General features: G+C 40.9%; 1 protein-coding gene across 3 annotated transcripts; it reads left to right on the plus strand.

The window, feature by feature from the left end:
- The first annotated feature begins 4,139 nt into the window (after window positions 1-4,139).
- Window positions 4,140-34,170, plus strand: LOC131673399 (inhibitory POU protein). Of its 3 annotated transcripts, none has more exons than XM_058951352.1 (4): window positions 4,140-4,736; window positions 20,249-20,305; window positions 26,025-26,231; window positions 29,683-34,169. In XM_058951352.1, the coding sequence occupies exons 1-4, from the start codon at window positions 4,572-4,574 to the stop codon at window positions 30,457-30,459; spliced, it is 1,206 nt and encodes a 401-aa protein (XP_058807335.1). In that variant the 5' UTR covers window positions 4,140-4,571; the 3' UTR covers window positions 30,460-34,169. The 3 variants fall into 3 exon arrangements, with proteins under 3 accessions (XP_058807335.1, XP_058807336.1, XP_058807337.1); XM_058951353.1 differs by having other exon boundaries at window positions 26,025-26,213; window positions 29,683-34,168; XM_058951354.1 differs by lacking the exon at window positions 4,140-4,736 and adding an exon at window positions 19,133-19,188 and having other exon boundaries at window positions 29,683-34,170.
- The last annotated feature ends 37,919 nt before the right edge of the window (window positions 34,171-72,089 follow it).

Genomic DNA, 72,089 nt, shown 5'->3' on the forward strand with positions numbered 1-72,089 from the left:
AAAAGCTTGTTAGCGGGGGCATCTGGGAAAAGTTTCCTTTTCTTTTCCGAGCTGCATTTCCAAAGCGTCAATTACATTGTTTTCGAGTTTTAAACATGGCTTTACGTCGATTGTCAATTATACATAAAAATTTTTTTGTCGATATTTGCGATCATTTTAATTGCCATACTCGAACTTTTCTGTCCGGCTGTAATCGTTAAAGCGAATAAGTACTGCTGTGTAGCATAAGACAACATTTAATTGGCGAACGTTCTGGGCCGAATAATGAGAAGTCTCACTGTAGAAAGGTAGAATTGTGTACGGGGCGGCTTTATATTCTCAACGTTTATCCTAGGCCGCTTATCCGATGAAATTCTCAGAAGGGCGGCTGCAAGTTACGCAGAGAGCACGAAAAAGACGAGCGCTTCTAATCGCGTGCGGTGAGCATATCGATTGTACAACTACACAGCAACTTGCTCTATTGCTTCCTTATGGAAAAGAAAGCATAGTGCGATTTTTCTCGCGCGCAACTTGCGCGGCCTCTGCATCATTGATACAAACGTGCACACCTTACACGACAAAGTTGGCTGCTTCCGAATGGTGCTAATACATGGCGTTTAATGTCGTCGGTAGCTCGATCGTTGATCGCGCAATCGTTCAGTTCCGCAGCTGACATTTGTCTACCTGCTTCTTTTGTCCCCTACCTCGTTTCTCGTTTGCGTCGACCATTAATCTACATTGTATATCTAACGAATACCTACACTGCTGTTTAATATTTCTTCAATAATAAAGGCGGCTAGTGATATCGACTTGCTGAGACGCCACTCCTACCTGCTAGAACAAAGCCAATTATACAGCCTCAACATCAATTATTGCAATGGGAAATAGAATTTTTATTCACATACCATTGCTACCATTATCAACTGTGTACGGTGATGAGACACCCAAAACACAATCTTCATCGATAAACGTATTTCCTGGCGCCCGCAGGACCATCAACAATATACACACTTCTGAATCCGCAATTGTCTCTTAATCGTCTTATAATAACGGGAAAATTAACTTCAGAAACCTTAATAACTTGGCACCCAAAAAACCATATGTTTGTGCGTGGCGCAACCCTTCTCAAAAACTCGATATTCACAAAACCGTCGTATCTTTACCGCGAAGGAGGGTATGCATGGGCCAGCTTTCGGTAGGTTGATTGGTAATGGTGAGTAGCTTTTTATTACGGCATCGTTTTAATAATCGTTTGTACGTCGTTACAGCCAACGAGACTTTCGAGTTTCCGAGCGGTGATCGTATTTAATGACTGCTTCGGTAGTCATTACTTATACGGCGTGCGTACATAATTGCCAGCTACGTATTCTCCTACTCTCTTTTTCACCAGTTTGTTGCTGCAACACGTCGAAAGCTCCGCATTAAGCTTCCGCGCACATCATTTTCCTTCATTTTTAATTATCCGACTGAACCCAGATGCTCTTCCAGCCAATCCTCTCGTAGCGAGACGGCCGTCGTTTTCGAGAAATCATCACGGAGCGTCCATTTTTATGCATCATAGTGTCGGCCATATCACGGGGAGGCCTCTGTTCATTATCTTCGGAAAGCGACGGAGAGGGGAGGTTGGCTAGTTCCTTGGCGTTGACGTTGCGGGCTCGGATATTGCCGAGGGTTCCCGTGGGGCCGGTGTTATCGCCTCTCTCTCCCTCTCTCCCTCTCTCTCCATCTCTCTCTCTCTCTCTCTCTCTCTCTCTCTCTCTCTCTCTCTCTCTCTCTCTCTCTCGGCAGGATGACCGGGGCTACTGGTGCTGTTGCTGCTGCTGTTGGTGAAGCCATCAATGATTCAAGCCACTTGCAGCTTCGTGGCTGCAGTTGCGCCGCCACCGCCACCGCCCGTCGGCTCGCAATTGCTATAGGAGCACGAGAGAAGCCAAGTAAAAATTTATCCTCGCGGCCAGAAAACCGCGGACGTGAGAGCGAGTGAGTTGCTCTCCACACGCACACCCACACATGCACACGCGTGCACACACGCACGCACACACTCGTCCTTTTTGGTTGCAAGCGCCGGTAGGTCGAGGTTATCTCGCGTTGTGTTTTCGGAGAGATTACGTTTCGGCCGGACATCAACCATTCATGAGCTTTGGCCTTTTGTTTTTTTCCGCTTTCTTTCTTCCTTTTCATTTTCTTGCACTGCAACTTCGAGCCTAGAGTGCAGTTTCGTCTATCTCTGCCGAGATTGTTACTGTCATTGCTGCTTGTACCAAGGACTTGGTTACGCATGGCAGAAATACGAGTGTCTTTGGTTGGACCGGAAAAAAGTAAGAATCAATCAAAGAGACGATTGTTAGCCCAACACGCAAAAATTGAGTTTGAAAACACACCACGAGAGCGAGCACCAGGTGAACAAGCGAGACGGGCGCAGAGCAAAGTGCCCAAAGCAAAGCAATCGTGACTTGAGCTTTTCTTTTGAAAACGAATAACGCACCCGCACGAGAACTATTGAAATCGTCCAACAGCATGTATACCGCGTGAGCTCAAACATTTATCCTTATAGCTTTCAACGTCTTTGTTAACATTACTTTCCATTAGTTATCCCACTAGCTCGGACGAGCTCGAGTCCCCATGTGACATCAATACTTGGTCGTGTTCTTATGTTTCGACGACGCTCATTAAAACTGGACTATACGCTTGCGAAATGTCCGATCACTGATTTGGGACGCTTAAGAGCCTAATACGCTGCGTTCAAGTCTGATGATTTCTCTCGTCAACGCTTTGTTTATTTCCTACATAATCGACAGATATAAATTTCCGCAGGAGAAATAAGGCCATTAGAATGCAAAGACCGGATTACAGCCGTTTCCCAAGGCCGCACGTGGTGGCGCAATCGCTCTCCTTTATTACATTCTAATTGACGAAATATCTCAGCGATTGATCAATAATGCAAGCCACTCAGCCTGGAAAGTGTGCCCGGAAAAAGCTGCCTTTTGCTAACCCTAAGGCCTTTTCCTAACCACGTGATATATATGCCCAGTACGGCAAACAACAACACGTGCGGCGAAAAAAAAAGGAGAAAACTCAGACCGACAGCTCTATCTGATCGGGGAGAGCCGCGAATAAAAAGCAAACGAAGTCAGAAAAAAGAGATGTCATCGCTTACATCGTCGAGCTTTCTCGGGTCGCCTACCCTCCTGAAAGAGATATAGGCGAAAACGCCGCGGGAGGAGAACGAAAATCGAAGGATGTATAACGCGCGTAACACAAGCGTCGTTGAAAAATTGATCGGGGCAAATCTACGGGAGGGCAGTGCTTGCGATCGGAAAATATTTCATGACGCCGCGCGATGACGCCTGTTGCGCGTTCGAGACGATAATGAGGAGAGCGAGCGCACGAGCTTTTTAATATCCTAGGCACTCGGCTTGAAATATTAAAAGGCCGAGAGCCGTAAAGGGCGAAGCCTCGAGCAGCGAATGGGTAACAGGCACCGGGGAGGTTTCGTGTGAGCGGCCACGGCCGCGAAAAATGTTCGTAAGCCCGCGGCAACTCTAAATAGTTTTTCAGGCGCCACCCGATCAGACGATAGCGGAGCTCGCGCTTCTCGTCGGCGTCCCGCGCTTTGCAAGAGCCGTTATCGTTTCCACAAGCGGAAGAAGCCCCCCTGAAAAAGCATTAAATGCCCATTCCCGGCCAAACGTCAGCGACCAAGCCAGCAAGTAAGCCTTTTCGAAATCTTGGCAACCAAACAAACGCCCGCGCGCGCTCACTGGGTAGGCAGCGCTTGCAAAAGACTGACGTTTCGCACACAGGGACACAGAGCCACATGGAGAAAGAAAGGCGGCGGCGCGTGCAACCGAGAGCTGCACAGCGGCGGCGCCGCCGACCGCAAAAAAGCATCCGACAGAATGGGAAGGACCGAGAGCGAGCTTTTGCCGCGCGTCTGTCTCTGTCGGCGTTGGCGGTGGCAGTGTTGCGCTGGCGCAGCATGGCGGCTGGGTTCGCCCCGCCCCTGCGTCGCGATCGATGGCCCCGGGACTCTACGCTCCGTTGGTGCGTCTGCTGGGGGTAGCAGCAAAGTGCTGTGGAGCGGCCCTGGGTGGGGGTAGACGCTGCTGGTGGTCGGCGCCGCCGCTCGCTAGTGCTCGCTCTCTCAGCCAACCCCCGGACGCCCTCACGCGCGCTTCAGAACATGTCGCGCGCTCAGCCAGGCCGGTCGTGCAAAGTGCTGCGCTGCTCACGCTGAACGACACCAGCAACTGGCTCTTTGCCGTGTGTGTGCGTGCGCTCGCAGAAGACTATTAACGAATACGCACCTCGGTACGCGGTCATCGACACGAGCAGCGACTCATGAGGAAGGACTCGTCGAGGCGGCTGTTAGCCGTCGTGCTAGTGTCTTCGTAACTCGGCCCTGCGCTTGTCCGTTGTTTGTTTGCCGTGCTGCTGCGGAAACAGACAGAGTTCGTTCGACGGGCAGCCGAGGGAGAGACTTTGCTTGTTTTCCGGGAGTGCGACGTATTGTTATTTGTTGTTTGTTGTTTTCCTTTTATTTTCTTAGTTCTTTTCGTTAACATACTGCTAGAGAGTTTTACGGACAAAAAATGATGTACTCGCCGGATAAGATGATGAGTAGCAAGGGGTTGCACGGCACGCCGATTTCGGCGCCTGGATGCTTCCCATCGGGTAGGCCGTATTCGCCACCATCGTACAGACCGGCGCCCGATCCTATGGCGCCACCACCGAGACGTTGTATGCCTAATCCGACGGTAAGCTCGCTCCTTATTTTTACTTTGTTGGCGGTCGAACTCTACTTGTTCACGTTTTTACTTCCGTATTGAATCGTATGACATTCGTCGGGAACAGCAAGTTTTACTTCTAACCCGAAACAAATTCTGTCCTCACAGTGTTTTTATGTAAGAAACAAGATTTTTTCCACATACCATTGCTTCGCTCGTATTTATTGAAGAATAAAAGGCCCAGAAAATATTCTGCAAGTACTTGTTTAACACGAATCGCATCTGCGATTGCTTGCAAATCACCGCCAAACGCTAGCAATTATTCTTTTGTGCCTTGACGAACTACGTTTTCAAAGTATAAAATCTTGTGTCAATTACTAACCAAATAAATCGACGTTGTTTGTTACTAATTAATTTTTTACACCAGACCTTCGGCACATAAAAAGCTATTTAATTATGTAATACAATAACAGAGAAAGTAACGTATATCAACTCACATTTGATCAAAGTACGATATAAGAATAGTTAAGTTACTTTGCTGCTTTCCTAATTTATAGCATCGTTTCAATTGGAAAATGATGCACTTGGCCCATTAAATGTAATTTTTATTCTATTCTGATTACTGAAAAATCCGCTGAATTTTGTCATTTGTAATGGACGGTGAAGTTGTTTAACGAACAGTCAATTGGATTCCATTTTGGTATATAGAATATTGTAATTTTATGTTGCCATCCGATATGATTTACTGATTCAAAAATATATTTATCTTGTTTTACATTGACATTTTCAACAATATCATCATTATAAACTGGATTGAAAACCGTTAATTTCTTCTTAAATTTGACCATAGTTTACCGTATTACTAAAAGTTCCGAATGTTTTATGCTTTTCAATTACCACTAAAAATTATCAATATTCAACATATCAAAATGAAATCGCAATCAAAACATGGATTACGTATTTGTTAACGATAACTCTTTATATTAGCTTCACGATTATTATGTTATGATTCAATCAATTTTTCACGCACAACGTAATAGGTTAATAATGACGAGATTTTGTGTTTACACGTTGTATTTTCTGACTTGATACGTTTTCTTAACTGAAAGTTGAAGTTAACCGTGAAAACATGGCTTTGAATTTCGATGATTATACGAATTAATTTACGTATTAATAAAAATATCGTTGAGTATTAACTCTTACGTGTGACTAAAAGAAAAAAAAAAGAAAACACGAATAATTTGATTTTCACGCATTGTTGTGACACTATCAATTGTACTTTTACGAAACTAAATTATTTCTAGAGTAGGTTTATCGATGGATTAATTTTATTGAAAAATGGACCCTGTGTATAGAAGTTTCTATGATATACACAAAATACAGTCATATTTGTGATTTCTTAAAAAACTATATTTCATTCTCCCTTCGAAGCATTGCTCAACCAAGCAAAAGAAAACTCACAAAATGAAACAAAAAAAGTCAACGGAAGCAGCTTACACACAAGACAAAGAGAGACCTAGTTTCTTCTGTCAGTGTCACACAGCAGCAGCACCACCCCCTTCTCACACCCTCTCTCTCTCTCTCTCTCTCTTTCTCTCTTGGCGCGGCCTTCAAAGTCCTTAGTTTATTCATGTGACGTAATAGGATAAAAACCGTCAAGCGAACAGAAGAGTGAGTAGCTAGATGAGATTACACCGGTATACACAGGAAATAGAGAGAGAGAGAGAGACTACAATGTGCCGATAACGCCGATTCAACGTAATCGCTGTCTCTCCGATTTCTCCGTTTCGCCTCTGTATCCGTACCGCTTCTATTCCGACACATTGTCAGATTGGATCTTCTCTCTCTCGATTTCAAGACAACTTTCTTGTCATGCTTTAATCAATTGCTCTAACAAGATATGATGGCGTTTACCTTCCCTTTTCTATTAAGTTATGCTTGTTATTTTCGCCAATGGCACAAACTCCAGATGAAACAAATTTCAGTCTGCAGTTGATTGACGTGTTAAACCCGTTATTTTCGGGTAACGATCACTTTATCGGTGAGAAACATCGCGTTTGATAGAAACATGCATGCAAGAACGTTACGCGAGAGATGCTGTAAATAGGCGTTTAAATATAAATTCGGATAGTCAGTGAGTCGACTCTATTCCCTGTACAGTACATCATTTGAACAAGAGGAACAATCTAACTAGCAGTATACCTCATGCAACCAACGCGCGACATTACTTAACTTTTAGGATAAGCCTCATTTATCATCTCAAGCCTTTTACCCCGCTGACGCGGAGAAACCGATAGGTCTGCAACTTTCGTGTTTATTAAGCTTCAGCGCTTTATTTTTCATCGTTTCTGAATCGAACATCGATTTTTATTCATCGCACGCGCAGTTGAACGTAAACGTTGCAGCTGAAAACAGCACAAAGTACGAGTAGCTTTGCCATAACGCAGTTCCCCAATTTAACTGTACGCCAAACCTTCGGGTCAGAGTCGATCAAACTTTCGACGGCTTCATGAATATGCATCGAGCGTACCTCCAAAGCACAGCTCTTCTGCGACTACCCACTACTTGGCGTGGTCAATTCTTGTTACAAGTCAAACAGTTTGAATAACATTTTTTACGCTCAGCTAGATCTCCTCGCGGGATTCTCCAAGTTAAATTCGGCGCGCGTTATCTAGGTTAATTTATACAAAAATACACGATGAGAATTGAGACTTGACCTTCGCTGTGCAGCCGCTGCTGCGAGAGTTAAATTTATTCGAATTTAGCAGCGAGTAATTGAAAGGTCGATATAGCGTACTAATTTTATAGAAAGTTTAATTATAAAACTGGAATAGCATTCTTATTTCTCTTGCTCAACAAATCGCATTAGCACTGACGGAAATCGCTGTTGATGAACCACAAGTCGTATATAGACGATAGATCGATCATCGCTTTTTTCTTTATCTTTCTAAAAAGATAGTATTGTGTAAGCCGACAGCATTGCAGAAGCATCCGGAAGCTCTCTGCGGCAGGGAAAGAGAGAGAGAGAGGCACAGGTGCAGTAGTAACGTATCGATTATATAATCCGACGACCCTACTACTACCTAAATGCAACCCACACTACCCCTTTCGTGTATCGGGCAAACAGGCCTGACATTAATTATATGTGTTCTAGTAGTTGTGTGTTAGTGTGTGTCCACTTGTCGTCTCTCTCTCCCTCTCTCCCTGTGCACGTGCAAGTGACGCTGCATCTTTTTTCCTAACGGAGGATCAAATCCATCAAATATTGGTTTACCACCGGAAATAAAATACACCGCATGCGACGTTGATTTTGATTTTTCTTTCCGTTAGCTGCTTGGAAACTCGCAATGATCAAGCGACACAAGTTTATTTTTGGAACGATTGATTGCTTTCCATTTCTTCTTTTGAAATCGACACAATCGGAAAATACACGTGGATTGATCGATTACTTCGCTTGATAAGTAACCAAATTGATTTGTAACTCCTGTTAGGTTATCCACGATGCACTTATGTGATTAGAGACTGCAATGAAATTATCAAAGACGTTATTCGATCACGGATGTCGAGTGAAATCAACGTTATCGGTGAGCAGAAAACGCTGATTGAAATTTCCATGCGAATAATTCATACGACAGTCAGACGATATTAAACTGCGCGTGTGCAAGCTTGCATAAAACACGATACGTTGACATTATATGCTTTCAATAACAAACATCGACGAAGAGCAAGTGCGCGCGAGCATTGATTTTCAATTAAAAGTCGAACTGGAATAAAACGTCTGCAAGCATTGTGACCCTAATATATACAGTCAATTTGCAGATGTAGCGCGGAACCCACTACTCTCTACATGTCGCAACGAGATTACATAGCTATGAACTATAAGTTTACTACAAGGAGCACGAGCGCTACATTTCTCTCTTTTCACCGCATCGCTGTGTCAAATTTTCTCATCCTTTTTTCAGTTACAACCAACGCTTCCAAGTTCAAATGTGTATTTAAGATAAGTCAAAGTTGAAGTTAGAGTATACACGCACATGTCATCGCAAAGGGTCAAACTTTTTTCTGTCGAGCTCGTACTTAGATCATCGCTAGAAGAAAAGTTGTTATGGAAGTGGACTATTGACCAAGCCCTTTTTTTGTTCTTTGCAAAGCATCACAAATCAGCATTAACCATCAGCATTCAATTCTCCGCAGACATAAATAAACTGATAAAACATCGTATACATGCAGCATCGGGAATAGAGAATATCGGTGTAGCTCGTGACAAATGACAGTGGCGAGGTTGGATTCACGTGCGCGTAAGAGGGGAGGAAAAAGCGAGTTACACGGCACATCGATCAACGCTGCCCTGTACGCGCCCACGCAATGCGCGCTCGTGTACTCGGGGAAATGATGTTCTCTCCATTGAGATGGAAGGCTAATATGTCTTGCTTGACGAGTTGCCTTTTGGCTTCAGAATTGTCTTGACTTTGGATCAGTTGGAATTACCCAGGCGATTTGTTTGATTTTACGGTTTTGTGATGGCATAAGAAACCAGTTTTGTTTTGTCGTCAAGTTTCTGCGCAACTGGAACTGGGTTGGGTTATTACGAACAAAGGTTTTTTTACGTCGGTTAAAGTCGTGTTTTTGGTGTCGAAATCCTGACGGCCGACAGACGAATTACACCGTGAATTTGGACGACAACTCGTCGACTAAATGAAACCCCAGTCGAAAACAATCATGCTAACGAACGTTGCAACGAAAATAACACTTTGTTCGCTAAGTTAAATAGCCATAGCGCAAGCGGGGGAGCAGACTCTACGTACAATCTCGCCAAGAAGAAAACGTTCTTTGTGGAGAGAAGTAAGAAGATAGGCCTTTCTCGCAAAAATTACTTGGGAGTAGGCCGCACACGGGACGCTGGGGACACATAACAGCGCACCTTTTCCCCTTCGATATATCCGTATACCCACCGAACTCGCGCTTACATCCAATCACTCCTTGATTTATATTTACTACTTGGAGTGAGAGCCGCTCCTTTATTTATCGGGCCTCACGCACAAGAGCAACGTTAATTCGAAATAAATTGAAAATTATGGCAGATACTATGCTTAAACTCTCTCTCTCTCTCTCTCTCTCTCTCTCTCTCTCTCTCTCATCACGTGAACAAGCACTTATCTTCTTGTGTTTAAGATTGTGATCGTTTGGAAAAAGTAACATTAGATTTAATTGTTACCAAACTACTCTATAAGTTTAGATACTAATCAACCTCACTCTTGAGCTTTTGATAGCTAATGGTGTAACTATTTGTAATATTTTTGTTTAAGTTTTTCTTTGCTTCCAACATACTTTATACGTGCGCATACTCACATATTGTATAGTTTGTTCCAATTTAAGAAAAAATCACCATAATTTCGATTCATTTTTATGTTTTTAACAAGAACACATTATATTTTAGAAATAAATTGGTTTTAGTACGTGAACAATGCTTTCTGTGTATTCTCCATACACAAATTTGCAAAACATATTTTTCCAGAAATTGTAAGTCAGCCTAAAAAAATGTGTGCCACGTTGTATCTAAATTTCGAAATTCTTTTTGATAATCATTACCATATTTAGGAATAGATGTCGCAGATAAATGTATCTTTGAAGGGCTTAGTAATTCTAACGATGTTGCACAATGTGCCGAATCTCAAAACAAAATAATAAATAAAATATCCACTTGCAAAATTCCTCCTGTACATAGCAATATATATCCCAAGCAATCAATCATTGAATCCAACAATCGTATATCCCCTAAGACAGCTCTCTTGTGCGCTATATACAATAACAGCAAACAAAAAGCGTGAGACTATACTCCGTAATCGTTATACAGGATATATATTGGAAAAGAAAAAAAAGCAGAGCAAGAGACGTTGGTGGAAAAATAGCGCGACATACACACTACAACTACTTCGCCGGACGTTATAACTGCTGCGCTGCGCTTGGCCAGCCGCAGTAGCATCGGATCGATATAGCTGCCACGAAGCGCGAGCCACCTTCTCGTGGGCAGTTTTAACTTGTATAAAGGCCAACTACGCAAAGTATAACGTAGTTATGTCTGCTGGCGAATGCTTTTCTTCAAACTCTCACATTTTACCCAGTGGATGAGGTGATTTTCGCTGGAAAAATCGTAGCACGTTGTGTTACGTTGATTCACGTTTCAATTTTACGATGTGGCTTGAGTTTTGAAATCATTTAGAATTTCAGGCTTCGTACGAATACAATGAGAAGCTGAGAATAATCAAGAAGCTTTTGTCTCCAAGTTTTACATTTTTGTCACAGTCTTTGATAATCGCCGCGTGAATAATATGTAGACTCGGTATCGATAAAAAATCAATAGACGTACCATTGGCTAACAAGACCTGTCGCGCGCACGGCCAATTAAAATTGTTAAATCTCCCAACGGATTTTCATGAAACATCACACAAAAGTTGTGTGTCCCGCGTGGAAAAGTCGTGCACAACCACTCGGGAAATACAAGCTAAGTGCACACGTACACAAGTTTTCTCTCTCTCTCTCTCTCTCTCTCTCTCTCTCTCTCTCTCTCTCTCTGTCTCTCTTTCTGAAAACTGCTATTATTATCTCTACGTGCACATGTCGAGGTATACATACGCAAAGCGGGGAAACATTTGTTGGGACTATATTTTATTAGGAGAGCACATTGCGGGGGGTAGGTTGATATTGTCTATTGTGAACGGAGGAGTTGTTGAACTGCTGCTGCTGTTACCCAAACGCCAGAGTTATCATTAATGTATGCGTAAAAATATATCCGTTTACTTTTGCATGTACACTTGCCCGAGTGACGTCAGCTGTGCCACCGAGAGAAACTATATAATTACGGATAATTTCCGAGGAAAAAAAGCACAACTAATAGCGGTATGTATGAAAAAAACGAGATGACTATAGAAATAAGTATAACTTTCTAACTCTCTCTCTCTCTCTCTCTTTCTCTCTCTCTCTCTCTCTCTCTCGCTCTCTGGTAAAGCTGAGCAAACGTTGTGTGATCCTAATCTTTACACTCCGATCCGCATTGTTATGCTTGTTTAAAAAAGACAAACTCAAAATTACGAATTCATTAGCGCTATGCGCCGACAAATCCTAACTGTTACGCCTCGTCTGCTTTGGTCACATTGAAATATTAACGATTTCATCGGCAAAGTATCAGACAGAGTAAAAATAAGGATGGAAAGAAAAAGGATCCCCAGCAGCGTGAACAAACGCGTAACGATCATTATCGTAGTCGCGGAGGAGGGTAGATAGAAGGCAGGAAATAAACCTAAGTGCGTAATTACAATAATATCTGCTGGCCTTTTTCGCGGTTGCGACTACGACGAGGGGTTCAGACTTAATGAGTCCTAAATTTGCCGTGTGTTCGTGTATGCTTACTCCACCTGTACGTTTTTCTCTCTCTCTCTTTTCTACCTTCGTCATCGTATAATTGTACAAACACTCAATTCCAAATTCGTTATCAATTTTACTCGACGCTGGAGCTACATCGTCGGTTTTATCGATTTGTCATTTGGGAAAAAACATACGTGATAAAACATTTCGATACTTCCGTTGATACCTCGTGAGACTGACTTTAAATTGACGTGGGGAATATCTTCGTATTTGCATTCGTTTATCTTTGCTTATTTACAACAAGCAAAGATAAACGAATTCTATGGTTAAGAAAGCACGTAAATATATACGCTGTTGGTTTTGCGACGAGTAGTGAGATAACTTTTTACCGCAATTGAAAAAGTAATTGACGTAATCTTGTAAATTCTGATAACATAAAAATGTGACCTCCAAAGATGCAATACCTCCATAAATCATAGTTAAAACTACGTATTACATCATGTAATGCCCATAACTCTTTCTGAGTACACATCAGCGATAGCTTATTTTCAAGTTACCCAATAAACGAAGGAATAATCGTGACGACAAAAGCGCCTCGCACGCGTAAAGTGAAATATGGCACAGGAAGCCTAAAAAAAAGAAAAAAGTAGGATTGATTTTCCGATCGGCGTATTAAAGATGCAAGAGACTGCTGTTGCAGTGCAGAGAGGGAGTCTGTAGGTGTGTGTATCGGAGACTTGTTGCGAAAGAATATGCCGACGCGAGCTCGTATCCTCGTTAAGCCGACGCGTAAATATTCTTCGGCGAACGGCTGAAACCATAACAGACAGGTGTGCAACCTTAGTGGCGGGCATGGTAAAGGATTAAAAACTTTAATGTACTTTTAACTTTCGGTAAATTTGAAAGAATGATCAACATTAAAATGCTTTTACAATTTCTCACCCGTGGTTTAATCAAAATTTTAGTTATCTATTTATATATCCATTATTTTCTTTGCTTTATGTATACGTTGAAGCATCAAATTGAAAACCTGAAATCATCTTTACTGACACTTACGTATAACAACGGTAAATCGGTATTTCACAAAACATTGTTCGTGAATATCATGGACATTCCGATGCAGAGTAAACATCGCAAACTAACGAAAATCAAAGCTGAAGTCTCCATATTCGATTATTCGATTTTCCAAAGGAAAAAGGAGACTCGCTGCTAGCATTCGCGCGCGTTGTAAAAATAAAATCAATACAGTATCAATGCGGAGGAAAGCTTTGGCAAAGGGGGGGAAACCCGTTTTACGCGCACTTGAAAAGTGTTAAAAACGTCAGAGAGCGAGCACAGTACAGCACGGGGAGTGGATAACCACAAAAGGCTCTCGAGGGGTGTGTGCCGCGTGAGGGTATACTCGTAAACCAACTCCCCCTCCCTCACTCTCTCTCTCTTTCTCTCTCTCTCTCTTTCTCTTGCCGATCCCAGCCGCATAAACTTGGCAATTCGTGGCAGCTCGGCAAGTTTGGTCACGTTTTACTACCCTACCGCAGCAATGTATGCATGTGCATGTGTGTTGGTTACCTGCAAGCCCTTTCGCGCAAGCTTTACGACGAACACACAGCAGCTACCGAAAGGTGTTCGTGTGTGCGTGCTTTTGCATCGCTATGTGCACATACGATTCGTTATTTTTTAACGATGCGTAACGATAAGTCACACAGTTTCTTTAAACAACTCGTTTCGCGCGCATTTTGTCAGGCATTTTTTCTGTACACGCGCTATGGAAAGAAAATCGTACCGGCATACGACTACATATGTTAGAACAATAACCTGTCAAGCGAAGCTGTCGTCGTAAACAAGAGTAAAAGAAACGCACCTACGAGCGGCAGTAAAATTGCATTCTCAATTAAACGCTCGAGCACTTCTACAAGAGAGACGAGCGTCGTGCATCGATGCGTGAAAAGAAAACGCGCGGGTAGGTGGCATTAAAGAGACAATCACAGAGTAGTGCGTGCGCGAGTGCGCGCGGGTCTGTGTGGTTCGAGGGCCCTTCATCAAAATCAAGAGGCCATTATTACGAACATATGTTTACGTCTGTCCCGCGCGATCGTATCGGCGTATATACAGAAGAGCAGCGTGTGCACCTGCCGCGCACGCACATTGCGTGCTCCGCGAAATGTAGGGTAAACACATGTGTGTGCGCGAGAGTGTAACGTCACTCTTCAAATACCGTATGCGACACAAGCACGTGGCTCTCGATTTTTTTCCGCGCGTGCTGGGGATGATGAGTTCGTTGCTGAAGGGTTAACGCAGCCGTTGCTTATGCTCTCTCACTGACAAAGCAAGACCCGTTGACGAAAGTTCGAGTCAAGCTTACGTCGGCCAAAACCGTACGCGATTCCATTAGCCAGTGAGACGATAATTGCAAGAAAGTCATTAGCGAACCGACTTGTGCGCGTGCGACTGAACACCATCGTAAACTTGCGTCGCACCCCTTTGCTCGTATCCGCCGAGACGAGCGATATACCTGACACCCCTACGCTACATAACACTTGATGCGGCGTAACTGCCTAATAGAATTACAAGATCAGACAAATCGACGTTTCAATTTTCGTAATGCAAGGCGATCTCTCTCTCTCTCTCTCTCTCTCTCTCTCTCTCTCTCTCTATCTTGTGAGTGCCGCGTGGCGCCGCGTGCCATCGTAACACGTGCCGAGCGCGCGACCGAGTATTTACGGGATTGCTAGCTAGATTTTTTTTCTTCCTCGAGAGCCATAGGTTTCATCGTATAAAATTCTTGAAAATAAAATAGCTGAGTAAGTTTGTGACGTGTGATGATGACGTAATAGAAAAGGCAATAGTCGGTCAATCAGGTTTGCTGTCACGGAAATAAATCCGATTTCGAGAAAGCGAAATTGACATTGAGGCTCACAAGTAGCGTTACGGCGCCACGACGACACCCGCAGCGTCACGAATGCCTCACGCACGCACGATACACTTGAAATATCCAGTTGCTTGAGGATCATGCCTTTGTTTGTGTTTGGTCCTATTTATTCGTTGCTCGTGTGTAGACCGACCGATTATCGACTAGTCGTGACTTCTTTAAATCGATTCTCAATCTTTTTTGAAAATCCCATATCAAATAAACCAATTGCAAAGAATGACAGAAACATTCCCCGCGAGTCAACGAATCAAGTAACTTTATTGACGCGACGTTCTCAATTCGATGTTCGAGATTCATCTCCAAAATAAGAAAAAATTAAGTATAAACAAATGTATTATATGAAAGTAAATCCATCCATTCCTCGACAATTGAGAAAATTGAAAAAAAGCTTTTGCTCTGTCTGAAATGAATACAAGTACACATCTATGTCGGGACGGTACCAGACGGAAATGATAATCTGGTAAGCAAAGGCGAGCGAAGAGCCATAAAGCGCCGCGAAATTGCCGTCTTCTAATGTGACCGGCCGTAAAGATGAGAGCCGTATAATTGCATCCTTCCCCTTCGCAGGGAGGATCATCATTTCCGACCGGAGGGGTCCTTTTCCTTCTGCCGTTAAACACACCCAGCCACGCCTCTCGTACATCTTGCGAGCGAAAGTTCTAAAACGGACAATCAAATTAGAGTTTCGCGACGGCGCGTTTCGGGAATAAAAACAGTCGGCGTCGCGAGAAACTTGGTGCGCGATTGAAATCACTTGTCCGCTAAATTATGCAAGTCGAGAGATTCCAGGAATTTTTCCGAAGCGTCGCCAAGCGCCGCCACTTTCCTCTTACTCTGCGCGACAATGATGGATAAACTCGGCTCTTCAAAAACTCGAAATGTTGTTCGCTCTTGCAAGGTCCTTCGATTTGAATCGCAGGGATTCCGCGGCGTGCGTCGGCGCCGCGCGCAGATGAGGAGGAACGAAGAATCACGCTCCGCGGGCGTATTCATTAGCATGTTTACCCGAGTGATCGCGACACCGCATCAGTGACAAACAAAGCACGCGTGCTCGAGCTACCCGTCGAGATAGCCTATCTCCGCGGCGCAAACGACCGCACGATCGCGCGCACGAGAACCAAGTAGAGACGCGCGACACGGCATAAGGGGGCGGCAAACCGCGCAATCTCCAAATAAGCTCGTTACTCGCTGCCGCGGAAAGGTAAAAAAGAAAGCAGGTAGAGCTGTACCCCGGCCTTTATGCATAGTTAAATGTCGGAAATGCCCGTATGCCGGAGAGAGCTTATTAAAGCGCATCGCTCGAAAAATCTGCTAATCCGGACTAGCAGCGGCAGCAGCAGTGGCGCGAGATCCGCATGGCGGCAGGCAGGCAGCGGGCGAGAGAGAGAGAGAGAGAGAGAGAGAGAGAGAGAGAAGGAGAGCGCGCGGATCGATAAAAGAGCGAGAGAGACAAATGAAAGAGCGGAGAGAACGGCCGAGGAATCTGATTGGCGGGGGCGGCGCGGCTGTTGGCCAATGAGCGTGCGATCCGGCTTTATACCCAACCGAGCCTACTGATTTTCTCTTCTCTTTTTTGCTCGCTCGTACATTATACGCCCGTGTGATTTGTCATCGACGACGAACGCGCGCGCGGCTCTTTTTCTTCGGCGTCGTGCGTTTCGCTATTCATGGCTTTTCAATTGCCCACGAATTTCACGCTTTTTACCTTCGCTCGCGCACCGCTCGCCATTCTCCCTGTATTGCCGCGCTTCATTTTTCCGCAGGTGACTGCCAGCGCGACGGGAATAATACGGATATTTTACAATTTGTTTACGCATGCAATACCAGCGCCGACGTTGCCTTTCATATGCCGATTTAAAGCACAGCATATTTCTGTCAGTTGCGCAGTGCGTAGCGAGCGAACAAGTGCCGTGTTTCATAAAGAAAATTTGGAAGAAGAGTGTTCAGGTGGTTTTCGGGGGCGGCGGGACAAAAATCGACTGGATCGTCATTTATCAAAAAAAATGGCATTCTGCCGCACGATGGGAAAGCCGATAAAAAAAACCGCACGCAAAATCCGAATATTATATTACGCGAAATTTCACAAATTCCCTTTAGAGATGACTTGGACGCCTCGCGCTCTTGCCGAGAAGAGCCGGCCCGTGTTTTCCTAGTGCAATAGTAATGAGCCTAAGCTTCCTCGCTATACATCACTCTCTTATACCTCCCTTGCAACTCTCTTTTTTCTGACTTTCATAATGAATTTTCCGGGCGAGGATTATGCTTCGAAAACGAAAGTTTGCAGTTTTCAATCCCGTGCAAATTAAACTCAAACGCCCGTAACACGGTAAACGCGTGTAGATTTAAAGCCTGCGCAGGCCACTTCCATGACGCTGCGTAACGTACTGCCGCGGTCAGAGAACAATCGAATAATCTATAGTTTGTTTTCTTTTCGTTGATAAGATTAACTGACACCGTGACAACAAAACACCATGGTATTTTTGCGGCATGTAAGGCGGCATAGAGATGTTCGAACACAACACTGCATCCATCCCCCAAAACTGTCTTCTCAGCATTTTCTTATCGAGTTAACTTCCCTTTTATTTCTATCAATTACACCGCAATCTTTGCTTTCTAACTTTCAATGAGATCGGCGCAAGCATTACAATTTCAGCCCAATAGAAAAAGGAAGCAGCAGCAGCAGCTTTGAAACTTGAATTCCCCAAGCGAACTGAGCAGTGCCATTGTCGCGTCGCGTCAGAAGTTTACCCAGAACAGCAGTAGAAGTTTGGCCTGATAATTACGTGGATTCGGCATGGGGAAGGAGGAGCGGCATGTCGAGGATAGAGAAACCGAGTGGAGTGTGAAGTCGTGTTCGCACATACACACGCGGAGAGACGCGCATTAATAAACAACGACATTCTCGTCCTGCGCCTTGACGCGTCGTTTCGAGCGCTCACGGCTGTGAAATTCCAACTGCAAAAGTTGTCGCGACGATGCGTGGCTCGGACGACAAAAAGCGCCTCTGTGCGCGTGCACACGATGACGATCGGCGGAGGCCCGCTTCTCATGACCAATTCAAATGTCCCCTAATTTCTCGCGGCGATACATAGATCCCTTTTGCCCGACGTGTCACATACACATGGAACTGCACGGCAATCACGCGAGGTGCACAGAGGATCGCATGCGTTGTGTGCATACGCTGCTACGCGCAGCGAAGGGCGGATTTTCCACACCGAGATACATGCACACACACGAGCCAGCCGATCTAATTCTTTCTCAAATTACGCTGTTTCCGGTCGAAAATCAAGTCAGAGCAATCAAGCCTAATCCCGGCAGGACGCAATTCCGTGTGATAATTTGCGCGTTGGTCAAACATTTGCTAATCAGAGTTGCCCCCGCGCGATTCCACAGTGGAGTTAGCATATATAACAATAAACGCCCTGCCGCCGATTACTATCGAGGCAATGCTTGGCTGATCACTCAAATTATTCATAGTCGATTGACGCGTCGCGCTGTGTACGCTATCTCTCCGTCTCTTTTTTTTTCTTGCCGTTTGCGTATTCATTGTGATTGATGACTGTGTCATACTGGCCTACTTTTTGTATTGTTCGCCCATTTCTCCTATGGATCAAAACCGAACGCTAATAAGGGAGTCTTGGGGGTTGTTCATATATCGACGAATTGATTGGATGCAACGCTCTACAGGAGGCAATATTTTTTTGTTAACCATTTTTGCCTGTGCCGTCTTTATAAATTACAAAAGGTTCATTGATTATTTAACGAAACTACGTCGCTGCAAACTTTCGTTGAAACACATGCAACTTTCAATGTTCCGTAAAATGGAAAGATTAACGGTGTAAACAAATTCTTAGAACATTTTACATAACGATTATCGGGTCTTGTGCTGATCTCGATCAACGAGACAAGTAGTCACATGGCTCGTTCTAACTTAAATGAGACCCACCAGCAACAATCGAAAAAATAAGCTTATCCCTCCAGACTACTAACAGGCGCCGTCCACGAGTTTCATTAATCTAATTAGGACGAACCTAAAAAATTAATGAAAAAAAAGCAAGAGGGTAAAAAAAACGACACAGGTGAGGAAAAATAGTGCGGAGCAGAGCAGCAGCAGCAGCAGCAGCAGCAGCAGCAGCAGCAGCATGATGATTTATTCAGTCAGAACGTCGCGACGCGAGAGAGGAAACGTCGGTAAGCACTTCAACGCCCAGACACATTAATTATGCGCCCGTGTGAGTGTCAACGGTTATTGTAATAACAATTCACGTACATGCACTGGCACCAGACGGCAACTAAGCGAAAGCATTTTTGTATTGCTTCCAATTGAGGTTATCATACTATAAAATTAGTCCAAAATTTTAATCTACGACTCTTTATCGTAATTCTTTTTTTATCTTTTGGAATTTTTAATTAGAAACATTGATGGAAAATCTTTCTTCGAACAAGAGTAGTTTCCTTAACAAAAAGATCATCATGTCTGTGCATTTTCTTTAAAAAACTTAGTTTAAAAAATGTCTTTTTACCATAAGAGAATTTATTCAAAATGACTATACTCTGGTTGTATGATTTTTTTCACTGATAATTGTCTTTATAAAGTATCATTCGACCAAGAACTGCATACCCATATCGATGTTCAATATCATTAGAAGAAAAACATGAAAATCCATTCTCTCCAAAAAATGTCTTTGCATGAAAATATTCCAGACCGAGTGATCAGAGTCCCAGACATGCAGCATATTCATAATTAAATATACTTGAGAGAGAGGGAAAGAGGGGGAGAGAGAAAGAGAGAGGGGGAGAGAACGATCAATCAATATCAAAAAACGCGAAAGCTCTCTACCTTAGTCTCTCTCTCTCTCTCTCTCTCTCTCTCTCTCTCTCTCTCTCTCTCTCTCTTTTGAGCGCAAGAATAACGCCTCGCGACAGTCGGCTGCTCTCTTGGCGTTTTAATAAGCTTGCCGATATCGAATTACCCAGTTTTGCAGCAGCAGCAGCAGCACAGTTCATTTAATTTGCAACGAGAGACGGCGTCCCGTCGCGCCGGTCTGGCCTCGTTCTGTCAAATCCCATTCGCTTTAAATATAAGCGACTACGCAAAAGCGCGAACTGATATCACTTATGCATGGACTTCCTATGCATATTCAACGGCAAACCGAGGCCATCAATCTTACAGCGGAAGAGACACTTCTTTTTTTACGCGACTCATTAAGCACAGCACGCATAAATTCGACCTTTACTTTCTCTGTTGCAGAGCCGAATACTGGAAGATGCGTCCATCATGTGCAACTCCTGGTCGCCAAGGCACAACGTGAGTACACCTATGGCACATTTCACTTCTCGCGATGCCTATCGCTAAGGCTAAACGCCATATACTTGCCCTCCGACCATTCCCAAATGGTGTCATCGCTATACCTAGCTAAACTATAAGACAGTCACGAATGGACAATAAAGCCTCCGTTGGCTCTCCAAATGGCCATCGTAATATCTCCTGTGCGTTCCACGTACCAGTTTTAAAGCAAGCAGCTAAACTTGCCGGTTACGATTATGGCTCCTGCCAATAAAATTGATTTTGCAAGCGAAATCGCATAAAAAAACCATAACGATCGATTTTTGTTTGCCTTTTACGAGCCCTCGACGCACACGCGTGCCCCGTGTGATGCACGAGGTTTGTTAGTCGAGCGTGCGACGTGTGCTTCGCGTTACAGATTTATCGAATATTCACTGCTGCCCAAACGCCAGAGGCGAGACGAATCAATCGCTGCTGCCAGGTGTGAGCTTAAAACATCGATCTACAAAACTTTCGAGGGAATATATATATATTTTTTAAGATGATAGCTCCGTCCAAACGTTATGCATAAAAAATGAAGCTATAGAGTTTGGTCGTGCAATTCGATTTTAATATATGCGAAAAAACTTTTGTCGAGACAATCGTCCGCCGAGCCTCGGCGACTAGCAAAACAAGAAAGTTAACAACAGCTGTAAATAATGAAGAGAATCAAGTGTTGCGCGCAGAACGGCCGAGAGAAGTACAGCAATGAAGCTCGAGCGCAATAACCCACACGACAACAATAGAATGGAGCGGCAGAGGCATAGAATAATTATCGGAGATGTCTCTTGTCTGGGGCGCTGAAATTTCAGGCAGTAGTGAAAAAGTGCTGCACCGGTTGCCATGCGCGTGCGCCGGAAATGATTGATTCGCCGGAGAGCGCATGAGCGTCGCTTTATTTTTCGCGCGAAAATCGAAAGTCTCGTCTGCGCTATTTCTCACTTTCCTATTTATTATTCAAATTCGTCGGACGCGAAGCGAGAGACAGCGGGTTTATTATCAATACCACCCGCTTTTGCAATTAGATTGTAGAGTTGATTCACTTTTTGACCTACATGAAGGACATGAAACATTCAATTTCGCGAGTACAGTCGATGCATTCCGAGCTGAACTTTTGCGACGCGCGTGGAGGGTGATGCAACTTTGAACAACGACCAGGTTGATTCCTATGTGTTATTATGGATGCCTTATCTTTGCTGATCTACGCTCCCTGCTTCAGCCGTTTATTACATCTATGACTTTAGGCAATTATTGAGTGCAATTCAAATTGACTATAATTTTCATACTTCAATTAAGAGATTTATCAATATCAAACGAACTTACGCGGGCGTAACTGCACTTTCCGATTATCTAACTATGTCTGCCACTCTTCGATCACTGCCTCGAGTCTACAAATAATCGACGACTGGAAAGTAACATGGCGACGACGCAGCAAAAAAGGTGAATTTTTCTAGGCGAGGACGCGTGCGCCATACACATTTATTTATTCAGGAGTCGTGTCCGCAAAGAATAATCAGTCGCGGTCTTGTTAGTGCGCCAGACAACGTGGCTCGCGATGTAGGTTATTGAATTTCCGCAGCGACGGAAATAACGAGTAATCGTGCCAATTCGCGGCCGTCAGTCTTTATGCGCTTTGTAGCGGATTTGATATCGACGAGGAAAAAACGAAGGAGTGGTAGACGCTGCCCGATATTGGATTTACAAGACAGAGCAGAAAATTATTGTCAAGCGAACGGAAATTGAATGATCTATTTTTCGCTTTACAAGTCGATAACAATTACTTTAGATCTCTAATTAGGCTCGGATTTGGCTGTGTACTAAAAGACGGCGGAGGCTGAAAAATGCAAGAAAGCAAACTGTGTGTAGCAATCGTGAATACACAATTCATTTGGAAGAAGAAAGCAAATTTAATAGCACTGACTTATTTTACCTCTTAAATATTCAAAGCGAATTGTCTGGCACAGGTATACCTTTCAAATTTAGTGCGCGTCGAGTCGTGGAAAGAATTTGAATAGATAGGATGCTTTTTTTTCGCCCGGTAAACTTCGCATCGTTGGATTTCGAGCGTTCATAAATAATTTATTTTTATCGATATTCAATCTCTGTAAAGCTTTGAATTTTCAGAGTAAAAATTTAATGACTGGGTCTTTTACGCCTATATAATTAATTTTGTTTGTCCTGTTGAAAGTAACGTTGATGCACACAAGGCTTTACATACGGCACAACTAAATTATTCACATGGATTCAACTCGGAAACACTAAACTAATTGTGAGCATTAGAAAACTCGTCAATCAATCTCGCGAGGAAAATCACCTCGAATTCAAGAAATGAAAGAGCCAGGAAAACAAATGGGCAGCATTATCCCAATTTTAATCAACTAATGTCATGCATTAGTCTCCGTTAAAATTCGCCTCGCGGTGGCCGAGTAGCAACAAAAACCACCCCATCTCGGATAATCCTTGGGTTAGTAGGCGATAAATCTCCCCCTCGCGTTCCGAAAAGGTAATTGGCTAATCCTTGCGAAGCAGCGGGAGTCGGGTAGTGCGTTGGAAAAATGACTCCATTATCGCGCCGAGAGCAACAAGTAAACTCGTGACTTCCGTTTCCTGGAGATTTATCGGGCTGCGTTAAAACTCTAAGGGGCTTTTTCCTGGCGCCGCGTGATCATTTGCTCCGAAGCTAAAGAGGTGTTTCACCGCCACCGAGGGGCCGCGAATGAATTGCTCGGTTGATAAAGATGGATGCTGTTTAATGACTAGCTGTTTGTCAATCTTTTCTTTCTTCATCCTTGGCGCGAACCGTTCAATTATTGCATTTCTTGATGCTGCAACTTTAGAAATAGCCTGTCGTCAAAAATAACTGATGTTTTAAGAACGTTGCGATTCTATGTGTTACAAACATCGTTAGTTCTATCGCTGGTTGATTCAATAGTGACAATCATTTTACAATGAAAATCCAATCCAATTAAATCTTTGCCTCTTCTGAAGAATCGCATCGCAATAAATGTCAATTATTTTCAAAATTGAATGGTCTAACAATCAGAACTAATGAAGAATCGTTGGCGAATCAATTTGTATTTGCCTAAAGGAACTTCAAAAATGTCATCTTATCTTATATAAAAGAATGACGGCCTGCCAAGTGAAGGCACTATATATTCGTGATCTGATCGGCAGAAAGGTAGTCACGTAGTTTACTATCATGTGATGCATACTCTGCATCGTATATACATGTATTAGATTTAGAGTATATAATATTATTAGCATAGCAGCTCATATGCTCAGTAAATTTATGCTAATAAATATTTCGAGTCATTTACATCGATTTTATATTCATTAATTGAGTAAATAAAAAATTAGTAAGACGTTTTGTTAGCATTAAAAAAAGAATAACGTTAATATTTACTCAACGGCTGAACCTTAAAATAATATGATAAATAATTTTGATGCTCTTCAATTACATTTACTTTTAGGACATATAAATTTATTGAATACCTCTCTTATAAAGTTTAACTTTGAATAGACATAATTAAAAATTTTAAAAATCATAAAATGATAAATTATTTCATCAAATAAAATACCGTAAACTAAATTAATCTCATCGCGTCCCGTAAATTATGCAAAAAATTTTTTAAATTAAACTTGTACATGGAGAAATAACTTGAAAATTGTCATGCACACGAATAGGGAAAAAATAATTAAAACCTAATAAAGATCTGCTACGTTATTAGGTTTGAAATAATACCTATAAATCTGCGAATATTAACATAATTGGATTTTTATTTGCCAATTAATATCGAGAGATATTAAGCATGCGGAAGCATCGAAATATTTTTTATATACAATATATTTTGTAATAGTTTTCTTTGATTGAAGCATAAAATTGAATATTAATTCAAATTTAAAGCGCGCTGAATGACACTAGCTTCAAATTCAATATTTCCTTGCCTCGTACCTCATGAAGCCATCTAATACACGGACCAAAATTATGACTGATTATCGTATAAAAGTATTCAAAGCGCAGCGAACTGCCGCGGATAGGTGCACAGTATGCAAGGCGCATAAGCACGCCGCCAAACATCATAAATAATCAAAGCGTGCATCCACCAAACTCGTTCCTTTTTTTCGCCTAAAACATTGATTGCTGCGAAAGAACGCCTTTACCGGTACACTCTGCCTAATATGCTTTTGATATTATCTGAGATTATTTTTTTTTGATATAAATCGTTGTTTTGTTCGGAAGATAAAGATAACTAATTGTCGAACTGGACCAGTTAGTATTGAGTAATAAAAATTCAATATTTGAAGTATCGTGATATGCTTTTTTTTTTCATTTTAACTTACTCGAAATGCACTTTTCTGTCCAATGCTACAAGTTACGTCTCGCGAAATTTCATATCCGATTTTCCCACTTTCGTCGAAAGAAAATCTGTGAAATTTTTTATTTGACAGGAAATCGTAAACTTTCAATTTTCATTATTTGATCCTGGCTGGTTCTCTGATAGTGCATCACCAAAACAAAAAAGCAAATGCAATTATCTTGGTATAGTGCAGAACAACATTATTGATTGACAAACAAAGGAATTTCGAGCGAGCGGAAATGAAAAATTGAAAAATGATAAAAATATTGACAATTTCGACTGCACGTCTGACTTTTCGGGTTTCGATAAATTGCTATTTCCTCGATCGTCAATCCATTTCTAATTTTCAACAAAAACCATTTGATTTGTGAAAACACTAATTTTGCCGCGAAATTAGCTGCAACTAAAACTACAAGAATTGACAGAAATATTATATACTTCATACGAACCTTAAGTTAAGAAAGAAAAAGCTTGTGCCAATCGAGCTTATCGGTGCGACTCCACGCATCGTCTACGGTTTGTAAAGGCATCATAAAAAATTAAAGTGGCTCACGTGGAATTGTAGTTCAAGTTTTTTATGACGCATTATGTTGTTCACTTCGCGGTATTTTTAAAAGCCATATATGCATTGTCTTATAGTTTAAACGCGGAACGTCTGTCATTAACGATAAACGTCATTTTCACACGATCGAAATCTCATTGACACGGTAATTGAAATCTTTTTTTTTCTTGCAATGGATATACTCCAATTGCGCTAATGTAAATTGTAACGCTGACTCATACGGACACTTTGTGACCCAAATGCAATTGATATTTTCGTCTCCCAGGGTGACAAATCAGGTTGACGCATTATTACGAAAATTTAGGTCACGGAAAATTTTCATTCGGTTCTAATATGTAAATCGTATCAAGCGTAATCGTTTTATTTTGTTTTCGGAAAACTAGTTCACCGATCAATGATCTCGTTGAATAGATATACGCTGGCACAGATTGCAAATTCCAGCGAGCTCTAAGTTGATCTTCTACGCGAAGACGACAATGAGTAAGCATAATATGAACGATTGTCCCCTGATACGTGTAACGTTACGAGTTTTACAACGACACAATTGTTTCATGAAATAATAAGTTCTTTGACAGTAAACACAATTCTTCTTTCCTCCACACCCATTGATTTCCCGTCACTATTTAACAACTAAAACAGAATGTAAAATTAATCGGTCAAGCGATATCTTCGCATTGCTTTGGCCCGTGATTTTCCGTGAAAAAAAGTGCGAAACCTTCTGTAGCTTCGGCTTCTCAAGCATCTCCTAACTCAATGTCACTTGGTTTGGTTCTTTTTGCAGGGTGATATATTCGGTGGGCTGAACAGTGGTTTACAGGACGGTCTACTGTCGAGGGCGGAAGCTCTTGCGGCAGATCTGGGTAAGCACAACGGTGGCACGCCGATGCCCTTGAAGCACGATCCTGTCTCGGTATATCATCATGGTGCACACATGCCAACACCCCATCCGAACAATCGGCCGCATCACCAGGTACAGACACACCTATTTGTGAGTTTCTCCAGCCTTCAAGCTTTATTCTATTATTCTATCATCATAATCACTAACCATGTATACTTCGTCATTTCCTACTCATATACCCGAATGTGTGTCTGCGCGTGTGTATGAATTTTTCTTTTATTCCAATATGCTTACACGATTTTGGATCTTTGTTCGAGTTTTTAAACGTGATGTCTTGTTCGAAACTTAAAATCTTTTCTAGCGTATAAAATTCAAACGATCAAATTTCGCATCGCCGACAAACAGCATTGTGGTAATCGTGCGAAAAGAGAATAAGCGCGTGATTGCTTCCGAAACACAACACACGTGAAAAGAGAAGGCTCAACGTTTTAATGAGCCTCACGGGACTATAAGTAGTCCGCGAGTGCAGCGACGTATCGACCAGCCAGAAGCAGAGGCAATAGCGAGCCATGCGGGCCAGAAAACGAGTAGTAGTGGTCGATACCTGGAGAGACAAGAGAGAGGCATATGCTCACCTGATCATTAACTGCCCCCCCCCCTTCATGCTTTTGTTAAATGTTCTTTTTGTTTCGTGAAATACTTTACAAAAAGTGGATGAGAAAACGCACGTTGGAACATTATGACGAGCTGTATACCAATAATAGGGAACTTTGGAAATTGACACGATCATTATTGACTACATATTGACGATATGTTGAATATAGTATTTCACAACAAAAAATTTCATAAGTATTATCAAAATTATTCCACGATCATTTAAAGAAAAAGCAAGACACTACGTACTTGAAGAATTTACTTTAAAGTATCATATATATAAAAGAATTTCTCTGAAAGTTTCCATAATACCAAAGGCAGCGAGAGAAAAAATCGCAATGCACTACAACCTATCGATATAATTAACCATGCCGTGCAATATATTATTATTCAATATTCACATGCTAAAAGTTTCGCCACGCGACATATTGTTTCTGTATCAGACGATACGAAAAAAAGACAGAAAAATAAAAGTCTTTCGCAGATGGCGAATTCAATACATGTGAGAGAGTGAGGCGTGTATGGCAGAGTTTAATGATGAATTATTGCCCTTTTCGAGGGTTAGAGTTGGACGCGAGTATATTTTATATAGCTTTCTCGTTAACAGCTGAAAAACCTTATAGGAAAAGGGAATGGGAGTGAGTTATGTTTATTGATTATCGCGTGAAATTTTTCTTTTATTTTCCACGTAAAGTGGGGGAAGCAAGTTGGAGAATGGGGTGATGTGAAAAAAAATAAAAGTTTTGAAACTTAAAAACTGCAGTTTCACAACAACTTTGCGGGAGCAAAGGTTTTTTTTCATTTCGGGCGAACTTAAAAATATAAAGTTTACAATTTGTAGTTATTCTTAAATTCTACAATGAAAAATTGCAAAATAACTTCTTGGCCGCGAAAATGTTTGCATACGTACAGAACCGAATAGATGAAACAACGGCAGCATCATCGTGTGTGTCAAAGGCACTTTGCTTGGCGATTGCTTAGCGAAAGTATATATCACAGTTGTTACAATTGCATCAAGGCACAAAATTTACTCTCGGCCCCCAACCAGCTAATCCATTTCCTCATTAATTTCTTATTCGTGCCCCCCCCCCCCCCCCCCCCCTCGAACTACATGTATGTACGGAGTTGGCAATCGTTCTCTCTCTCTCTCTCTCTCTCTCTCTCTCTCTCTCTCTCTCATCCCCCCGAATACTCACCGGCCACCGTGATAGTATCTATCGAGCGACAGGTTCATCGTTTTGATCTAATTGAGTGGCACGATGAATGAATGCTTCTCTCTTGTTTCTTTCTTTGTTTCATACGTCGTTTGACTGTACTTGCAGTGTTTGTGAATTTTTTATTGCCATAATTATTATTTTACAGTCAGTATTCGATTAACGAGATATCTATAAATATAATTTATTGAGACTCTGAGTAAGTCATTCTATTCTAATCCGACGTCGTTGATTTACAATTACGTTCAAGATTATTCCGAACGACTTATTTATTTCGCTGACAAATAGTGTTCGTGCAAAAGTGTCAAAACGTTTAATAAGACCCTTGTTGTTGCTTTATAGTCCACAGAAAAATCAACACACACACTCACCGACGTGGAAAAGTAAAAGTGGCGTTAAAGGCAAACAAGGAAACCGCGAGACATAACCGCAGGTGCGCCAACTGTCGTAGAAATGGTGCATCGTCGTCGTGGGTGGGAGGGGGGGGGGGGTAGCAGCGACAAAAAAAAACGCGAGGGGAGCTCATAAATAATTTGCAAGGGGTCGCGCGGCGCTTTGCGAACACGTGTTATCCACTGCATAATTACATCGCGAGACAATTTCCGGTTGGACGACACTCGCGACCGTTACACTCTTCGTTTTCGTATCTTCTTTTTTATTGTTAAAGTTAAATTAAAAATAAAAGAAATCTTCAAAAAGCTATTACATTGCCTGGATAAGCGTTCTTGAGAAAACGTTTAAAAAGCTACGGAGGAGTGATAAGTTTTATTTTTGAAGAGAGCAAATTGTATTTTAATGAAGAGTTCGATATTTAAAGTTTGTTTTGAGGTAAGCTTTGTACACGTTGCCACAAAGTATTTAACATTTAGTTGTTGACATTTAGAAGAAAAAGAAGAAACTAGAGACGAATTATCTTTGTCTTTAAAAACTTTATGCCGCAAAGTCACCAAGCTATCGGTGGGGCGATTAAAACATCAATCGATGTATTGGCATCACGATTAAAACATGATAACGGCAAAAGACGTCCGAATCTGCCATCCACACATGAAAAACATATCTAATCTCTTTCTGTGTAGGCAGTTCGTTCCCTGTGCGGTTGAGTACAGCTGAAAGGGCTGCCGCAGTAAATTCAATTATCAAAAGTCGCGCGCGCGTGCGAGTCAAGAGGGGAGTTTTATTGTTTGAGTGGGCAAATATGTACTCTTTGATTGATTTTTGATTGCGACTAGGCCAACTTTGACACAACATTATCGAGAAGACCGGTTTTTTGTAAATAATATGAGCGAAAAATACAAATCACTCGTGAATCACGCAACCCATATTGACATTATTCGTAATGGGCAAATGCTGCCTTAATGAATATTGTGCGCGATACTCATGCAATTGATTTTCAGGAAGAAAGCTGCTTGATGAAACTTGATATTGTTTGGCCAGCTGGAGATGCTAACAAGGTTGGGTCATTACGAGAACATTAACGTGATAACTTAATCGATTGATTGCCACGTAACGAACCGATGACAGTTATTGTAAAGTTATAGTTAGCACGAAATAATGCCATAGTGTGTACAAAATCAGTTCTAGTTTTATACATAACTTCTTCCAAGTACAGACAAATTGTTTTGTGTGAATGAACCTCACTAACCCACACAAGCACGCCACTCACAACAACAACAAAGTAACATTCAATCATACATGCTAGCAAGCATCATCACCCCATCGATTCTCTGTTGCAGATGAGTCATCCAGGCATGGAATCCCTGGACATGCTGGACCCAGCGAATTCGATGACGACGCTGACACCCATGTCGGAAGGGGGCGGTAATGGTCAGAACGGTGGTGGCGGTAATCCCGGAGGCCATGGCCACACTGGCATCCACGGGCCGTCGGTCTACGGCGGCATGAACGGCATGATGGGTCACCATCACCACAGTCAGATCACAGCTGGAGTACCCCACCCGCATCACCATCCGGCGATGGCGGCCGCGGCAGCCGCAGCCGCCGCTGCCGGCCTGCATCCCGACGCCGACACGGATCCGCGCGAGCTTGAGGCATTCGCTGAGAGGTTCAAGCAGAGGCGAATCAAGCTGGGCGTGACACAGGCCGACGTGGGCAAAGCTCTGGCGAACTTGAAGCTGCCTGGCGTCGGAGCGTTGTCGCAGTCGACGATCTGTCGCTTCGAGTCGCTTACGCTGTCGCACAACAACATGATCGCGCTGAAGCCTATCCTGCAGGCGTGGCTGGAGGAGGCCGAGGCGCAAGCGAAGAACAAGAGGCGCGATCCCGACGCGCCGTCGGTGCTGCCGGCCGGCGAGAAGAAGCGCAAGCGCACGAGCATCGCGGCGCCAGAGAAGCGCTCTCTCGAGGCCTACTTCGCCGTGCAGCCGAGGCCATCGGGCGAAAAGATCGCGGCGATCGCCGAGAAGCTAGACCTAAAGAAAAACGTGGTGAGGGTGTGGTTCTGTAATCAGCGTCAGAAGCAGAAGCGCATGAAGTTCGCCGCTCAGCATTGACCCGAGGCCGGCTTGTGACAGCAGAATTGACTTTACCAGCCGGCAGGTCTCGAGCCCAAGCCCGAGCCACTCGGAGAGTATCAAGGCTGGCCCTAGACGATACTCATTATGTTTACGCGCTCCGAGTGGCCTGCTGTGCTCGAGACACCCCGCCGGCTGATTGCAGACGAAAAGTCGTTGCTGTGTCACAGGCCGATGATCTTTGGCTCCTTGTGTCATGACTCCCATCCTCGTGTCCTCTCGTTGTCGCGCGACTCGCGCGTGGTCCCCGGCAACTTCGTCGGCCTCGAGCGCCGACTACGTGCCATTGCATCGAAGCGTAGGAGAGGAGGAGACGAAATCGATTCCCAGCGAGCGCAGAAAATAAATCCGCCGCGACTCTAGCTCGCCCCGTGTGCCGCCGGTGAAGATCGATCGCTTGCGATTTTATATATAAATAGAGCAAGAGATACGCCACCGCAACGCGAAGGACGCGACTATCGATCGGCCGCTCATCCCCCTTGTACACACGCCGGATTTCTTCGCAATTAAAAACCACGTGCGAGCCGCAAATCAACGACAACTGCACCAAAGGGACAGCTAAATATTTAAAATGATGAATAAAACCATTTGGAAAGTACAACTTGAAACATAAAACTTATGTAAGCTGTAAAACCGTAAAACACTATATTGTTATTCTTCGGCGCGGGTAAGAGTGTCTAAGTGCGTGACGACGACCACCGCTCTTCACCGCGAGAAAGTGATATTAATCCTAAATGACGTATATATCGTGTAATACACAATCCTTTCTTTTTGTTTCTGTGCGCGATTGCAATATATATATATATATATATATATATACACCCAGGAAAGAGAGGAAGGAAGGGTATGTTGCTGTAATCACAACGAATATTCACACGCATACACAATTTACACAGACGCACGCGAAGTGAAGAAAAAGAGAGACAAAGAGAGTTTCACGCAGCACCTGAGTATTAGTGATATCGGACAATCAGTGAACAAGACTGTGTATCATATCGTAAAAAACTCCGAAGCAATACTATTTAAACGTGCGTCGCTTTTACAAACAGTGGCGTAAAAAATACACAAGGGAAAATACCTGTAATAAAAAGCCCTTTTGTCAAAAAAGATATCCCGTCGCGGGAGAAGACTCTGTCAAAGACAAGATTTTTTCGAAAGAAAATCTCGATTATTATTATTATTATTATTATTATTATTATTATTATTATTATTATTATTATTATTATTATTATTACTCACCAGAAATTTTTACAATAATTATTTATTTATTTGTTTGTTTGTTTATTTGTTTATTTATATACATGTATATTACGCATTTGGTGAAACGCTGTTTTCTTTGCGGCGACAATTTTGAATAAGCAATTCGCAAAAGAACGGGAGACGATGAAACGTAGGCCATTTATAAAAGGAAACGGTTGTACATAATGTAGAGAAGTAAGTATTTTCTAAGGGGTGGACGGCTAAAACATTTTATCTTTATTTTAGTCGTGAGCGTCCGTCGTGTAAATTTAGGTAGCCAAGGATGTGTATGTATCTGCGTGTACATGCTGTCAAAGTGAAACCAAAAAATCTTATACAATTATTAGTGCAATATAGTGGTTAGAAGACATTAACTATTATTTTCTCGGCGCTTGCATCAACTGAAACTAAAGACGGATCTCAAAGCTATACAAAGCTTATTTTTCATTTGTTTTTATCTTTTTCAGAGTGGCGGTATAAACGAAAAAAAAAATTTATTATTGACAAATTACATGCTTGTTGAAACATTGCGCATTGTTCGAATTTTATAAAAAAATGATATCCTATTATGTAGACTTCTAGATAACGATCCGAGTGTATAAAAAAAATAAAGTTGAAGGATTGAATCCAACAAGAAGATCAATTGTTTTTTAAATTTTGTTTCAAAACCGTGATCCACCATAGTAGAATTATAGTACCGCGATTCTAAAAAATGGAAAAGAATGTTTTTGATGTTTTACTTGCTAAATTCTGGATTACTCAGAAATAATAATATTCTTCTCCAAAAGGGTTACTGGATGACGAGTTGATTCTGCAAGTATTTAACACAGGGTATAACAAGTCATTATCACCATAATGCTTCTAATAGTACCTTCATTATTACATACGTGTGTAAGCAGCCTTAAAATGTACAGTTCGACGCAAAAAAAAGTAATTCAAGTCAATCTGCTTTTTTTAATACTTGTTTTCAAACTTATCGGAAATATTAAAAGTTTAAAAATTAAGCTTAACCAATTTTTGCGCTGATTACGGTGCTAATTATTTGTATACCTTCTTCAAATTCTTAAAAAATTGCGCTGAATCAAGAAAAAAGTCTATTTTTAAAGAATAACACTTTTGATGTCATTATAGATAATCTAAATTATCATTCTTTCTAAAAAAAAATATATATATGCGAACAATGGAAAAAAACTCAATTTCTAGTCAATGAAAGATTAAAAGGAAACCTACGAGTATTAAGCGTCGAATTTATAAAGAAACACTTTAGAGGACCTGTGTACAAAGTCTCACGAGATAAAAAAAAGTAATTAAATATTCTACAGACCTGTATCTAAATGTAAGTTATAAGTCTCAAGCGTTTTATTCCGAAGATAAAAAAAAGTTTATAATGAGAGAAAAGCCAAAATGAATTGTTAAGCGTTACGGGTCTTACTCGTAAATCCATTAGGGGCACATTTTTGTTCTTTGTTTTTTCTTATGCCATCTTCCTCCTCCAAAAGACGATCTTAACATATTATTGTGCAACTGCAATTATTAGTTAAACAAGTCTACAAATACGATAAAGGAGACCAAATTATCTTAAAACTGTAATATCCGTTCTCTCGCCGGCAAAACATCCTAAGAAAATGGTGAAGACCGCAGATAAGTTTTTTCAAATTATAATTGTAAATATAAAGGTTATTTTGAATATAACTAACGTATCTCAACAAACTTTTTACTATAATCCCTAGATAGAGGACAAAATATTCAGAATAACACTTATAAACGCTTCAGATGACGACCGAGCACAAATAGTAAAAAAAATTTAAGATTTTGAGTGAATCAATTTTTATTGGCATATAGAAAAATTGGTTTGAGTTTTCGGAAACTAAGAGTTTTTCAGTGGAAAAATAAATAAATATAAATAATACCACAATTGTAAAAGGTGCGTTGCGATTAGCGAGTAAGATTCCACTTTTCAAGCGATATATAAAAAAGGAGTGTAATTGAAAGACATATCATAAAAAAAATATTAGTTGAATTGCCTGACAAGCGTAGAAATTTAAATATAAATATTATACATATTACTTGCGGAAACAATGGTGATGCGAGGGGGCATGTGCACGTAATCTTGAGATGAAATTTCAAGGTAAAAACTTTCAAATAAGAAAACGCAATTTTTTCATCTTATATAGTATTTAAAAATTTCTAAACATTGATCATTCTTATTATTGTCTCATTATTTCTGGCTCATAGATTTTTTCATATTTTAAAATGAACAAAGAAGCAATTTTTATCTCGATTTTACGTGTCGATCACATGAATAAATAAAAAAATATATATGAATAGGCGAACGATCGAGCAACGAAAAGGCTCATCCATTATTGTACATATCATGTGCCATAACTCATTTTCCATACTTCATGTCCAACTTTGTTCCAATTACCTACTCAGCTATAAATAATATAATATAATAAAATAAATCTCGATGTTATTGATAAAACATTGCTTATTTGATTATTAACCCTTTCACTTACTTCCAAATACATTAATGTCTCTAAAAGCAACGTAGACAATCGATTATGTGATTAAACCACTAACAGCATCAACACATTAAAGTAGTCTGACGAGATTAGTAATGCGTTCTGTGACAATGAAAAAATCTCTTAAGGGATAGAAATTTAAGAGCAGTCTAGACGAAAGCCATTGAAAATGCAATATTCCGTTATAATTAAACTTGCTTAGCACGAAAATACAACACAGCGAGACGATGTCATGTTCTCATTTTCAGTAAAATCAAAAATACATCGAACTTTATAGAGCTCGACAGACATAAACTCGGTTTTTGGGCATTAATATACAGATAGCTTTTCGTAAGCTTTATTCGACAGCAAAAAACCCCACTTTTTCATTTTCTATTCCTATGATCTTTGTTTTGCTTTCTCTCTCTCTCTCTCTCTATCTCTCTCTCTCTCTCTCTCTCTCTCTCACTCTCTCTTCCTCTCTCTGTTTCTCTTTCTATCTGTGATCGAGTTAAGAACTTGTCGCAAGTCAGATTTTTAGAAATAAATCATACCGAAACGTCTGCTACTGATTTCTGATGACGTTTAACTATGGACTTCGATCGTACGAAAATATAATACCGTGAAATAGATCTCAGACAATATCCAAAACATCTAACTAGACTGAAATGGTATCGGATATAAAAGTAATTTTATGATTTGGCAGAGAAATTACCCATTGTCTGTAGCAAAACGTGGCACAAATTGTTTCAAGTCAAGCGCAAATAGCAACAAAATTGCACAATCGATATTAGTAAACAGATGAAAACAAAAGGAAGGAGAGAGAGAGAGGGAGAGAGAGATAAAAAGTCCCTTAGGACAATAAAGACGCATTATCAAGGATCAAGTATATCGATAACGACGACACGTTGATTGAAAGAAAGAAAAGAAAAAAACTGTCGACGACACAGGAGAACGAGGCACCACCAACCCTCGACGGTTAATTGGCGCAGTGGGCAAACAAGTGCGCCGCACTGCAAAAGCCCAAGAGCTAGGGCTTTCTGTTTACACTCTCGTAGCGGCAGTACGAGCAAAATTCAGTCATTGCCGCGTGGCTCGTTTACAAACACCACGTACGCTGATTTTGACGCGATTGATTATCGCAAATTGGCTTTGATATTTTCAATAATTTCAGCAACAAAATCCGGAGGATTAACGCTGAACTCTTAGTTAACCGAAGCCTTCTACTAGCACTAACCTCCATCGTAACCAACCTCTAATTCGTGAAACAAAAAAAAAATCTACATAGTCCTTGGGTTTGTTAACGCACGCAGCGAATATGTCGAACATGTGGCGAACGCACAGAGGCCTGGAGGCGCAAAGCCTCTCTATGGAAGGCGCTTTTGTTGCTACAATACAAAATCAGTGTTTACACGCTGTATCCCCGTCGCCACTTGGACCAAATAGCCCGAGGACACTTCAACTCTCGAGACTATGCATATATGCGCTTTGATTGGCTTTGATTTTTCTTCTCTTTTCAGAGAAAGGTTGATATATGTATCTTGCTCTATAAGCTTTTTACCTTATCTCTCTATACATCTGATTTCGTCGTTGATGCGCGTTTGCAATGATTCCCAACTGGGAGCTGTGTGTGTATTATATTAGCTTCCATCTCTATTTACTAAAGAATCAAGTGTACATGTGATGATATAACGTGAATTGCTGTTTCGATTGCCATTAGATACTTGGCAAAAGAACATTAAGAACCGCGTCGCATTATGCGTTATTTTCCTTCAGTTGATTGATATTCAACAAATACAACAATTAAAAAAAAATTACTCATGTCGTTGGCGCACGAAGCAAATTGAATAATATACACGAGACGGATACACAATTGGCTTGCGACGGTGCACTCAAAGAGATTCCGTCGAACGACGGACTTAAGTTTCTATTTTTTGTATTCGTCAAGATCGCTAATGAGCAGAATTCTTTGTCGTGTAACCCACTGCGACACAGATCACAGAGAAGAATATCGTGGAAGTCAAAAAAGTTAATAGTTCTCTTTTTCTTTGCTAACTTGGCACGCAACCGACGACTCAACGTATTACAGCAATGAAAGAACTTTAACAAGCCGTGCTCAACAATAAAGTAAAGTGTCAATGACACGCAAGTAAACTTTTGTTTTTCCCGTATTCCCTAGGAACATGAGAGGGAGCGACAAGAAAAAGAGGAGCTCGCAAGTGCGTGCGTGAAAAATTAGCTTCTCCAATACGTTAGATTGCACTTATTAATGATTGGTCTTTATTTACGTATCTTTGTAACAAGTACCATTGTAACAATAACCCAATGACCATCACTTCTGCAAGCTATGTAATATAAATGTTTAATGGCAGGGATTGGCGATGTAGAGTCTGCGTGGAATATAAAACAAATATACTTATTTATACCCGTTAATAATCGATGAACGAATATTTATATTTCACATCGAGATCTGGAAATGACTGTATCTACATATGAGGTTTCTTTTATTTTTGACGATGATTAAGGCTTGCTTCGCCACTCATCCCCCTTAAAGAAAAAGCCTCGTCACACTCGCATCCCCCCTCGTCGTCGTAGCTTTATTTTTCCGCCTCCACGTGGCACTAGCGGCACCAGCGGCTTAATAGAAAAATTATGAACTTTTTTCATCGCCGCCTGAGGGCACTTGTCGCGCTCAAGAAATGAACTTCTGCGAGAGTGAGAGGCGGCGACTTTTTTACGTCCTATTGTGAAATTAATGAGAGAAGTGGCCGACTTTTTTTATGTCCGACAGTGAGCGAGAAGAGAGTGGCTTAATTAAAAACCGTGGATTGTTTTTAATTTCGAAGGAAAGGAGATGACGACGCTTACGGATTTCATTCGCGCAGGAAGCCCTGCCTTATTCTCAAGTGCTTTGGCTTCAAAAAGTAATTGCAAGCTTTATGCGCTGCGAGAGATTTTACCTTTCTTCGTAGGTGGCTGTAAGATGTCAGGACTTTTTGCAAGCATCGTTTATGAAATTCGCGCTCTTTTACTCCAAGTTCGAATCGCAGCAAATAACACTGTTATAAAAATACGGGAGAATAAAATTCGAGAGAAGCTCCTAGAAATTGCTGTGTTGGTGCGCGAGAGCTGCCTGTACGCACAACCCTTTAGCGAATGCAAAAACATTACGCAGAAGCAATGCACTCGATCAACCGAAATTCAATTTTAACTTCACGAGAAACCCGAGAAAAGAAGAAAATTAAAAAACTATTCTCTAATTTTCCTTTCCGATTGCTGACAGCTTTCAAGGATGACTGAATGTCTGGGCGGTGATTAAAAACAAAGTAAGCCATCGAAATAGCGGGAAAAAATGAAATAATGTAACAAAAAATGAATCATCGCCTCGTACGCTCATAATTTTTGCATGAGAAACTGGGCAGGCGGAGCTTTCCCGTCATGCACGACGATAACTTCGCGCGTGCAGCCTTCAATTTGTCTTTATTTTCGCTCCCACGTATACGTATAAGGAAAGAGATATTTCCGCATTGATTGATCATTGCCCCCTTAAGTTACAGTGAGCAAAGCATCTATAATTTGCGGTCTACCCATGTATGAAAATTAACGTATGCTGTTATATGAATGTTACCATGCCGCGAAAGAGAAAAGGAAACCATTCAGATGATAATTAGCAGTTAATAGTTGGTCGACCAAAAAAGGTGCTTATCGCGGGAGAGAGAAAGGGCCAAGACGGTAAAAAGAGAGAGAAGCCCGTCACCGCTAATCAAGCCGCTGCCGCGCGACTTAATCCAAGCTTAGCACCGCCGACGACTTAAGTATTCCTTGTAAACTTCCGCCCTGAGGATTACCAAACGAGGACGAAGACAAGCAGCTATACACTGACGAGAGGGACAGAGTTTGCCTTTAATATCTACTTGGGAAAAGCTTGCTTTTTTCCTCCTTGCAGGCTAATGGTAAGAAAGCTTCACATTGTATACTGCTGGATCAACTGTCATTTTTACAAGTGTCGTGAACGTTACATCGTTTGCGATAGAAATTTCTGGATAATTTTTATAATTTACATTCTTTTAAGCCAAATTGTTTCCCACTTGCGTATCTCTCAGCTTTGATACTCTCAACTTATTGCAATCAAATGCCATCTATGTACATGCTTGAAGATGACAATAATTAAGAATTATTAATAATTCCTTCAAGTTAACCTGAAACTAAATCTACCAATATAAGTAAAACTTACTCTAATCATCCACCAAATGAAACAACGCGTGCACAGCAAACTCAGAAAAAAATGCCAAGCCAAGAAGTGAATCTCTATGGAACGTTTAATTTTAACAAACAGAGACCCGACAATGAGACCTCAAGGGTCAGTCATAGAAGGTTAAAAAAGGAAGGAAGGAAAAGGATGAACGTATAGGAGAAAAGAAAGCTCAATTCTGCAGCTCGCTTCACATACAAAAGACGTCGCTACGTAGTATATAAAAGTGTATCAGCATGTAATTAGCGAGAGACATGTGGAAGCCTCTCGCGGGTCGTAGAGCGACGTTTGTGCGCATCGCGAGGGACGTACATCACCTCCCGTGTGTTTGCACTCGGGATGTACATGAACGTATATATGCACGCTTGGTATAACGTCTTCCGAGGGACATTTGCATTATACCGAGACCAAGTGCTCGAGGGATAACTTCAAACCGGTTTGCGATGGATATTATGATGGTTATTACGATGGTCAGGACTTGCGAAAAGGAACTTTTGTTTTTTCGTTCAAAATGTCGAATAGAATTCACGAAGGTATATCGACGGGCTCATTTCGCAGATGAAATTCACACAAGTGAAATTTTTGTTTCGCGAGCCGATGTACCTTTAGCTTTGTCTTTTCTCATCTAAAAAATTAACGAATGTGAATGTCGATTTCGTAACAATCAAAGACAATTTAAATAAACAACAACATCAACAGAAGAAAAGCGATGCCAGACTAAACTACAAAGATCCCATGGATAGAAAACGTTAGACATACCCGGCACTTGACGAGCCGTACGCGCGAGGCATCATCCGGTAAAAGTGCAGGCAGTGGGTGCCTGTGCGACTGTGTATGTTTTGAGAGCGGTATTATATCGAGCATAAAGAGAGCGAGAGCGAGAGAGAGAGAGAGAGAGACCCCTTCGTTCTCGTATGCTCCCGTGAGGTTTAAAAGGGGGTGGGGAGCACAGCCCTCGAACTATACACGCACCATAACTTCAGGGGAATGCTTCTCGTCCTTTTAGAGCGAGAGAGAGAGTGAGAGAGCAGGTTGATAATCTGCGTATAATACAAAAACTCCTCTCGGCTACCGCCCCGTCCATTCTTCTCTAAACCACTTCAAATCGCTCGTGCAGGCTGCGTATAACGTTCCATAGCCGACCCCTACGCCTCACCCCCTTTTTATCGAACTCAGCCACCCCGTTATCTGATTAACGCTTTCTCTCTTTTAACCCCACTACGCTCGTTTGTGTTTTACTTTTTTCCTTTTTTACGACGCATCGCACCGTCTCTATGACTTTTTTCTTTGTTTTTTTCTTTACAGAGTGAACCTAATTTTAATTAATGACTTTGTTGCGAGTTTATAACTTTTGCGAAAATTTGATTTAGTCATTATTTTTGTTTATGTTTATTGTAACGAAGCAAACGTATCTGTCGTTATTCGACAAAGACTTAAACTATTTTTAAAGTCTCAGTGATGTTCATGGATGAAAATTAATATTCAGAGTATTTATCGATACAAATTGTATTCCGTAATATTTAAGCCCACGGAGGATAGAGACGATTTTAATAAATAACTTTTTTTCGTATCTTATAAGTTGTGTCTTTGAGCTTTAGGTGACTTGGATATTAGGTTAGATCAAAATAATGACAAAACCCCCAGAATTCTAAATATTTCATTTAAAAATTATGCTGGACAATGAAAACAATTTTTTAGTTTGTGATCGCTTGTTCCAATTTAACTTACTAATGTAGCACAACTTAAGTACAAATCGAATTATTCGTTTGGGCCCTTATAATTATACGTCAATTCACAATGATCGTGCAACTTGTCCAAACAGAGATTTCCACTCATACGTACTCGTATATGCAGGGAGCAGTGCCGGCAGTCTAGTGACAATAAATGCGTTTATTTGTCTCTTTATCCGTATCTCCATCACACTCGAATTTCGTGCAAGGGAGAGTCGTGCACTAACGGTACTTACATTACAATCAGACGCTGGATTAAATTCACGCCGTGGGAAATTTTAAAGTGACACAAGAGGGGAGGTCCACTTTGAAAATATGATGGCTTGTTTGCGCTTATTTTCGCTTCGCAATTGAAATTTTTTTTGTCTATAATCAATTTTCCCATCGTACGTAATAAGAAAAAATGAGGGGCCGATGTAAGCAAAAAACAGCGAGGCATAAAATAAGCAAAAGGCACTCAGAGTGGTGCAGGGCACTTAAAGAATCGTATAGAGTCCGCGACGAGATTCGACAGCGAACGGGTAGAGCACAGAGAAAAGAGAAAAGAGAAAGATCCATAACGACTGGCATTCACACGTCAGCGGTCGGCAGTCGATTGCTTATAAAATTTTGAGCAGCTTCCTCCTGTGTGTGTGTGTGTGTGTGTGTGTGTGTGTGTGTGTGTGTGTGTGTGTGTGTGTGTGTGTGTGTGTGTGTGTGTGTGTGTGTGTGTGTGTGTATTGGTCAAAGTTGTTTGGCGCTGCTCCGACCCGACGCTCTTGCAACATTAACCAGCGGGTTCTTTTTGCGCGCACGCTGACGTGACATTAGAAACCTGCGACCCTCCTCTCGCTTGTAGTTTTATCTCTTTCTGATTTTTCGCTAGTTTGCGGTTTCGATTGTTAACGACAGTTTTTCTTGATTTTGACTTTCGCCAGGACTATTTCACCTCCTGTAGTTTGCTTGCTGCGCTTGAGTTTATTTGATCGCTTCGAGTAATTTTTATTTGATTACGCGTGAGCTTCCGACACAAGGCAATTTTCATTTTAAACCTCTTTTAATTAAAAAAAAAGCGTTCTCCTGAAAAGAGTCTTTAAAAAATTGTTACCTTCTGCAAGTTCTCTTTCTCACGGTCTTTACAGTTTTTTCTTCATCTAGACATCCAATGGTTAGTCCGTACTTTTGGGGTTCTTTAGGGCAAGATGACGCGTGTTTGTGTTGATCTTTCCATACGCTTCTTCTTTTCTTACTACCCACCCTCTGCCGTCGCCGCTCGTTACGTCTGCGCGCACGAAAAAAAGAGCGACTCATATACCTCCTCTTTGGCTGAGAATCTCATTTTCGTAACTTGTTTTCTTAAACATTTATATAAAATATTCATAGCTGAATTGCCTTTGACTTTCTTTGGTCGTTGAAATTTTTAGAGCTAATGGACATTCTAGCGCGTCTGGGAAACGTTTTCAAAACTAAGAAATTACATGCCATATTTCAAGATGATAATCGGACGTGTAAAATCCATCCAGCGAAAGTTAATAACAACAAACACAAAACGTACGGTAAGCTTAATGCAAGAGAGACAAAGACAGCGTGCATTTTCATTGATGCGCAACGAAAGGTGGAATAGGGAAACTCGAGAATAATGCGGACGATACAGAGAAACAGAAAGAGAGAGAGAAAGAGAGAGACAGAGAGAGAGAGAGAGAGAGAGAACACGAAGTTGCGCTTCGTGCGCAAAATCGACGCGCTATGCTGCGGTACACTGCCGCGAGTGAATTGATCGGTTGCGCAGAGAGAGAACTTTCCGTTGGGGAATTACGGAATTCTTTTTATTGTACTCGTGATGTGCGCGCTTTCAATAATAAAACAGTGAAAGAAATCGTCCATGAGAACCACAATACATCGCATTTTTGTCGGGCAATTAGCGTGCTTCGCTTCCCTTTTCTTGTCGCTGTTGTATCTAATGCCTATGCCCTCCAGGTATTTATAATTGATAAGCCGATATTCGCAGCGACTTGCGTGACGATCCCCGAGAAACCGAACAAAAGTAACCAAATACTTCTATTGCTATTATACTATTGTTTATTATTATCTCGTGCGAAACAACTGCAACTTATTAAGTAACAATAAATGCGTGACTCGGTTGCTATATATTTATATTTTTAACGTGACGCCATTTAAACGACGAAAAATCCGGCTCGCTCCAAGAGCAACAACAAAGCAGAGATGCAAAGGCATGCAATGTCGGAGGCAGCGCTCGACGCGAAAAGAAAAGGAGAGTAGAAGCCCCGAAGAAAAAGGGGTTGTTTCGCGTGGCAGGATATCCTTAGAACATACACAGCAAACAATATTCGGCGGAGGGAGTAGCGCCAACCTGCCAAACAATGGACTTTTGTAAAAGAGACGAGAAAGGCGGGTTCATGTCAATTATTAAAGACCCATATCGCCGAAGCGTTTCCACTTTTACGAGCGCACCACCTCCTCGCTCTCTCAAGTTTGTTCTAAGATTTCCAAAGGAATACATTATAAGCTATGTGTGGAGGCGCATGCCAGAGTCGTATGACAAACCTCGTTACCCCCGATATACATACGGATGACAAACTTTTCTGCACGGCAGCAAAGCTTTTCGATTACGATTCCGGCATCTACTCGTTTTCCGCCTTGGAGCAGCTACTTTAGATAACGCTTATTTATTTACTATTTATTTATTTCCAGAGTACAATGCATAGATTACATAATTACAATATATAACTTAAAATAAAAATTGTTATCCAGGAGAGGAAACAGTTTCTTATTCGCTATTCTGGACTATAATTACAAACTTAACCAAATGAACAAAACAATGATTAAAATTATTTAGCTTCGTGTATGCAGCAGTAGTTTACACTACTATGTTAAGCAAGCAACTAATTATTTTACTGTTATTATAATCTTCTTCACCAAAATTAGATTAGCATCTGTCTATCTACAGTGTATTGGTCCATGTTCGCTTTTCTATTGTTTGCATAAATCATCTTTTCTATTGTGATGAAGTCTTGCCGAACAAATAAGTCAAACTGCATGTGTTACTTTACAGTGAGTGAAAATAGTTTGGCATTATATAATTGAGTTACGTTTGCAAAACCACATAAAAACTATGTCATCAACAAATATTAGGTCTGTCTTGTATTTTGATTGTAATTTTAGTGAGTTCACCAAGCTTATAAGAAGCTTTGTTTTTTTTTGTGCCTTTATCAAAATAGAGTAATGCTTTGTTATTTCCTAAATAGTTAATGTCAGTGGCATTTGATTACATTTTATTACAATTGTATAATGTTAATACTGTATGAGATCTACAGTGGTATATGTTACTATTTCTATGTGTACATATATAGGTCCTAATATTTAACAGCACTTTGTCTTTTTTCGCAAATTTATATCCTCATGGACTTCCAATGTAGGATATACATTTTTGTTTAGTTTTTTATCTAATATTGTATAAGTATCTAAAATTAAATTTAAGTTTAGTAGTTTCTTATATAACTCTTATTGTTAGGGGCTTTCTATTATCGATATTTAAGTTTGCTTTTTCTGCTATTTTTTATTTTGATCTTCATTGTCTTGATTTCTTTAGTATTTGTTAAATTAAGTAAAAACCCTTATAGAATTATTTTTCATACTTATTTTCCTTGTTCTTTGTAGGAGGTTTAAGCTGTTATATGTTGATTTTTTTGTCTTGATGGTTCCTTCTTAATAGTTCGTAGAAAATAAAAGTTAGTTAATTGGTTTTCTTGCACTAATTTAGTAAACGTATGTCCCATTTCATATTGCTATCAATTATCATACCTAGATATTTTGTTGTCCAGTCAGTTTATTTTATTAATTTGTATATTAATTTTAAAATTTTTTTATGGACTATTGCAATATACATTGCTGTTTTCAGAGTTAGAATTTTCCTTATTTTTCATTGAAGTTCCACGAATTAAACGTTGATGTAAATCGTTTGTTAATTCGCCTAGTTACCTCCGTGCGAGTATTATATCCAATGAGATGTGTCTAATGAAGCTGGAACGAATTTCGAAAATCTTCCGATGAAATATTAGCGAAAAGCCGCCGAGAAGCTCTGGAAATACTGACAGATTAATAGTCTTGATGTAAATTTGTATTTCAAATCATGAGCGTAGAAGTCACGCACGAGCAGTTTGCGCGGCATAGTAAGGGGCTCCTTATATAATTAGTTTTTCTCGTTCAGACGGCGCCAATTGTTGTCTTTGTAAAATTCAAAGCGCAGGTTACGTCTCCGACACTAAACTATTTCGACTCGGCGCATCCATTATAACGCACCGCAAGAACAAGAGAAGTAATCATTAACATTATTTGATCTGCAGACAACTTTCCAGACTAATCATGTGTGAATTATAAAATACGCAGCAGTCGACTCTTTTTCCTTCGTCCCCAAGAATATTGACCAGTCGATTTCTCTCTCTTTCTCTCTCTCTCTCTCTCTCTCTCTTTCTCTTGCACAGTTGTGGATGAAGTTTGGTGCGGCGATTAAAAAAATAAATCGATTATAGTCAGCACGTATTTATAGCTTCGACTTTACCATCCAAAGCCGATTATATATATCGATAAGCGCGAGAACTTGCGGTATAATCAGGTTTTTAAAAATCAGTAGCCATTGCGCACTTGCTGCCTGCCTCTATTTGCCCAAATTTCCAATGCTTTATTAACGCTAAATCTTTTTACCGTTCCAATGTAATTCCCAGCGTAACGTTTCCAAAAGACTCGAAGCTGTGATCTCATTAAAAGACTTTGTACGACATCATTACGTAATGAGTTTTATTAAAATAAACTAAAATTAATGTCTAACTTATAATTATCGACTAGAATGAAAGTTAATCGATAGTTATTTTGTAAGTCTCTAGGAAAATAATTGGTTGGATATCGGCGAAGCAACTAATTATCGACTAAATCAAATCTGCGTCAACTAGCTATGTGTAAAATTTCAGTTTACAGCCATCTTCACGCTAACAGCTAGGATTCAATGACTCAAGCGATTGCAATGACAGAGCATTGATCGGTAACAACTGCAAAATAATTATAGATGGTAATCACGCACAAGCACGCTTGCTAGAGAATGTACGCAGTGTTCACGGAGAAAAGAGAGCCCGACGAAAGAAGCTAATCATCAACAACAAAAATTAAAGCAAAGCTTGGGCATCCGGAAAAGAAGGGAGATGAAGCAGCAGGGAGAGAAACAGAGAAAGCTCAAGCGCGGGTGCCATCAGCGAGTGGAAGAACGAAAGAGAAGAGAAAAAAAGCCCGAGCTGAGAGAGGGTTGTGTTGATACAGGCAGTAGGCGAGGGACGACAAAGCGACGACGGAAAGCACAAAGCCCTGCTAATGGATGTCCACTCCCCGCCAAAGATACCTCCACCTATTTTCCGCTCGCATAATCCAGAGAGAGAGAGTGAGAGAGAGAGAGAGAGAGAGAGAGAGAGAGAGAGAGAGAGAGAGAGAGAGAGAGGGAGAAAGAGAGGGAGAGAGGCACAAAAATGCTGTACGTATACTCGTATACTTCTGAGACCGAAAAACTCCGACGTAGACAAAGATTCACCAAGCTAATGCATTTCTAACTTCTAATCAGTCACGAATGTATTCGTTCCTCAATCGGTAGACTTTGTATAATCGCTGTGCTATTTTTCGAAATAGTTTATCCGTTGCTGAATCTTATCAATGTTTCAGCCATCGGGGCTCACTCGAAATCTTCTCTCGCTCGCTCCAGTTTAAATTATCGACGTAAATTAATTAAATTAATTTATCAGCCACGCATAATTAATCGACTCAAAATCCATTTACGATCGGTGAACGTGAATAACATATTGCTTCCAAGTGCGATGCGTGGTATAGATTCAATCGATTCTGGAGAAAAGTCAAAGAGGCCTCTCTCTTCTTGTTTTTTCGAAAAACAACTTTCCGTAGCGAGTAATCTCATCACGGCGCTACAGACCTGTCACTCCGATAACATCAACACGTCGATGTTATTCGATTTCCTTGGAATCCTGTTTCTTCTTTTTCCATTCGATGTGAGCTGTACGCGCAGACGTCCGCGCGAAAGTGAGAGAAGCGAGCGCACACTGAAGCTGCTTCTGAATGATCTCAAATTACAAAGGGTATCGGAAACGGATTTGTTGCGCTACCGGGCTAATGTCCCGGGAAATCGGCCTTTTATATAAGCACCCACGCGCAACGCGGGTAAAAGCCCTCGAAATTCCCTGCAGTACGAAATCCAGGCTCCAATGTAGAGAGAGATAATGCAGTTACATATATAGAGAGAGAGAGAGAGGAGATCGTGTGTGAGCGGTAGTTGCGCATGAGGGGCCAATTTCGCGGAATATTGCGGACGCAGCTAATGATGGATTTTTGGCTAGGCTTGGCTGGCTCGCATTAGCCGGCAAATGGAGTCTCTCGAGGCTTAACCAAGTGAACTGTCGAAAATTATGAAATCTAGCTAGAGACAGATGATCGGTGTTATGTCCATTTTGAACAGTATTTCCAGCGACAAGAGTAAAAGTATCTAAAATTTCTTGACGATGGCGTCCCCTTAATATCTCGAAACTTGGCGTGCAACATTAACGAAGCCGCGTCTAAGTGTTGCATGCCTTTAAAATTAAACATTCAGCTTGGCAAATTGACGAAGAAAGAAAGGCCTGCGTGAATAATGCAGTAAAAGCGCGATAAATCGTGCGTAGAAACTGCTCGCCGAAAAATCCCATTAATCCAGCAGCGAAAGAGAGAAACGAGCAAGTTGCTCGCTCTGCGTCATCATCCGCGGCGTAACAGTAGTGGAGCGACCTCTCCTCCTGAAAAGTTCTCGCGATCGAGCTGCATTAATTAGTAAGGAGAATGTTGCGTGACAGTTGGAATATTCAAACTTTAGCTAGGAAAAAGAGAGTGAGTGAGCGACTGAGGCAAAACTTGGCAGCTTCATCCTTCTCTCGGCGCATTGCTCGAAAATTTATTCATATATAATGAGGCCCTGAATAATTGACTAGCATAACCCCTTGTGTTCGCTGCCGCTGTCCTTCCCTTCCATCCTCGGTGCAAAAACCGTCATGGGGCTGCTGCCGGGAATGAGTGAGAAGAAAAATTTTTCAGGCGTCGATGACAGCAAATGATATGAAAAAGCGAGCAGCCAGACAGCTTCGTCGAGTTTCTCTATTCGCTTTTCCGAGATGAGCGCCAGATTGAAAGACTGACCATCGGGATTATCTTTTGCCTTGGCGTCGGATTGTCAATGAATTATCCATTGAAATCGTTCGAAAGCTCGCTGCAATTAGAAAATGTATGAAAAAGCTTGTGCGATCTCGAGAGAATCCACGCGCGCCAGACTTAATTGCGAATAGCGCATGAGATAAATCCAATCGCGTGGAAGAAAGATACCTTGATTATTATCCCTGTCATTCGCCAAGCAACTGCAAGCTCTATGGCACGCTCTCGCAATGTGGTTTCACTTTACGCGTAAACCGTTTGCACTTGCTAACAATAAAAAATTCAATCATTAGCCTCGTAGAGAAAGAAAGATCGAATCGTGGATTGAGTAATGAGAAAAAAAAGAAATCGAATAATGTAAAATTCCTTAAAATTTATAATAATAAATAATAATAAAAAAATCATTAAAATTTGATTTTTAGGCCATCAGTAAAATAAACCACGTGCACACGAAGAACACTAACTGCATGAGCACGTATGTACGATCGAAAGTATGAAGCAACTCAGTGGAGCGCACCACGGTGCGGATTAAAATATTCTCTTAATTATCGCAAATCATATTAGCCTTGTAAGGAAATTAATTGAAAGTCTCGACGTTCTAATGAGATTATAACAATTGCAATCTCTTTCGTGTGCAAGTATGTTACCCCTCCCCTCCTTTCTCTCTCTCTCTCTCTCTCTCTCTCTCTTTCTCTCGATCAATTGAATATTATTCAAGTATAAAATCGACGATACGTTTTGAATAACTCCCGGAGATATCTGTATTTTGTCGTCCGATTATTCAGAGAAAAGGAAAAAAGCGTAAATATATATATATATAAGGAGTTTATAAAGTAGCTGTAGCGGCTGAGTTGATTTATTCATCAAGGTATTACAGCAGCCAGGCCGCGAAGCTAATTAAAATTTATATTACAGCGTCACATCGACGTCCAAGGGTAGGCGTGTGCACGTGTGTGAGCTGGTGCCGTCAAGCAGCAGAATCACTTAGGATTATGAGCCTTTAAAAAGGGGCACCTGACCCAACCGATTATTATTATATCAACTTTGGATTATTTACTCTCGCGTCGATACTATAATTTCACCGTGTCTTCCCGCTCAGCTCCAGTAATTTTACCGTACTGTGATTTTTGTTTTTATATTTTTTTTGCGTATCAGTTACAAAGGTTTACTAGACATATCGCGTGGATACCCAATGGTCTGCTACTAAAAAACGTTTATATTAAAAAATTTGCATTACTCTCTTACTTTTGTATATTCAATTGGAAAAGAAGTATTTTTATATCGAGATAACAAAAATTTAGTTTCCTTGCTCTAGCCGTTCAAAATCGCAATCAACAACTTCATATTGGGCATAAAATGATCATAAATAAAATGATTAAACTTTCGCATAAGCAGTAAGTGGTATTTTAGTATGTGACATTTTAATAAACTTTCGAGCTATATATTTAGTAATTTTTATTACGAAAAAATCGTATTTTGGACTCTGTTCAAGCGTTTCATATATTACATATTCAACAATACGTGAACCGTGAAAACGTACACACAGCTGTTTCGTGTCAACAATGGTCACATTATCATTGAACCAAACAAAAATAAGTTTTTACCAACTCGCCTGATCGAACTTAATCTTGACTACTAACTTTGTAACACGCCAAAAGAAAAAGCAGAGAGTGAAACGAAAATCCGAGTAATCGAGCGAGCGAAAGTGCGACGCGAGCAAGAGAAAGAAAGCACGACAGCTAAAGGAGAGAGAGAGAGAGAGAGAGAGAGAGAGAGAGAGAGAGAGAGAGAGAGTGGCGCTTGCGACGGGCCAATCAGCAGCGGTTTTTCCTCGTCTCTCTTGCCGTGTGGCTGTCATTCAGTCAGCGGAGTGGAAGGACAAGCGAAAGCGGGAGGAACGGCTTGCGGTTCTGCCGTTATTCATTATGCAACTCGCAACACGCCGTCACCTGACGACTCTACCCCCTTCTATATGCCCAAGGAGATGCTTTGCGGCCGAAATAATAACGGTGCAACTGCTACCTGCCGCCACCACGTTGGCAAAGTCAAACGTCTTGGCCCGAACTATATCTATGCTTTGCACTATCGTTTATTTTCTAAGCTTTTCTTTTCTACTTTTCCTAGTTTTTTTTCTTTGCTGACTTAAAATTATCCGAATTATTTCGCTGAGGTAGGAACTAACGTGAAAAGGTTACCACAATTAGGGGATTGCATGTGCTCTAATAATAATTTATATATTTCACGTACAAAAATTACTTTTTGCATTTTAGAATTTTCGAGTGACTGCATTTGCTGGAACCAAAAGACAAAGGTTTTGCAATCTTTTGCAAGTGAGCATGTCGCTATCGAGAATTACCGGAATACGATCAATAGAGAATATACACAAACGAGGAAATCCGCTACATTCAATGCTTGGAATAACAGTAAAAGCATCGAGAAGCGATCAATAAATGTATAACGAAAAAATTTCTTGCTTTTGTCTTGTACCAGTAATCAAAATTGCCTTCAGCATTATAATTGTACTTTTGAGCTAAAAATTTGGAACTTAGATTTGGAGAGAAACCGAATAAATCGGTACATGTTTTTTTTGCTTCGTTAAGCGTAAATCCGAAGGCGATATTCAGCACAGCTTTGAAAGGAATTGGGAAAAGCTGTCTATGTCGCAAGAAACTTTTTAAAAGAATTAGTTTATTTTTCATGCGAACCCGAAATTGATTACACTTCGAAATCTATAATTTCTTTTATCGGATTTGGCGAAACAATGTGTCAAAGATGTCGATTTGACTTTATTCATCGTTCACCGAGCGATCGTTGCCTACATGCGCTTGTAATTAATTAACATTTACATCCAGTCAATACACAAATTTCCTCAATTAACGTAATCTATGTACATATTAAGTACCTGGTATTTGACATTAATATAATTGTGAACAATAAAAACTGACTATCTTAATCGAGGGATGCAAATGAATTCCATCGGCAAAATTTAACTCCTCGACCGTAGACGTGAGAAATTGCTTCAAGGAGGGAAATGAGTCAAAAAAAGCAGCAAGCACGACCCAACGTTTGAAATCAACGATGTCTCACTCGCGGAAGATCATGAAAACGTGTAATATCGAAGAAAAAAGAGAAGGGGGGTCAGGACGTGCTTGCGCAGTTTACGTTGCCTCGCGTTTATATCGATTAGCCGAGCTGCTAGAGACGGTCAACCTAAAGCCTTTTTCTGCGAGCGATGCTCTCTGTCTATATCCCTTTCAACCTCTCGAATCAGCGAACTACTTTAAAGTAATTAGGGGATTGTCAGCCCATGCCACTCGTTACCCATTAGGGGGACGTCGTGCGAATCAATTCCCCGAAAAGAATAGCCTCTCTCTCGACCTTTCGTAATGGAAAACAGTTATATTTGTGCAATTTGTTGCGACACTTTCCCTTTGTCGTGCGGCGAGCACTAATGATTTTTGCAGCATTATTGCATTGCTATTTCGATGCCGTGCTATAAACAAAGCGCCCAAGATAGCCGCGAAGGATACAGTACCACGAGAATGAAAACTTGATAGGAATTAACGAGAAGCTGCCGAACAGATATACCTTATATCGACTTAGACAGCGGTTCAAGTGTATGTGTACTTATTTAATACTTCTTTCTCGCTCGCGTGACATTTGCGTCTTTATAAGCGTACGGATAATCGATGCCGATCAATCATTCAAATAAGAGAGAGAGAGAGAGGGAGAGAAAGAGAGAGAAGTCCGCGAGCTGTTACGCGCACCAGCATCATCCTCTAATCGGGGCCACGAAATTCCTCGTTTATTATTGACGCGTAACCTGAAAAACTCTCTCCCGGTGATTTTTCCCCGCAAGACACCACCTCCTCGCTTCTCGTTTTTTTATACTCGGAGTAGCGCGCGGACACCTCGTCTTTTATTGATGACCTTTATATCCGCCCGTCATTTTCGGAATTCAAGGTAAAATGGTGCTGTGCATTCGCAGTCTTATTGTATAATATTCAATCGCTAATGTCCTTTCCTCGATTTTTGAAAGGTTTCGGCGTTCATTAGGAATTCAAGTCTCTCGATGGTCTTTAAAAATCAGTTTTTATAAGGGAAACTTTTTAGCGATCAAGCTGATTGTACATGCGAGGGTTTCTGTTTTCTCGAAGAGAAAGCTTTATAATGTCTAAGTTCAAAAAATTTTATATGTGTGTATGTTTTTGTATATGTGTATGTATATATATGTGGTCACTATTGGCCTATTTATTTCCTCAAGTTCAAAATCAATTTAAAAGTTACGGTTCAATCTATTTTAACGAAACTTTGTAGTCTTATTTGTCTTGTCAAAATATAGAACTGTTTCAATTTTGAAGCTTATTGATCTATTTTTCTGGAAGTTATTAGATATTTTGCTCATAGATAATTTGGTCATTTTCTGTAAAAAAGAAGATGGTTTCAAAATGCGATAGCTCAGCTTAAAATTGATCATCTTCATTGTATGACAGCTTATTTTAAAGAACATGAAAAGAGCTTTACAATGACCTGTCATACCATGACTGATTCTAAGCTGAAATATCGTATTTTAAGACCCTCTTTTTTACAGAAAATGAAAAAATTATCTACGTATAAGCAAAAAATCTAATAACTTTCAGAAAAATCGATTTGAATGATTTAAGTGTGCTTTAAGAAAGTATACTGCTAATGAATCGGCAGCACATCGATTAACTTGGTATTCATCGTTGAATGCGCATTTTAGATTTCGACAATCTTGTTATCTGTCTGCAAAGTACAGATATTTTTAGTAATTTTTTATTCAATGATCAAATTTTAACCCATATGATAGATAATAACGATTGTGAATAACGATGGGGAAATTACTGAATCACGATATAATTTTAAACTACAAAATCACACACGCACGCACATACTCACACTCACTCACTTACTCTCTCTCTCTCTCTCTCTCTCTCTCTCTCTCTCTCTCTCTCTCTCTCTCTCTCTCTCTCTCTCTCTCTCTCTCTCTCTCTCTCTCTCTCTCTCTCTCTCTCTCTCTCTAACCAGATGTTTTTAAATATATACATAGATCACTTCGTCGCATACGCGCGGGCAGTCATAACAAAGTCAAGCAAAGTTGGCTTCTATCAACAAGGATTATACAATAATACAGGTGTGTGCTATTTTTTGTTTTTAAGTCAGTCGCACTCAACCCTCGCATTCGTCATCATCGGCTTTACGGCAGGGAAAATGCGTGGTCGGTCAAGAGAGCGAAAAAGTTTTTTAAAATGCATATTGTAAAAAAACCAAAATAACGCACTCTCGTAAAGCTTTCGCTCGCTATATGAAATTGCTGAGATGAAGGATCTCGAATGAATGTTCGATACTTAACGTGCGAAGTGCCAACAGCTTTTCGACGAACGTGAGTATTTCAGATTTTTTTCACGATTGAACAGGCAAGAGTTTGTTTTTTCTGTAGTATCGACTCATAAACAAAAAATTGCTAATTTCGTTCAAATCATTGCGCAGACAACTCAAGCAACAACAAAAAGTTTGTATCGAATTACGTCAGACTTTACTGTTGGTCAGAAACACAAAGTGAATCAATGGTCAAACTAGCATGTTCCTTATCAAGCTAAAGAAATGTAACAATGAACAGATGGTGTTTGGAATATCTGGCGGAAATAACTGCACGTTACAATGACATGTTACTGTCCGATTGATCACCGAAAGATGATACCGAATGCTTGCTCGACCATATCGCCGCTAATTTCATTCATCTCTTTCCCAGGAGTATCTTAGATAAGGAGGATCTCGAACGCCATATAACAATGACTATCTACTTTGAGATGATTGTGAAGTTGATTTTAGATTTTTAGTTTTCAGTAAAGGCATCTGTGAGTCTACACTGTCGTGCGAGTTGGCTACATCATATCGGTAATGTTTTTGTTCATTGCGTTTTCGATATTCGCGTCGTTTCCGTAAGTATTTTCGTGCGCCAATCTTTTATCAACATTTTTATCATCTACGCTACATTGCAGTCGGCTTCTGTACTTACGAGTGAAAATACCCATCAACCTATTTACATAATGGAACTGCATGCGATCATGTGGTGACGGAGAATATACTACTACTACAGAATAAACGACAGAGTACGTCGTGTAGAGCTCTTGTGGTCCTCGGTAATTTTTTCAGGTAGGCAAGTTTTTTGTGGACTCTCATGGAAAGTTGGTACTTTTACAATTTCATCCACCATTCGCCCTCAGCATCTCCAGCTCAGAAATATTAAACCTTTAGTCATTTTTGATTGGGGTACGGAAAACGATCTATTCGATAATTGTTTGATGGCTGCTCCAAGCATAGCAATGTAATTTTATTTACTTTATATAATTTAGAGTAATTTATTATCATAGGAGCTCCAGCTAGCGTGATAATTAATTACGTACGCAATTGCTTATGCTTTGAATACCAAAATGAATTTCTGCTAGATATATGTAGATGCCAAAACAAATTTTCTGACAGTTCCTATTTTCGTATTTTGGTATTTTGGTAAATATACTAATCGAATAAACGCTAACAGCGTATAATCGAAATAACAAAACTTATGTTACAGATAAGGCTTTGCGTTTTCACAGTGAACGTGCGAGTTCTATTTAAAAAGTTGATCTGTATAACTCTGCCACAGAGGAAGCGACACTATTGGAAATTGATGAAATCCACGCTCACATTAGTTCCACTTTTCGGAGTCCACAATGTAATCTCCTGCGTCGATCCGTGGATCGCAGACAAACGAAAATCCATTTCTAGAATGTCATCAAGGTCCTGCGTCCATTGCACGTAAGGCATAAAATGTCGGTAATTTTGTGAAATTTCAATAGTTAAAAAGGGTTTTATAACGTCAACCGTTGAGTGCTCCTGGAAAAAAGAAATACAAGGAGAAATCTAACACACATAAAAAAACCTGGTAATCCAAAAGACAGACAATATCTAACACAATAAGACGTCGGTTGAAAGTCAGTCGCGAACGAGGTAACTGTAGCAATCAGTCGTGCAACACTGAAGTATCAAGTCTGTGTTTAGAAGCACGCAAATGATTTAATTTCGGAAAATGGAAAGATATTCCATCAGGCAATGAAAAATTTGTCCTCGACATCGCAATAATTAGCGTCAGATGGGTTGTGAATAGTTGATGCTTTGGGCGCGGACGAGCGGGTGGGAAGGTCCGAGAGCGACGCGGCGACGGCAGCAAGGAAAAGGTCACTCGCGCGTGGTGTATATATGCAGAGCGAGGCGCCAACTCGATTAGCCGCAACTAAATCCAATTTTGCCCGAGAGCACCGATGCGTATAATAAATTGCTCAGGACATGGTTTACATTCGAAATAACTCCAACGACCGGCGTGCCACTGAACTCGCAAAAGCGAATCGCGAGCCACGTAAAAATTCGAATTTTTCGAAAACAATCGATAATTGTGTGTGCTTTTAATTTCGCAGCGTTGCTCGACAAAAACGAAAAATTGGAAATTCCGTATCGCCTTTGTTTCGGAAATGTACAACTGAATGTTTAACGAAGTTGAATTCATCGCCTCTCGCGGACCGACCGGCAAAAAAGTTTGCCGTACGAGCAACGTTACGGCTGTGTATTAATTATGCAAATGAAATGAAACTGCTTTGGTTCTGCAAAATGATTATTTATTTGATCGGAATTAAAGTTTTGGCAATTGCTTTCACAGTGAAAATATTGAAAAGCGAAATGGTCTGCTTTTCGCATAGAGTTCTCTTTTTGTTACGACTTGAACAATTCACGAAATAAACGCGAATAAATGAATCATTTACTGCGATACATATCATGATTTATGATGGGGACTGGTAGGCGTCTCGTTCGTTCAGACAAAAGACGAAAGCAGCACAGCTCTGGCCTAGTAAGCGAAAGAATGACGTATCGTTAATCGTGATTGCCCTCCGATTGAAGCGTTTAGCCGCAAGATTCTGCCAATCACGCCGATCATTCCCAATGATAACAGTATCGAGAGGAAAAGGCCGAGATGGCGCATTCCATCGCGCAAACTCGAATATAGGCTCCGGCATCCCTTCGATCCTGCAAGCACAACAGGGAGTTTCGGACGGGTAGTGGTTCTCCAGCGCGCGCGCACACACACACAGAGTCGGAGATCCCTCCCCCTTGGGTTCATGCGCTATTCATGCTTCATTATCATAGCGAATCATGGGCCATCAGCTTTTGATTGTCCGCCCGGCACACGAGCTGTTAGTCCTCTAACTAATGCTTGCAAGCTCGCTGACCGTATGCCTCCCGCTCGATTTTCTCCCTGGATTACGTGCCTCGACAGCGTACTGCGCCAACGAGCGAGCTGCCGCTCTCCGCTACTTTGTGCATGTGGCCAAGTATCGATTTCGCCGATTCTCGTCTGTGGCTTTCTCTGCGCTGCTATGATTAGGCTCACAAGCGCGGCTCGCTGCCTCTCTGATTGCCCCGAGCCGAGCTTCGCGCGGTACGCGCGTCCCGCTCGCCCTGGCTGTTTCGCCTCGAGGTGCGTTCGCAGTTGCTGGCTAGAATGCTGCGTGATCGCCTCCGCGCCGCGGCCGACGGGGCGCCAGGCAGGAGCGAACAGAAAAGAGGGGCTCGTTAATTAGTCCGATTCACCATCACTTATTCACCGCGAGAACTACCTATGCGCCGCTAAATGAAAAATGCACAAATGCATTTCGCGCGCTTGAGGCTTAACGTTTTCGCAAAGTTTCTGCAAGTAGATGAGCGCGCTCCTCTGCCGTCGCTTTTTCATGAATTTATCGCAGTCGTCGAGGAAGCAATTTGGATAAGTAAGTGAGCGTGCGTACTATTGTTTTCCGATGACACAAGGATGCTTGCGCTTGACGTAAAGGAAGGGCTGAATTATATGATATTTGGCACGCTAAGTGTATAGCACGGAAATGCAAATGCGCGCGCTGGGTGCACACAGAGAAAAATACATAGCTGACCAGCCGCCTTCTCTTTCATTCCTGTATAATATTAATGTCTTTTCGCGTGCGTTATACACGCGCATTTCGATTGAAATGCCGGGCGCGGTTCGTCTCTTCCTTACTACGGCAAGATCGGAAAATGCACGGCCGCGAGGAGACGACGGGATCGTCGAATTAGCTGCTGGGCGAGCGCAAGACAGCCGCCGGCGGCGCGCGACTGGCGCCTTGAAAAACGTCAAGACGGTCTCGTTCAAAATTAGCGATATGTCTGGCAAGTCAAATATAACCGCGTCGCGCGACTAATTCAATTGGTTGCATCTCGCTCGCGCGCGGACTGCAATATTGCGCCGATCGATGGCGTCGCTGCGCGATATTCCAGTCTCTCAATCTCCGGCGCATAAGCGGGCTACGGAGCAATTGAACCAACAGTCTTCGATTCGACTCTTTTCAGATATTGACTGCGCGCTTCCTTGGACTTGTCGCAAAGGGAAGTGCGCGGCAGCGGCTCGTTTGTCTGTTTCTCGCTACGAGCATTTTTAGCTTTGCACGCGCACGCCCTTTGAAAACAACAGGCATCGCGACATGAAAAATAAAAGATTTGAGTGAATTAGCAATGAACTTAATTGGAGGCAGGTTATGGTTGATAGTCAGTGCACTACAAAGAAGACGAGGAAAAAAGGTAATAGTAGGTAACACGGTACAATATAAATATACGCTATTATTTTTCCCTTTTTTTCTCGGCAAGTCTGTCATTCGCCACGTCCGTTATTAATTCAACGTTATAATACGCGACACTCGACGACGACGACGACGACGACGACGACGACGACGACGACGACGACGACGACGACGACGACGACGACGACGACGACGACGACGAGTGTTTTCGATGTTTCATGAGGCACAAGAAAGAAAAGCCCTTTTTCCCCGCGCAGTCACACACAGAGTATATAGATGGAGAGACAAATCCGATGATTATTTCAGCTCTGCAATGGCAAAGTATTAATATTACGCCTTTGACGTGAGCGTTGTAGCAAGGAAGAGAAGAGCCAGCGCGCACGGAGAAGGAAAACGCATTATTTTCTCTTTGAATTCTAACTCGATTTGCATTAGTTTCGCTCTTCTCGATGGATCTTCAAAGATACCGTCGAGGAAGGACTTTCATTTGTCAGCTGGCCGTCTATTTACTCATTATGAACAATGTTGCAAGCCTTGCAAATTCCTTTTCCAGGTGGAACACGGACAGAGACGTTTTTAGCCAAACCAAAAAAGTCGCGGAAACGTTGACGGTAATCCAATCATAGCCGATAAATAGCCGCGCGCTTCCTTCTCTTTTCTACCTCAATCATCCCAGAGCAGATCGGCACGACCGCACGCTCTCTCATAATACATGAAAAAGCAGCGAGGAGCGATTCCTGTGCTCGCTCGATCATTTCGCGGGTAAAGAGGCCACTCCGGAATCGCAACGTTAGCTTAGCTAAACCACAATCGACTCTCTCTCTCTCTCTCTCTCTCTCTCTCTCTCTCTCTCTCTCTCTCTCGTCGCAGTAATTGCATGCGATATCGTCTACGGTAAGGAGCGCGAACGAGCGCACTAGTCGAGGATATAGTGTAAAGAACGGGGCAGCTACGGACGAGGGGCAATTGAGAACAAAATGTTTAATGATCGCGCGTTGATAATTGAGGGCTTCGCGCGACGGACGCAGCGCTGATCCGCGCGCAAAAAGCGAAAAACGAGAAAAGGCCTTGTGGATTATTTACAGCGCGTGCATGCGCGATCGAGTTTCTTATTCTTACTGACGACTGCGATTATGCAAGTCGCACACGATTGCGCTGAATCGCAATGATGCGCGAGCAGAGCGGCTTGACAAGAAAAACGCTTGTTTGTTGCGTTGCGCCAACGGCGCGCGTGCACTGGCAACGACAAACCAGCAACGCGCGCGGATTGATGAATGAACCGAGGGCTCCGTGGACCCGATTAGATCACCACTTCCATCTAGAGGAAGGAGATTATCCAATCGGGACGTGGCGAGACGACAAAGCTGAATCAATCCGTCGCCCGAAATAATGCGACGCGTAGAAATTAAAAGCAACGAAGAGATACTCGGGCTGATCCAATAAAGCTTTCGAATCATTCCGCCTATATCTGGAAGTAAACCACTTTGCGCGCGCCGAAGAAGGGAGAGGCTTCGTCATAAATCATGCAATACAGCCAGTTATCCTTATGCTTTGCAATGCTTTGCCGAGTTTACGCGTTTTTATTATCATTTATAGTCCTGTACGCCTACCTGAGCGTTAATTCAATAAGGACCATTGGTTTAATCGATCGTGAACGTACGGCTGGCCTTGTTCGAAATGCTTCTGACCAAACCCAACCCGAGAAAATCTCACTGACGCTCTACTTTTATAATTCCCGAACGCGATATGAAACATTGGTCCGATGCGACTACCAGAGCGCGCCAATTGTCACATCGGCCGAGTCATGATCGACGCCAGTGCGTACGGCAGGCCACTGATCGATATCTGATTAATCGGGACGCCCAACTCGAAATCCCAGCGAGCATATTGCTGCGTAATCAGCGAGAACAACAATTGAGCATAGAATTATTTTCGCGAACGCTCAGAAGGCACACGCGGCAGCAGAAAAGCGGGGAGGGGGATGCGTGTTCCGGCGTTTGAGAGGCTGAATGAGTGTGGAGGCTGCTGCTGCTGCCGTCGGGGGCGGCTGTGCGCTTGTGCGCGCGTGGCCCGCATTGGCTGCTGAATTATAAATGAAGCGGAGCGTAAGGGCCGTTGCCTGGCAACCGAAACTCGCGCAACCCAAGACAAAATGGAGCCGCCGCCGCTGTTATACTGCAGACACGCGCGCACACACGCGTAGACGCGTTTCTTTTACTTTTTTTTTAAGAGACTCGGCGTGTGTTGTGTGCACAGGACCCGACTGCGACGGCGACCCCTTTCACGCAAGGCAAATCACTTTCGCTCCTTAAGATTAGCATCTGATTGTCATAGGGATGCGCTGCTGATGCTGCTTTTGTCCGACCGAGCTTTTGATTGCTGCGAGAGGCGAGGATGATGTCAAGAAAGAGAGAGAAGGAAGTTTTTTTTACGGAATACAGCCCCTTGTAGTAGTTTCGATGGGATATGATGGATTAAAGGAAACGTCTTTGAAATTAATTTTGAATGGTGATTAGAGCTAAGACGCTACGTTTCGGAATGAACAGAAATTAGAGCTGTATTAAGGTACGTCTGACTGATTATACGTAAACAATAACCAAGTACATAGTTGTATATTTAAAGAAATTACGTTGCGAAATTGGAAGTGCGTCCAAGATTAATACGCGATGAGTCACGTACAAAATAAAATTCGCCTTTGACACCTTCGAGATTGTTCCTTTGATAGAATTTCCGATTCAGCATGTAGTTCACTGAAGAAATTGCTGATGCAAAACAAAAGACGGGAAACACGTGTAAGGTTAAGTCTGGTAGGTTGTTCCTCTACGGCCAGCTGCAGCAGTAGCAGCAGCACTCGGCGGATCGGTCAGGTAGATAATTCGATCTCTGCTGGCTGACTCAAGCGGGATACAGATTCCACACGATCCTTATCTCGTTAGATCGTCGTCGCGCCACTCTTACACCGTCTGTCCGCGATTCCCTTTTCTCGTGTAGACGACATGTGTTGCGCCGGCCCCTTTTCCACAGTCCTAAGCTCTACGGCATTTTATATTCATTTTATTTGTTTATTGCGCAAATTTACAAGCAGGACCCTATATCAAACAAATTTAGTATCTTCGCCAAGTCAGGCGAGTATTTGGTCTGTCGACTTCAACTTTATCAATATAAAAATTATACTTCTTTAAAATTGCTAATCGTCACTGCAAAAATTATTCATATATCTTTCTTGATTAATCCAATTTTATGCATAAAAGCGAATGTAAATCGAAAAAAAACTATTTAAAAAATATATTATATCCATAAACGTAGTTAATATAACGAAATTAACGTACTGACCCACAGAGTATGTCATCAATCATTTCTCAAATTTTCCCACCCATCCATCTCCTGCTCTCAGCTCACTTTTTTATTCTTTCTTCTAAGAAAATTATGAAAATCCACGCGCATAATAGATAATTACGCCGATACTTTGTGCGCGGTTGGAAGTACAGGGTTTTAAAGACGGATTACTCGCTGCAGCAACGAAAAGTCAAATACGATTTTCCAAGTCCATTAAATATCTCAGTTTTATCATTGAATTATCGAAAATCCCCTTCTCATACACTTTTAATGCTTTCTTGATCTTCTTAGCATTTGCGGCAGAATTTTCTTTTATGCGAAGTTTTCGCTGTGTCCGAGATCGTTGTAAGGCTATTACGTTATGCTTTCAATGTAGAATATCGAATACGACTTTTCGTTAATACATTCGTTTTTCTGTGAAACTTTCGCGTGACCGAAAAAGTTGCAATGCATTTTTCAAGGAACAAAGCTTATAAAATTTTCTTGCAATTATTTTATTAAATTCAAATCGACGGAAAAAAGCACTTTTCAACTACACTCGTATCATCAGCATTACGCGATGATTTTCAAAATTCAAGTCACAGGCAATCGATGCACAAGATTCCAGTTATTTATTTTACTCAAAACAGATAAAAAAAAATCAAAGTTGGAAAAGAGAGGCGATATCCAACACGGAAGGGGGAGGGGGCGCGAACGAGCGCACAATATGTTTATATTAGTCGGGATAATGAATTCGGAGCAGGTCGGGAGAGAGAGAGAAAGAGAGGGAGAGAAAGATCCGATCGCGCAGATGCTGCTCTTTTCATGATACGCAAGGCCAGATGAACGAGGCTGGGCCACCCCTTACGTACAAAAGTCAGTGCGTGTACAAGGGGCGCGCCTTCTCGCTTGTTGTGTGATGTTTTGCTGTGATGCGCTAATGCCTTTTTGAAAGTATGTCGAGAGAGAGAGAGAGAGAGAGAGAGAGAGAGAGGAGAAAGACAGAGAGAGCTGAACTTATTTCAGAGCCCCGTGAATGGATATCGAATGGGATATGGTTTCATTCAAGGTAGTAACTTTATTTCGCTGCAGCTTCTCTTGCTTTTTTTGCTTGTGATCACAATCTTTTATCCAAAGGATGTTTTAAAATTATAGGATCTTGAAGAAGTTTTTTCATTGATATACGATAAATAATATCGTTGAAATAAAAATCAGGCACTCGATGCTGGCTATTCAAAATATAAATATATTTTAATACAAATCTGACAACGACAACAATATTCTACAAGGAATTTAACTATTACAATACTAAATTGTTGCTGTTTAATCAGATGTTTATAATCTTGTCGAAATATTTTTATGAATATTTCGACACTGCTCTTTCTAGGTAGTTTCATTAAAAAAATTTTTTTTAAATGCATAAACCTCACAAAAAAAGTTCAAACGTCTTTAAAAAATTTTTCTATGGCAATAAATTGAAAAAAAAACAATTGCAAGCATGCCTGCACCGACACTAACAACACAACATGCACAGCCACAAAAGGCACGCATGACAAATGGGACGATCGTTTGACGCCTGTTTGCTTACGATCATTCTCAACCCCTCTCTCTGTATGCACATCGAGAAGCTAATGAGTTAGACTCCCCGTGGCGACAGTATGCTGCTTCATGAATTTTCGATTAAACCCAATGCCAATTGTCTGTGATGCATCGACATTTTATGGACTCGAATTTTCGTGTACACAATTGCGATTAATTTTCGATCTTCGAAAAAAATAATAGACGATCAATTATTTTCTAATATGCGAAGATTATTGGATTATATATAATGCTGTATATTAACTTTGAACGTGACAATCATAGTGATAAAATGTTTTGTTGCCGTCTAATGCTTCGATTCGATTTCTTTAGATGTTAAAGTTGGATTGTCACACAGTTTTCTCTTACTTGAAACAAGAAAACGGAAGTGAAGAAAAATTCTTATTATTATCTTGTACTTTCGAATAAGAAGAATGTAAAGAACTAGCGCGATGACGTTCGATCGGTTTTATCGATTATATTAATAATTAGCAAAAATATATAGAAAAAGAAATAAAGATTATGCCCTGACTAGATTAGATGTATGGAATAGTCAGTCGACTTAGTAACGGTGCAAAGATGTTCCAGTTTTCTATGCAATACTTTCATGCAGACTCTATATTTAGCAATTGTTACTTTTAAATGCCGAGCATGTAATTTGCAAAACAAAATAAAAAATTTTAACATATACTTTCAAATTTCAAAAAAGGACCGGTAAAGATCAGGGTGCCGCCTGTACACACATGTAGGAAAAAAGAAAAAGCATGGGGGTACAGCGGAGCCTCATGGGGATATAGTATGCCAAATCCCTGGCGGTTATATCGACCCTCATAATATTTACAGCCCTGAGTCTCTTTTATTCTATGCTCTCTCTCTCTCTCTCTCTCGCTCGTGGAGGGGTATGAGGTAGGCGAACCGCTCTTTTTTACTCTCTTTTGCGTGTGCAATGACCCCCCCCCCCCGCCCCTCTGCATATATATAACAAAACGCGCGTAAAATCACACTTGAAAACGAAATATTAGGATTTATGATGTAACTTGGATGCCGATCATTCTGAGTTGACAGTGTTTCGTACTTTTAGGTAAAGATTCTCTTTTATGATTATTTACCAAGAATAATATTTAAAAACAAAAAAAAACGTTTGTTATAATAATAAATAATATAACTATTATTATACAATAATAAATAATAATGCGCTTACCATCGTCGTTTCTATATTAAGCAGCAATCAAGAACAATAATTGCATATTACATTTTAAAAGCATATCCATTTATAACCCAATGTCGAGAAACGTTAGCATAATCAAATAAAGAAAGTTTGCTAAACTACGCACCGACAAAATAAGAACATTTGTTTTGCCTGTTAACACCGTACAGAAGTTTCTAAATTGAAGGGAATGAGTTGTTGCTCTCTATAATTCGCGTGCGATTGTTGCGTTTCACGCTAGTTAAAGCGTAAAGTTGTATTGCCGGGTGCGCCAATGTCCCAACTGTCAAACTCGTTTTTCTTGTTGACGGGTCTTAATATGTTTCAAATTGTCTTTGTTTTAGAGCGCTGTTTAAATCAACATACAATGGTGCTTTCGAAGACGTGGGGAAGTAATGAAGAAGAGAAGTCTATTGCAACAATTATCGTTGCAAAAAATCGCACCAATCACTATCCGACACATCACTTTTTACACGTGTCGCAAAGAGAGCGCTTATCGGGATCGCGGTCCAAAAGAAGGTCTGGCGTAGCGGCGCAGGGAAAGGGGGGGGGGGGGCGAATAAACACGCTTGTTGCTCGAGCATGTATACGATGATACGGGCTCGAGCGCAACATATGCGATGCATGGCTAAGTGCCGAAAATGCATTCAACCCTCCTAAGTGCTCGAGCTAACGCGTAAGCTTTGACGCCGGGGCTTTCTCGCGCAGGCGGGTGCGACGTGCGCAAATGGATTTCGTCGATTGGCGTTTACATCGTGACGCGTACCGTCTAATTTTCAACGGACGATCATTGGCCAAACACACACGACTCCGCACACGCAATCGAAAGATAAATTATAAATCGCGGCAGGCATGCGCAGCAGGTAAAAACTACGTATCCTGCCGATACACAACGGGCGTGAATAGTTAAACGCGATCATACCGCGAAATCATCGCAGTGCGCACGAAACCACAGAACTGCACCCTAGCTCGCGAAACTACAAACGGTACTGAACTACCATTGATCCCTACGTGAGAGTGAACAAGAAAACACCGAGGTGAAAGTAGAGAAAGCTCTTCCTCGTAATCATCGGGAAAAAACAACAACTCCAGCGAGCAGGGAAATGCTAATTTTTTTTGTAGGAGAACACACAACCACACACCCTCGCTCGCTCGCTCGCGCAATTGATGAGTTATTAAAGCATAGCAGCAGGAAAAGAGCGGATGTATATACCGGCAATTATCAAGTTGCGCCGACGAGTTGTTGCGCTCGGGAAATGTTAGAAGCGCTAAATTCTGAATAGACAATTACGTGAGTGTATCGATTTTTTTTTTAATATTTAGTAAATTACGGGTAACGAGGGAGAGAGAGATCGTTTGTTAACGATAGCTCGGGGTTTAAAACATAATAATAAATCATGGAACAGTTTCCATGCCCGAGGTCTATCACAAGTGAATGTTCCCAGATCTTTCGATCAAGGACAAGTCATAGAAATATGTATGTACTAAATTAAAGGAACGACGATGTAAATTTACAAATTTCTAATTAATTTATTTCGATTTTCAATTATATGCCTGAAAAATACGTTATTTTGATAGAATATATTATATTAATTTATTATTATCATTTCAAAATGTGAAAAATAACATTTATGAGCTTGCAAATTGGAAACCCTATACATCAACGACGCAACGCAAATAGATTTCTAATCGACAATAAGCATCTTAGAGAAAAAAAAGGGAAATCCAATAATAAAATTTCATGACTCTCATTATATGTGGCAGAAAAGATATTATCGTATACAAGTTTCGCTTTTTCTTACCTCAACGTGCATACAATTATTCGACTATACACATCACTCTCGCGCTCCATTTTTCCTTGTTATCCTCATTTTCTCCCTTTGGCGTGCGCTTGCGGCGCAATCAAAGGGTAAATAAAAGCGGACGACGGAAAAAATCTCGCGCGAGTGACTCATGAATTTTTTAGCGCGACGCGCGCCCTGACGACATCGTGAAATGGAAAGCTGTGTAGTTACACTCACCATGTAGAAGCGTGATTATGCGATGTGCGATTTAGCGGAATATGTTTTCGATATTTTTTACGATACTATCATATTATTAGGTTCCGTAAGGTGCAAACACAAAAAGATTAACAACCATGAAGTTGCTTTTTGTTTGGTAATTTCTTGTGATTGCTTGTTCTATATTGGTAAAGCTTATAATTTTGCGCGCAATGACTAGACTTTTGCGGGATGATTAACAAATTCTTGAGGGAAAAGTAATCTTTTTTTCACAATTATTCTTTCATTACACTAAGCTGTAAATTCACAACTTCACAGGCAATAACCCAATAACCCAATAGGCGTCATAAACGTTTTCATAACCAAAATATTATTCTACAGGCTAAGAAAGCAGATCTTGTTTACTTTATGGCCTTCACTCGTGTGGTACAACATGTATTCTACATGTTAAATTCGAGAATGATGACTTACAATTTTATAAATGTAGCACACGCCATCCAAAACACTCGACAATTCGGCGAATTTTTCATCAACAAAAAAGCTCTCCAACCGTCCGTAAAAGAGTAAAAAAAGAGAGGCATTCCACGAAAAAAAAAGTAAGTCATTCTGCGCAGTGGCACTCTAGCAAACCATTGCCAGAACTCGCCAGCCAGCCTGTAACAACATCGCACTCGGACATAATCCGCTGTTGCTGGCGCGGCAGGCAATCTCCCTAAAACAAAACGGGTGGAAATTTGAAAGGCACTGGTGAAAAATGCAACGAATTCTCGCGCGCGCTGTGCAATAAGCGGAAAAACTCTAGCACACGAGAACAGGTGAACTAAAAACGCGCGTCTTTCTTGATTTGGGAAGCGAGAGAGAGAGAGAGAGAGAGAGAGAGAGAGCAAGTGACCCGCGGGGAAATCAGTCCGAGATATTTCCGTCCAATCGCGCTTTACACGCTGCTGTTCCTCGCGTGCCTTCTATATGTTTCCCGAAGTGGACACATACGAGCCAACGATTTATAGCCTTTAGGGGTGCAGTTTTTCCAAAGTAGCTGTAGGAGATGCGAGATGAAGTCCTTTTGATTGCCGAAGAATTTCGTGTACTTTGGGGAATCGCGTGCGACCTACTTGTTTACATAGAGGATTATGTAGCCGGATCATTGCGGCATTATACGGATCGAGTTATAAGGGACGAGCTTGATATAAAGAAAACATAATACGAACGTTTTCGTCACTTGATGGTTCATCGTCGTATGTTTATTAAAAAGTTCAAGATGCTAATAATGAGAATTTAAAAAATTACGAATAATTATGTAGGTAGTCACTCAAAATCTACGGGCTTCATAAACAAAGCTCATAAACGCACACGGACATTGTCAACACAAATATAAATAATTGCAAACACTTAATACATAAATACTTTGTTTGCATTAAAATAAACATATTTTAAACACTTACGTCGATTAAAAATAATGAAATTCACATTTCCATGATTAAACGTATATCGACGTGGTGACGCGCTTGTGCGTCGAGTAAATTTTTTAAGCTAATGATGAAGTTTAAATGCAATAAAATAAATTATAAATAATTATATAATTACTCACTCAAAAGATCTAGACTACATATACAATGCTAATAACAACACTCAGGCATTGGCATCACTCTCACAAGCACATTTTAAATATATCAATTACAAAAATACTTTTATTTATTAAATAAAGCATGTTTTAAATACTTTTATAACCCAAACAATAAAAATACTCATTTCATTGACTAATAAACTGTTGACGTTGTGGCGCGCTTGGTAGACGAAACAGAAATCGACTCCGTCGTCTTTAAACTTCCAACAGAAAAATGGCTGGGACCTGGTAAAGGAAGGAAGCAATTAGACATAAATATCTACGATTTAACATTTCTTTACATTGTGAAAATATGCATTACTAAAATGTTGTTCTTTTAATAATAAGCAAAGATTACATATTTTGCATTCAAAGTAAAAGGTCATATACTCAAAAAGGTTAACCCTTTGCGGCACACATTTTTTTTCTAAAAAATCGTCATTTTGGTGCACTTTTCAGCCATTTTTTAAAAAATGGCGACTAAAAATCGATAATTTGATATAGTTATACATTCATTAACATATTAGAAGGATAAAATATTAAAAATCCCCGTGAGCAACGATTTATTAGAGCCCTTCATACATGAAAATCTCATTTCAAAAAGGTGGTAAGTATACTTACCACTATGCCGCAAAGGGTTAAATGTTTCGTTCTTCGAATGGAACGTAGGACTTTTGGTTGTTTCAAACAAAATGCGAATAAAATTTATTTTTAATGAAAAAACTAATTAATACACTTCAAAATATCAATTTAAGAAATTACTAATAAAGAACATTAACAAAACGCTTTTATTTTAAAATTCAATGAAATATAATCAATACATGTATGAAAAACGGATCCAATATCTATTCGAAATACAATTTCTAGGAACTTCTTTCTAGGAAATTTCTAGGAACGCTTTAAAATAAACTTTGACAAAATTTTTGCATGTGGCTCTTCTTGAATACTGAAGCAAAGAATAATGAAAAATTTTCTAGTGATATATAAATAATACGTCTCAAGTAATTAACTTTAAGTGTTATTAGAAAATAAAATCAACATTTCGAATTTCATTAAAATTGTGTTACTAAGTAAAAAAACAAAATGAAAAATTTCTCGATTGGTTGTTTAATCTTTCCTCGGCATAAAAAACATGGAAACGAATCATACAATAATAACCGAAAAATAAGCATCCAAAATATATAAATAAATTAACACGTCGTCACTATAAACTATACTGTTACACTGACGAAGAGCAATACATTTCTCAAAAAGGCAATAGACAAAGAATTTCCAATTTCAATTTGGTCCCTTCACAAATGCACGTACGGTCGAATTTTTCCTCGATCCCTGCAACTTTTCCCAGCGGAAACAAATACATGCATCTCTCTCACTCTCTCTCTCTCTCTCTCTCCTCTCTCTCGTTCTCCCTTTTGATTTACATGGCGTTAATTCGCTGGCGGGCGGGAGGTGCATTTTGAATTTTTCAGAAGCTCTAAATTTATCGCGCGATCGAGGACTCTCTCATCGGCTACGTGAAAAATTGAAAGCTATTGTGTCACTCTTGAGTAAAAGTAACGTTGACTTGTATGAGGACGAGCTACATTCTTAATTATAGTAGCGGTAAAACATCGAATATCGCGTTTTTTTCATTTATATCTGAGTGTTTCGTTGAATTATCTAACAATAAAAATTTATTATACATAACACAATAGAATTATGTTTTAATTTTGTATGAATTAATCGAATACTCGTTCAGTTGTCAATCGATAATTTTTATAAAGTATAATTGAAAATTCATGAATATAATAAAAGCGATCTTAGATAATATAGCAATACAATGTCTTATCTTCCTACTCAAATTAATTTAAAAACTTAACTCGCTAATCACAGCTTTTGATCATTGAAAGCACTTGTGCTGCAACGTAAAAACGCAAAATTAAAAAATGTATTAATCCCATGAAGTGAGAAAATAAATAATGCAAGCCGCTATACTCGAATACTCATGGCGGAAAGTCATCGAATCTCGCGCATCATCGAGGGAAAGAAAAAATAGATAGCGAGAAAGGGGCGGGGGGGGGGGGGGCTATTGAAATTTTAAAGGCGCATAACCGCAGCAGGGTGTGTCGATCGCTGTAAAGATTCAACGATATAATGCCGCGCGAGAAAGGGAGGAGAGAAAAAACGTCGCTCTCCCTGCATAAATGAAGAAACAGCTTGCAACTGCATAAGTGATCGCGCGTGAAAGACTGTACGACGGTGCGAACACACGCTGCCTGATGGCTGAGTATATCGCCCACTCGCTTTGGTAGATGGCTCAATCTTTCGATAAGCGATTTGGCGTTCCACGGTGCATGTAGATTAGTGGGCAGTTTTGACTTGTTTCGATAGCGAATGAACGTCGTTTCGTTTGATATTTATGGAATTCTCGCTTCCAATTGTCTTTCGGCGGGAATAGTTCCGATGAGAGCCTTGTATTATTCAGCATTAAAATCCATGGTACTTATTATGCACTACCGCAATAAACATAACAATTCTCAACTACAAACCGACCCTCCTGGTTGAGCCACGTCCCCCTTTCGCTTCACTCGATTACACTGAAAATTGATCATTTAAGTTTTCTACGTGAATCATGAATGTTTAAGTCGTCTGCACTATACAGACGTCAGCTTTAAGTAAAAGGGTTGAGGGAGAAACAAACCCACGGGATTCAGTAGGACGAGGCCACAAGCTCATAATCGGCGCGCGGAAAAACGCATAACGAAATGCCGTAATTGACCGAACCTCTCTCTCTCTACTCGCGCGTCTCTCCGGGGAAATTCGAGAAGCTTGAATTTTTGATTGGCTGTAAGCATGCAGCGCGGATGCGCCGAAAAGGGTTAACACGCTGACGAGCTGCGTGATTTTCTTTTGGTTCGTTCAACTCTGACGTCGAGTTGCTTCTTGTGCACTTGAGGAGTACGCGGTATTTATGAACGCACAGGTATACTTGATCCTCCGTTGTGTTTCGTAATTGCAGATCGCTCACCAGGCGGAGGCGTCGATGGTGTACGTACGACGCATTGATCATTGTTCACGTGCACATCGATAATATACCCTTCGAAAGCCGTTGATAATTATAGCGAGCCCATTTGTTGCAGCTCCCCGACGACTTGTTTGTTACGCTCGCAGTTCGATACTTTGTAAGAAACTGGCGAATTTTCTCCTACGAAGCTTTTGATCGAACCTCAAAGTTTTCCCAACGTTACAGGAATAATACTCTTATTGTTGAACGTTTATTGCAAGGATTACGCGGTTTTATGCGTTTAAAAGATTTTGAGGAACCAATAACAACAACACAATCAATGGCGTAACGAAAAGATTAGGGGACGAAACATGAAAGAAAAACAAGGAACGCTACGTTTCGCTCTTCAATGTTTGAAGTGGTGCCATGTATATTTTACTGCTATCAACAGTCAAACATCGCTCGGCCGGTTATTTCGCGGGTACAATTGCGCGCTCAAAGCGGCAAGCGCTTATCAGAGCTACGGGAAAGAAACTAATTAGTGGCCTCGCCGAGCGCGTAATGCACATCGTCATCGGTAGCACAACAGTCATTAAAGTCACGTTGGCCGTAATTAAAATTACCATTGTTATGTACCAAGGGCAAAGCCATCGATTGCTCCTTCCTCGCAGTGCGGTAATTGTCGTTTGACAATAACCACCATTGGAAATTCATGTGCGCCAAACCGCGTTTAGCGCGGGCGAGGGTGCAACGTCTGAGATATGACTCGACCGACGATAATTTTTTCATCCAGAAATTTGTCAAATCGCATGAAGTTCATATGCGTGTATTTTCTTATGTCCTGACTTTTATGACAGTGACAGTGCTTTTCACAAGCAAACGTTCATTAGCTTTAGCCATAATTTTTTCACGTATGGTGATAAGCTTGCCAATATTTAAATACATTTATCGCGATTAATCAATGAGATTGTTCAGTATTAATGGGCAATCTTATTTTACTTTTGTTTGAAAATTAAGACACAGGGAACGAGTGTAAAATTGAAACTTACCAAACAGGCGAACCGATGTAAAATTTTTATTTGCCGCTGAATAAATAATTGTCCAGGCGGATATACGGCTCCAACGTATAATTTAAACCTTTCTACACTTAGTCACAATTACTTCGTCTTTTATTATTCGATATGTTATGGCTTTATTCTCTCTTTTACTTCCCGTTCGCATGCTACTTTCCGGTTCACACCATCTGGAGAAAGTTAAAAAAAATAGAATTCGTCGAGAGGAAAAGGTAACTTGCAACGTCGTTTTGTTACACTCGGAATCACCTTACAGTGTGCGATAAAGAAATTGATTCAAGAAACGAAAGGCGAAACTTTCTTACTTATTTTCAGTCAGATAAAAAGTTAGAAATTTCGTGTACAGATTAACTGTTGCTTATTTAATAAAAACTTGAAATTGTTGATAAAATAGAACATTTTTACGAAATAGATCCTATATTCGATGCAAAAATGTTAAAACGCCTATGTTAAAAATGCAAAAATGCTCTATGCATTCCTCAATTAATAAATCGCATTGTTGTTCAAATGTATCTTGCACGCCAATTTCCCACAAAAATTTTTCAATCGATAAATATATAATCGACAACTGCAACAAATTCCAATTCGAGAGCTTAAAAATTCATATCGTGATGAAAGACCAATTCCCAAAGACCTTTCACATTTTTTCATATGTACCATATATGATCCGAATATATAAGTGTATTATCCGTGGTGGGCTTGTTTGTTAGAACTGTTGCCAGGGATACCATATATCTTCGTGTTTTAGCATACGTATATACCGTCACTCTTCAAACCTACATCGTTTCCCGCGGATCTTTTTTTTGTTTTTCTCGTTAATTTCGCTTCTGAATGTTTGATGTAGTACGTAGTTTCGGTGTTGTCCAAAACTTCTCACACATACGATTCATTGCTATTGTTGCACAGATAAACATCACTTATTTGAAACGTAAGATGCAATAAAAACAAAAAGGTTGATTCATTCGAATATGCAAGAGCATTCCTCGATGGTGTGTAGAGCGAAGTTTGATTGATTCAGCAAAGCGCGTGCTCTCAATGAATATATCATGGTACACAAACAATACGCAGGAGAACTTTTTTCTTGTGAATTAGTAAAGGTAGCAGGCAATCGGTTTTGAAAAAAATCAAGAATTTCATTACTGTACGCACTATACACTGGTGCGAAACGCCTGAATTAAACATTATAGCTATTCGATCAAAGAAAGCGCGGGCATTGTTATATAAGCAACTCCAACATTTATGAAGACATTTCCATATGGGCAG

This window comes from Phymastichus coffea, unplaced genomic scaffold, assembly GCF_024137745.1.
Source record: "Phymastichus coffea isolate CEN01 unplaced genomic scaffold, Cenicafe_Pcof_1.1 PCOF00175, whole genome shotgun sequence".
NCBI classification, from domain to species: Eukaryota; Metazoa; Arthropoda; class Insecta; order Hymenoptera; family Eulophidae; genus Phymastichus; species Phymastichus coffea.

Excerpts from the sequence above, each read along its gene's own strand:
- LOC131673399 (XM_058951352.1), top strand. The coding sequence starts at position 4,572 with ATGATGTACTCGCCGGATAAGATGATGAGTAGCAAGGGGTTGCACGGC. Across the intron at positions 4,737-20,248 it reads GTTGTATGCCTAATCCGACG|AGCCGAATACTGGAAGATGC; the intron begins GTAAGCTCGCTC and ends TCTCTGTTGCAG. Across the intron at positions 26,232-29,682 it reads AGGTACAGACACACCTATTT|ATGAGTCATCCAGGCATGGA; the intron begins GTGAGTTTCTCC and ends TCTCTGTTGCAG.